Source organism: Eriocheir sinensis, chromosome 3 (assembly GCF_024679095.1).
Source record: "Eriocheir sinensis breed Jianghai 21 chromosome 3, ASM2467909v1, whole genome shotgun sequence".
Taxonomy (NCBI): Eukaryota; Metazoa; Arthropoda; class Malacostraca; order Decapoda; family Varunidae; genus Eriocheir; species Eriocheir sinensis.
Window position 1 is genome coordinate 7,059,555 of NC_066511.1, and position 59,577 is coordinate 7,119,131.

A 59,577-nucleotide genomic window follows, 5' to 3' on the forward strand; every position below is an offset into this window, starting at 1 on the left:
TCTTTATTTCTGTATTCTGTCCTATCACTCCTGTACATCCTCTGGACCCACCGCAGAGGCGATGCTTCTGGCATTTTGCTTCAGCTCAGTGGAACGACCTGAGGATGTACTTTTCCGATTTCCCGTGGAATGATTACTGCTTCCAGGATAGAGACCCCTCTGTGTGTGCTCAGCGCATCACAGAGGTGATTGTCTCTGGAATGGAGGCATAGATTCCTCTTTCTTTCTCTACTCCTCATGCTAAAAAGCCTTGGTTTAATCACGCTTGTTCTTGTGCTGTCAGTGATAGAGAGGCAGTTCACAAAAGGTAACAGAGCCTTCAAACTAATGCTAATTATGAACTTTACATTTCTGCCCGAAATCGTGCCAAATCTATTCTTCGACTAACCAAAAATTCTTTCATTAATAGAAAATGCCTAAACCTTGCTTTTTCTAACTCTTCCCGTGACTTCTGGCATCTAGCCAAAAACATCTCCTCCAACTTCACTTTTTCATCTTTCCCTCCACTCCTCAGTCCTGACGGCAACACTGCCGTCTCATCTATCTCTAAGGCTGAACTCTTCTCTCAAACTTTTTTCTAAAAACTCCACTCTTGACGATTCTGGGCATATTCCTCCTCCTCATCCCCCCCTCTGACTCCTTTATGCCTGTTATAAAGATTCTTCAAAATGATGTTTTCTATGCCCTCTCTGGCCTCAATCCTCAGAAGGCTTATGGACCTGATGGAGTGCCTCCTATTGTCCTTAGAAACTGTGCCTCCGTGCTGTCACCCTGCTTGGTCAATCTCTTTCGCTTCTGCCTGTCAACATCTACCTTTCCTTCCTGCTGGAAGTATGCCTTCATACAGCCTGTGCCTAAGAAGGGTGACCGCTCCAATCCCTCAAACTACCGTCCTATAGCTTCACTTTCTTGTCTATCTAAAGCTTTTGAATCAATCCTTAACCGGAAAATTCAAAAGCACCTTTCCACTTCTCACCTTCTATCTGATCGCCAGTATGGGTTCTGCAAGGGGCGTTATACTGATGATCTCTTTGCCTTCTTAACTGACTCTTGGTCATCCTCTCTTAGCCGTTTCGGTGAAACCTTTGCTATTGCGCTGGACGTTTAAAAACCTTTTGATAGGGTCTGGCACAAATCTTTGCTTTCCAAACTACCCTCCTACGGTTTCTATCCTTCTCTCTGTACCTTTATCTCCAGTTTCCTTTCTGACCGTTCTATTTCTGCTGTGGTAGACGGTCACTGTTCTTCCCCTAAACATATTAACAGTGGTGTCCCACAGGGTTCTGTCCTATCTCCCACTCTCTTTCTGTTGTTCATTGATGATCTTCTTTCCAAAACGAACTGTCCTATCCATTCTTACGCCGATGACTCCACTCTGCATTACTCAACTTCTTTTAATAGAAGACCCACCCTACAGGAACTTAACGATTCAAGGCTGGAGGCAACAGAACGCTTAGCCTCAGACATTACTATTATTTCCGTTTGGGGCAAGAGGAGCCTGGTGTCCTTCAACGCCTCAAAAACACAGTTTCTCCACTTATCTACTCGACACAATCTTCCAAACAACTATCCCCTATTCTTTGACAACACTCAGCTATCACCTTCCTCAACACTAAACATTGTCGGTCTATCCTTAAGGCAGTGAAGCCGCTGATATGATGAGTGTCGGCGATGACATCATAGGACTCCTAGCGAATCACAAGCATGTTTTCAGAACTGTCAGCCAATCGTAAGGAAGCCGCCTTCAACTGCAGCTTTAAAACGACCCGTTCTCTCTTCCCGTTTTCTCTCTCTCTCTCTCTCTCTCTCTCTCTCTCTCTCTCTCTCTCTCTCTCTCTCTCTCTCTCTCTCTCTCTCTCTCTCTCTCTCTCTCTCTCTCTCTCTCTCTCTCTCTCTCTCTCTCTCTCTCTCAGACCCCACTTGGAATATGCGGTACAGTTTTGGTCTCCTCACCAATGAAAGGACATTGCTAAATTAGAAGGTGTTCAGCGTCGGGCAACAAAAATGATCCCTTTCTTGCGCAACAAATCCTACGAAGAAAGGCTTTCCACCCTTAACATGTTCTCTCTTGAGAAACGTCGCCTCCGAGGAAAACTGATCGAATGTTTATAATACTTAATGGTTTCACGAATGTAGACAGAACAAAATTGTTCATGATCGATGACACTTTGCGAACGAGGAACAATGGCATAAAACTCGAATGTAGACAAGTAAATTCTGACTGCACCAAATTTTTCTTCATCAACGTTGTAGTGCGATAATGGAATAAGCTCCCACCGTCAGTGGTCCAGTGTAACACGATTGACTCCTTTAAAAACCAGCTCGACCGTCACTTGCTTGAACTTAATATTAACTAGAGTAGAAAAGCAACGTTTTGGAGCCATCTGATTAGTGTAGATTCACTTAGGTTTAAGGACAGACCACCTAGTCTGGACCATGGGGTCTGTGTGGTCTGATTTTCTATGTAATTCTATGTAATTATCTCTCTCTCTCTCTCTCTCTCTCTCTCTCTCTCTCTCTCTCTCTCTCTCTCTCTCTCTCTCTCTCTCTCTCTCTCTCTCTTGCCAAAGCCACAATGTTTGGAGGAAAACGTCCAGTGTGATACTACCTTTAAAGGTAGCGTGCGTGACGCCGATGGTATATGTGACCCGTACGTGTCAAAGCAGCGCGAAACTCGGGGTGATAATGCGCGAAAGTCGGGATGGTAAGAATTTAGGACTAACCGCGAAACTCGTGGATCGCGAAACTCGGATAGCGCGAAACTCGAGAGGGTACTGTAGTTCACACTAATTTTCTCTCCATAAGCTAAAGTTTACTGCAAGCAGGTAACGGAAAGGAAGCAAAGTGCCTTTGCATTGATGGAGCTTGGGTAGTGTGTCAGCCACGTGGCCCATGACAAGTATATATCAAGACTCATGACGTTCAGGAGGCAGCGTCCCTCCCTGCAGGCAAGGGTCAGGCGATGAAGGGATATGTAGGCAATATAAAGACTTCCCCAACTGATGCCGATAATGTTTTACAGCGATAAGTATTGTTAAATCCATCCATCACAGCAGCAACACTCAAAGAGAAGCACCCATATTTTTTTTTTTTTTTACGTCTTCGCCTATGGCGCCGGTAGGCCTTCGTAGTGGGGCCTGATGGTCGGCCCCAGCCCGTTGTAGCGCAGGCAAGTGTTTATAGTGGCGCCATATTGCATTGGCTCATGCTGCCCCCCGGAACTCCTTCTTGATTCACTTGGACAGTTTCCTCTAGAGTCCGGGTTGATGGGTGGTCTTCAGGACAGCATGTGGGTAGTCTTAGGCCACTCGGTGGTGACTGAAAAATCCCAGGTGGTAGCGTGGGGATTCGTACCCGCGTCGTCCATCACGCGGTGAAAGTGGAGCCCGCACGCTACCACTCAGCCACTCAGCCCTCTAAGCGCTGCCGCCTCTCAAGGTCGTCAGCAGCCCGCCGTGACGCGCCTATATCACAGGCTACGTGGGTTACTGAGTGCCTGTACTAAGTAAGGCTAATAATAATCTCTTGTCACTTTACGGCACATTCCAACGGCTGGTGACCAAATTATGGTAAAGTATAAGGGCGTAATGGTGGGTTAATTAGCGACACCTGTTGCTGTAGACAAACTGTCTCTTATTTATTTTCCCAGAGCTCGTTGGCTGCTGACTCCCAGCTGGCTGTTAGGGGAAGGTCTGACACAAGTGTGCTCAGTTTCAGTGGACGACCCGTATGGCTGTGAAACAGAAATACAAAAGAGAGCGTGTGCTAGCGTTTGAAAAGCGCGGCGAAAACAGGGCCAATAATGGCGTCCAAGTCTTAGGTTTTCGGGACTCTATCAAGGGACTCTATAACACACACACACACTCCACGGCCACTGTTTACAAACACTGAGCACCACCCGGCGGGGCGGCTACGCAGACGGTGCTGACGGCGAATTTGGTTAGAAAAAATCTCTATCGACGGTGCTGACGGCGAATTTGGTTAGAAAAAATCTCTATCGACGGTGCTGACGGCGAATTTGGTTAGAAAAAATCTCTATCGACGGTGCTGACGGCGAATTTGGTTAGAAAAAATCTCTAATACTTATTGTCTTCACGGTAAGTTAAGGTGTAAAACATATTTGGACATTTGAACAGCAAATAACTGCTCCCTACCTAGCAAATAAAACACGAACCAGGCGCAGCTCTGCCTATAGTCCTGTGCACGTCAGGCACAGTCCCTCGCGGCTGATCAACCTGACAAGTGATGTTAAATGTGTAGTCGAGCCGTGCCACCTCAAAAGTTCCTTATATGTCTTCTAGATTCAACAACATGGAATACAATGCACGCCTTGCTGCACTTGGCTTATTCTCAGTGAGAGGTAGGCTGCTCAGAGCTGACATGATTAAAGTGTGGAAAATATTTAATGGACTCTCACCTATCTGCCCATCCGATGTTTTCCAACTAGTGGGAGATGCCAGGACCCGAGGCCATGCTTTTAAAATATTTCATCAACGTATTCATATTGAGTTACGCAAAAGATTTTTCTCTAATAGGGTCATCAATCTTTGGAATGCCCTGCCTCCCTCAGTTGTGTCAGCACCTAGCCTGTCAGTGTTTAAGAGATTACTAGCAGCACACCTGGGCGATAAGCTGTATGAATACTAACATGTACACCATGGACAATGCCCCTAGTGCTCACAACACACTTTCCACAGTGTTTTAAATCACACATCTGATTATTGTTAAGTCATCTCATATACTGTGGTGTGTTGGCATGTTTGGAGCTCCATGCCTGTGGAGCTCATCCTGGTAAGAAATATTAAGGTTATAGGGTGACACTGCATGCCCTTGAGCCATAATATGAAGGGACGTACTGTTGATGGCTTTGACCATCAGTGGCCTCTGAGGCTCAGACAGACCAATGATGGGCCATCATGAGTTGGGTGACAGACAGGGTGATGGCAGAGATCGATAATGGGGTGCGCTGCCCAGCCAGTGCATGAAGCTGAACTGTCCTTGGATTGGGCCTACCTGCTATAGTCCGACACATCTTAAGTGGCGTCTCTGACGTAGACAGCCCTCTATACACTGGTGTCTCGTCTCCAACTGACCTCGGCGTACATACCGTGCCTCTCATACCCTCTCTCTCTCTCTTTCTCTCTCTCTCTCTGTGTGTGTGAAATAATTTCGAGAAACACAACAGTCGAAAGTCCAAAGGCGGCCGCAAGAGAATTTTGTCGGTCAGTACTCCGCTACCAGAGACTTTCCCGAACTCGAGGGAAAGATTTAAGCCACTTTTTGCCCCATACTTTAGCTAAATTTTCTATGCCATATGGCAGACAGTGTATGGCAGATGGCAGAACCCCACCAAAATATGGCAGAAATGCCATAATTACGGCAGGCAGCGCAACTACGGTGTGTTGGGCTGGGAGGAGCATGACCCTGACTGAACTGACAATGGTGCGGAGGCAACGGTGCCAAGTGTTGTACACATTTCTTTGTATTCACTCACAAATAGAGAATCATTCATAAAAAACATATCTTTTTTTTGTACGAGAGAGAGAGAAAAAGGGAAAGGTGTGGGGGGTGCGGTTTGGGAGGTGAATTGGGGACGTGACACACTGTATGGGGAGCTACCTACGTCAGAGGCGCCACTTTAGATGTGCCAGACTATAGTGACTGTTGGTGTACCATTTAGCTATTTAAAAGTATGTTAATCACTCTGCAGTGTTATAGGTCAATATATGTTACATCAATGGTAATTTATTCAGCTATGTTAGGAAATCAAACAAATTTATTTATCTTGAACTGTTTTTGTTGTACATTTTTAGCATGTTAGCTAACTTTACTAATTTTTTTACGTTTTATTTTACACATATTTTTTTTGTACAGAGTATGATAAAGTACAATTACTAAGGATTACTAATAACTACAACAAGTAATGAAATTAAAACATTTTTACACAACTGGTTGCACACCGCTTCAGCTGAAGTCATGGCAAACTCACGTTTTTTGCAAACACCTCTGACATGGAAGGGTCAGCATAACCAAACCTAACTGCTGTACCATGTACCTATGCATTAGCGATGTTGGCATGGTTATGTTACGTTTGCTTTTGTTTGGTTAATTTCCAACCATGTGTAGGGTACCTGCCTTCTTTTATGATCAAAGAGCATGTATTTTTACCCTTCAACCATATTATAAAAGTGTATATAGTATTTTGAGGTGGTGGAGCTAAACTACACATTTACCAAAGTGACCACCTTCAAGATCAGGTCCTGTGTGTATTTATTTACTTAACATAAAGATGCTGGAATATTAGTTGAATCCAGTCTTCACTTTCATCCAGGTCAGTAGTTGATAAAGCAGCTGTTTTATCACCCAATTCTGAAGATATACTCTATGTGGAATGAGGGAGTTCATATTGAACTTGCACTTAGCTCATATATATTAAATCTTTGATAGAATTTGGCTCTACTCTGCAGAACACCTGGGACCTTGGTATTCTTAGTCTTTCTGAATCAGTGCAGAGAAGCTGGACATGGCATACTAAGGGTCTGGCTGGTCTTCCTTATGGTGACTGGCTTTCTTTGCAAATACTATTGTAGTTAAGATCCATGAAGAGAGAAAAAAAAATGGTATAGACCCAGAGTCCACTCTTTGAGCAGATATAGATATAGAAAATATAAAAAGACAGTGACAGTAAAGTAAGGAGAATAAAAAAGGGGGTGAACAAAAATAATAACAGCTATTTCATATATAAGGATAAGTAGAGGTTTTTAGCTCAAATGGCCCTTGAAAGGGTAAACTGCCATGTGGTAGAGTTTGCTTTCGTAAAATTAAAACCCCTCCCCGCTGGAGACCATTTTTAAATGTTCCACGCTGTTGCGTCATAGCCAGACACACGCGTCAACGTATGCAGTATCATTCAATGCTTGTATATACGTAAAATTGCATTAGAATTTTTTTTTCTCAGTAAATTTTGCCACTTGTGATCCTCATACATAAGGGATTTGGGAGTGTTAGTGAACTCTGATCTAAAACTAAGGAAGCAATGTATTAGTGCGAGGAATAGGGCTAACAGGGTATTAGGGTTTATTAACAGGACGGTAACCAACAGGAGTGCAGAGGTCATCCTCAGACTCTATTTAGCGTTAGTTAGGCCACACTTAGATTATGCTGTCCAGTTTTGGTGCCCACACTGCAGAATAGACATCAGCTTGCTAGAATCAGTTCAGAGGAGGATGACCAAGATGATTCAGGGGCTGAGGAACCTCCCATATCAAAATAGGCTGAAAAATCTAAACTTACATTCACTAGAGAGACAAAGAGTGCGGGGAGATCTGATAGAAGTATTCAAATGGGTCAAGGGTTACAACAAAGGCGATATAAGTAAAGTACTGAGAATTAGCCAGCAGGATAGAACTCGCAGTAATGGATTTAAATTAGAAAAGTATAGATTTAGGAGAGATATAGGCAAGCATTGGTTTAGTAATAGGGTGGTGGGGGACTGGAATAGACTCAGCAATCACATAGTTAGTGCAGGGACGATAGCTTGTTTTAAGAGTAGACTGGATAGCTACATGGACGAGGACGACAGGTGGCAGTGAGGTGTGGGTGCAGTAAGGTGACAGGGTACTGGTGCGTGCCTAGTACCGCCGGTATAACGAGGATCAAGCCTCTACCTGTAACCCCTGAAACTACACCTCACCCATCGTGAGTAGTGGGGGGGATTCTGGAGCTGCCCTGTGTAGGCCACCCGGCCTCTAGCAGTTTCCCTATGTTCTTATGTTCTTCTTATGTTCTTATATTCTGCGCGGCCCACTGGGCTGGGAGAAGGGAGGAAGCGGCGAGCCGCTCGGCACTGCAGTGCCTCGCGCGACACAAACGAGCAAGGTGCGTTGCAATTTTCCCTCCACTCTAGCCAAAAAAACGTTCTTACAAATGATTTTGCAGGCGCAGGGCAACCAGAAAAAGCTACAAACACTGTTCGAGAGACAGAATTGCCCAGTACGGTCATGCAGGAACACCTTGACCTTCTGACACCCTCACCTTTGATTGATTAAAACTTTTTTTCATAAAGGGGGACCAGATTCCTTATCATTCTCCAGTAAGTCAACAAGGTACACACAATAATATGTGAAAATTTCATGCCAATCAGATAAATACAAATGGCAAGACAGGGAGAAATGGAAAAAAAATCTTTATGAGCCAATATCTCGAAAAGTATTTTTTTACACTTCAAAAAATTTCACAAAATCGGTAAAACGTCTGACTGACTTTTGTTAGGTATCATTTAAAACTACAACTAAAGGACAATTTTTGCCCGCTATAAAATTTCAAAAAATGTCAAAAGAAAATGGGACACAGAGTGGAGAAAATTATAAGTGACAAAAAATTGTAATTTTATTTTTTCGAAGACAAAACAAAAAATGTAAAATTTTCTAGCTGGGAAATGTAGATAGGTAAACAAAGTTTCTATGATATTTTTTTCAATGAGATTAACTGAAAAATAAGGTCTGTGAAACAAAAAGAAAAATATGCTTTGTTTGATTCTCTCCTAAACTTCACCCGAATTTAATGAAATTCACAGAATATCTTACATTTACACCAACAAACAACATACGAAGATTTCAAAGCTATTGAACATACCATGTGTGCAGGAGGACCCCCCGTAGCCAGCCCCCTTAAAACAAATTGATTCAAAACGGGTCTTGCCTCTCATTTGAGAGTGCTGTAGTACTTGAAAAGGCATAATGATGTGCTAGTGACAAATTAATTCTTTTTTCATGATTTTTTTCTCAAGCCTGCCCTGTTGAAAGCTTTTAATTTGCCTTCATGACATGATCAATAATGGAAGTATTGTCATTATTTTGTCATCTTCATGTCATTAAGTGGAGTCAACATTTAAGGAAGTTATTAATCTCATGAATCTTATACACTGGCAATAGTCTAAGAAGTTATACAATATTTTTTTGCACCTTTTTCCATTTCAAGATGATCTCCAGGATTGCTGCAGCGAGAAGGACCTTGCTGGTTGCTTTTCCCTCACACCATACCCGCCACAGATTAAGTTTCCAGATTTGGAGAAATGCATCTCGCAACATATTGAAACTTGAAGAAAGAGGATTATGGGCAGACTACTTTCCTGATTCCAAGTATGCTAACTACATTTGCAGTTTGGTTTTAGTCAGCTTAATTTACAATGTTTATGTTTTGTAGAATACCATACATACTTTGACAAAATATTACAAAGTCTTCTATCTTGTTGTGGATAACTTGTTTTTGCAGTTGGACTCAGGCATGTGTGTCAAAGATTTTTTAATAGTGCCTAAAGAGGTTAGATTTTCACTAGTTTTTTTTTATTTTTTTAACTGAGCTTTTTCTGTCAGACAGATACCTTGAGGTATACAGAGCCATTTCCTTTTTCCTCCCTCTTCTCTTGAGTGTTTGCACCAGGCCTGCTGATTCTGCTTTTTATATGAAAAGTAGAAAATTTTCAGTTTTTAAGACTATGTTCTTGAAAACTGAATATTGTGGGAATCCTATCTTGAATTATGCCACCAAGAATTAGGTACGTAGTGTTGAAATAACAGCACCAGCTGAACCTTAAGAATTGAGTTGCAGGGATGATAAGTAAGTGTTTAAAATATTTTACCATAGTTGATTAAGTTTTAATGTACTTATTAAGTCTTTTTTTATGTTTTATTTCAGCATCAACAAGTTGATTGAAGAACTAACAAGAAAGCCTCAGACCATATACAGTGGTTTTGATCCCACAGCTGATTCACTGCATGTTGGTAATCTTCTAATTGTTATGGCTCTTCTACACTGCCAGCGGGCTGGACACAATGTAATAGCTCTTGTAAGTGGTCATGTTATATTTCTATTCATGGAAAACTGAATTATTGCTTAGTTGTGTCTCTGTGGGTTGGTGGTAAGGCAAATAATGCTTATAAGGCAGAAGTGGTTCAATTGACCAGAAATATGATCTTGAAATTTTTAGAAACACTGCATCAAATGACATAAGTAAGTAAGGGGGAATGTGCTTGAGAACTGGAACAGTAATTCCAAATGAATGACAGAATAGTTGATTCAAATTTACAAACAGTGTCATCATTGATAATGAGGATAATGACATACACATGTGGGGTCCCACAAGGTTCGGTATTAGGTCCACTTTTGTTTATTATTTATATCAGTGACTTAGATACAGGAATTAGTGGTGATGTCAGTAAGTTTGCAGATGATACCAAGATCGGTAGAGTAATTGAGTTGGATCAGGACGCTAGTATTCTCCAGGGTGAACTAAACAGATTGTATGACTGGGCATATAAATGGCAGATGAAGTTCAATGTAGGGAAGTGCAGTATTCTGAGTGTTGGTAGGAACAACCCCTCTCATAACAATTGCTTAAATGACACTCACATAAGCAGGTCTGGGTGCGAGAGGGATTTAGGGGTCTTAGTGAGCTCTGATCTCCGTCCAAGGGCACAATGCATTCAAGCTACAAATCGAGCAAATAGGGTACTGGGATTTATTTCAAGGAGCGTAAGCAACAGAAGCGCCGAAGTCTTCCTCAAACTATATTTAGCATTAGTTAGACCTCATCTTGACTATGCGGTTCAGTTCTGGTCACCTTACTATAGAATGAATATCAAAATGTTAGAATCGGTGCAGAGGAGGATGACTAAGATGATTCAGGGGTTGAGAAACTTGCCATACGAGGAAAGACTCAAACAGTTAAACCTGCATTCTCTAGAAAGGTGAAGGGTGCGTGGAGACATGATCGAGGTTTATAAATGGATGAAGGGCTTTAATAAGGGAGATATACATCAGGTTTTATTGGTAAGAGAACCGGGTAGGACACGAAGTAATGGGTTTAAACTGGATAAATTCAGATTCAACAGGGACATGGCAAAAATTGGTTTACTAACAGGGTGGTGGATGAGTGGAATAGGCTTAGCAGTCATGTGGTGAGTGCCAATACAATTGTCACATTCAAAAATAGGTTAGATAAATTCATGGACAGCAATATTAGGTGGGGTTAGATACACAGGAGCTTAGGTTCAAAGGAGCTGCCTTGTACAGGCCTACCGGCCTCTTGCAGACTCCTACATTTTTATGTTCTTATTTATCTATCTATATCTTGGATGCCTTGTCCTCTCACTTGAAATTCTCTCAGGGGGTAGCCACAACAAAGGAATCTCCAATTATCCCTGTAGGCTACCCTTCATTCATCCAGTATGACTCCACTACCTCAGAATGCCCTTCTTTATTCACTCATCCCATGACTTTAAACACCATCTGTGTTTTTTTCTAAAGATTGCTAAATAATTTAGATATTTATATTTTTGAACACAATACATTGTTCATTTTAGTAGTTTTTAAGGTTGTTCCTTTTGTATTTCAGATAGGAGGCGCTACAGCTCAAATTGGGGACCCAAGCGGCCGCATGACTGAGCGACCTCAGCTCAGTGTATCAGAAGTTAAAGCCAACTCACAGAAAATCTTGGAGAATCTAAATAGAATATTCAGTAATCACAAGGAGTATTTTTGGGATGAGCCAAAAAAATCACCTTTGCCTCCTATCAGGTATGTCACTACTAAAAGAAATGTATACTGAAAGGGTACAGCAAATATGGCAGATGTGTGGTAAATGACTAGTAGAAAATAAATAGAAATCCAATATGGATAACCATTGGCTCTTACTATTTGTTCATAGTATGGATCAAAATTCAAATATAATGCATGGGAAGACTGGACCTCTATTTGATGAGCTGTCTCATGGTGATGCAGCAGTACATTCTATCCTCATAGTTAGTGAACTCATATTTTGCACTTATAATTTTAGAACTCCATTCCAAACTTTATTTTTGTGAAGATTATCATAACTAAGCAACAAATTCAATATTGTGAGGTAGAGAAGTGACTTATGAGTAGTAATAGGCCTAACTCACAGGCATTCAGGATTGGCCATAGCCACTAGTCACCATATTAGCAAAGGAAAGCTGAGTGTTGTGTTGATCATGATCACTGAGGTGGCACATGATAGCCAGATCTAATACAGAATGAAGCTTTTAGTAAGTCATACCTAGAATACATGCCCTGCCTCTGATGTTTGGCAAGGCATTTGGTTTGGCTTGCATGCTATAGGTGGCATCAAACTGGACCAATTTGATAACCTTTTCACCTGTTGTTCAAGCTCAAGCTGACTGCCCTCACTATCAAATGCATGGCAGCAAGCAGGCACGTAGCTACTGTAAGTAAACAGTCCCAGCCATGGTGCCTGCTGCCTGCACACCATGAACTGTGGGAAAGTGTGGAGCTGCATGGCACTGATCTCCATTTTAACCCCTTGGTTACTGAATGTGTGTTTTGTGACACGTGCATGTCACAGCTTGATGTGTCCCCGAGGTACTGGGTGCACCCGCAGTGACACGCCTGTGACACGGTGGGTGCGCCTGTGACACGGTGGGTGCAGAGCAGGCTATCCTACAACTATCCACATTTTCAGGCACACAAGACCATGAAATTTGTGCATGGTATCAGCATCCATAGCAAGATAAATAAATATTTCATTATTCTATAAATGATGTGGTTTTCAGGCTAATATATAATATATTAACTGAGTATGAATGTTTTAATGTTGCCAAACACGTAAATTCAAGTAAAAGGTACTCAACCATTTTTTTTACTAAAATAGATATCTTGTGGGGGGTTATCTCATAGAAAACAAAAATAAATAACAAAGGGTGAGTGTGGGAATGAGTTGAAACTCTTATCACTAATATATTATTAATCAGTGGTTGAAACACACCACGTATGATGCAGAAAAGTGCGTGGGCAGTTAGTGTGGCAGGAAACATTTTATTTACATTTTGTTGATGGCTCGGTAACCAAGGGGTCAAGACAACAGGAGAGGGAAAAAAATGTGTTTGGATTGGTCTTGGATACTGAGAAAGAAGACGTGAGACATACAAAAATCTTGTAAAAAAAAGTAAGTTTGGAGGACACTGCCTCTTTCTTCTGGCATCATTTCACGAAGGAAGATTTGCACCCATGTGACTTTGAGAGTGAGCTAGATGAAAACATGGATACTAAGTATACATATACACACACATACCTACATATAGTACATGAATAGTTAGAATATAAATAAAGAATTTGCATCTTTTATGTGAAACTGTGTGTATGATTACATAATCTCCAATTAAGGTTTAATGGAATGCTTTATATATCGATTTTTGCAACTACGTAATATCCCATACTGCTATGAGGCACACAAGGAAAGAAAGAAATCTAGACAAATTAACTTAAGTTTATTCTACATAGTTACAAGTGACTGGTAAAACTTTTGTTGTTTGCTCTCATTTCCTCTTACTTTGATATGAAGCATCATCCATCTACTGTTCTCATTATGGGACAGGAGGTGACTGATAAACCAATAAACTAATAACATCCACTTTTTTCTAGTCTTATAATAGATATAGGCGCGTCGTGAGTAATTAGCAGTCAAAGTTAATTACTGATTACTACTGAATAAAGTGGTGCAATGTATTACTATTATACATCAAATTAAATGTTAGGCTAGATCTTTCATACCATTGAGTTTTTAATAAATTAAAAAAAAAAATTTTGGTTACGGTCAAATTTTTTATTTACTCCCTCTCGCACTATTTTTTTTTCCCAGAAAGTAATGGTTTTAGGTTCATTTTCAAAGAGTGTATGGAATAAGAAGTGTTCTGTAAAGAAATTATGTTGCTGTGCCTAATTCCTGATTTTATACAAATTCTTTTATATCGAAAAAAAGTTTCGCTTCCGATATAAAGTTAGTCTGCACCACGTGTTGGACCAAAACAAGCCACTTTAGATCTTAGTACACCCCGCAGAATGTTTGCTTTTGCCTTTTCCGACACCACTATGAGATAATTGAACCTCAGGACAACAGGTTCCCGCCTATAACACCAACCCGCCATTTTTGAGGGTTAGACCACTTTCGCACGACACGCCTCATATGAATATTTTGGTAATCTGCAGCATTTTTTTTTCAACAGGACAGAAAACAATATCACATGGTACAAGACACTGAATGTAGTAGACTTCTTGCGTGACACTGGCCGCTACATAAGGATCGGAGATATGTTGTCCCGCACCAGCGTTGCATCCCGCATGGACTCTTCTGAGGGGCTGAGCTTCACTGAATTCTCTTATCAGGTATTCTTATTGTCAGAAATTCCAATATTGTATCAGGTGCTATGCCTTTTTCAATGTTCAGTAACTTCAGTATAAAAAGGAAAGGTATACGTACACAACTGATGAAATAGAGAATACATAATGACTGAGATTAGTTGCAGTGCATTAACTAAAATGAAAGAACAAAATGGTAAAATGGGAACGAGTGTGAAATGTTTAATTACCAGCTTATATGTTTTAGTAATTAGAGTGAGATCTATGTACTAAATTGATGGGTAGAAGTGCACTGGAATTGTTTTAATTGTGGGAACTGGATGACTTCCTTATACTTTGTTGCAATGTCCTTAAGATGTGGGTGTGCGCTTGCTTAAATCACAGAACCTCTTAAGAGATAGGTAACACATGTGTCACCCTAGTCAGAGTGAGGCCTTAATCACCTTGTGTTGGAATTGTTTCATAAAATTTCTTCAAATTATGTAAGATGGTGGGAAAATGTACTTTTATATTACATAAGCAGTTGTTATGACCACCTTCATGTTATCCTACACCACATTTAGTGTCCAAAGCTGTCTTCATTATTTCTCACAAGAAAAAGGTTCCACAATATTAAATGTGCTAATGCTGCCCTTATATTTACGAGCACTTATTGGCAACAACAGTACCTGAAAACCCCTATTTTCATAATTTCTTTTGGAAAGACTGAAGAGTTATTTTGCCTCCTGTACACACACACACACACACACACACACACGGCCAAGATGGCGGACGGACACAGTTGAACTCCTGACGCGTCTTCAATACTATCATCAGGCTGTGCGGGAACTAAACCCTAGACGTGGAAATTAAGGTAGGAGCCGTGCTAGGTGGTAATCGTGCTGTCCCGAAGTATTAAAGGCTGAAAACAGTGAATAACACAGAAAAATGAGCGAGGAGAAAGCGGGGGCGACGGCTTCACCACCGCCAGGTTTGTTTACACCGGTAAGCAGGGGAGCCAGGCCAAGAGACAATGACTTTGAAGGTTTCTCGGAAGATGTGGATAGGCACAGAGACGTTATGTTAAGGAGACTTATTGACTTGGAAAGGGAGATGAAGGAAATGAAGGACAGAATGGGGACGTTGGAGAGAGAGGTTGACGTTCTAAAGACGGAGAAAAATGTATATGGCAAAATGCATACAATGACCTGCACAAGCAGATAACGTTAAATGAGAAGAAGACAGAGGATACAGAGGTTAAAGTCAAGGAATTAAAGGAAACGCATAAAGTCTGGAAGGAGGAACAAGAAAAGGAGAATGTTAGCTTTAAGAAAATTGTGGAGTAGCAAGTCAAGGCTAAAGATGAAGCTATAACTGAAAAGGTGATCAAGGTGATAAAAGAAAAAACAGAAATAGTGAGGGACTCTGCTGATAAAAAGAAGTCTGTAGTAGTGGTGGGCATTAATGAAGAGCACATGCTGATCAGACATACAAGGGAAAAGAAAGAAAGGAAGGCAGTGGAGCAAGTAATTGAAGCAATTCAGGAAGAAGGTCACGAGCTGGTAGGGGAGATCGAAGAAGTATTCAGGCTTGGAAAGTATGAAGAAGGAGCCCAACGACCAGTAAAATTTAGATTTAGGTCTCAAGTGGCTGCAGAAGAAGTGGTGGGAAAGTCATGGAAGTTAGCAAGAACAGAGACCCACAAAAAAGTCTGGGTAAGAAAGGACAGAAGTGTGGAGGAAAGGAACACGATAAGAGAATTGAAGAATCAAGCCAACGAAAAGAATGAAGCAAAGTCAGAAGAGGAGAAAAAGAAGTTTTTCTGGAGAGTGATAGATATGGACCTAAGGAAGTGGTACAGAAGGGAAGAGGAGACAGTTTGAAGGTGGCATACACTAATGTGAACGGGCCAATATTGTCAGTGTTAGAGATAGGAGATTACCTGAGAAAGGAAAAACCAGATGTTATGGGGATTACGTAAACCAAATTGCCTGGTAGTATAGATGCATTTAACTTAGGGGATGGTAAATATAATGCATGGACGAGAAATAGAGAAAATAAACGAGGAGGAGGAGTGATGCTATTGATGAAAAAAGAATGGACAGTGGAGGGAGTCACCTATGGAGAAGGGGAAGCGGAGGTCTTAATGTGGGAGTAAGACTGCAAAGGGGAGGATGCAGAAATATTGTAGTGGTGTATGTCCCCCCAAAAACCAACTCATGCAGTGGCATACTGAGGGGGGGCCCCCCCTTTTGCAAAGAAAAAATAGTAATGAATAAATAAATAATACAGGAAAATAATAGGAATATGTATTTTAATATTACGATTACGAATGTGTGTGTGTGTGTGTGTGTGTGTGTAGAGTTGAGAGCTCAGTGGCACCGAGTGACCGAGTTATTTCCCCTTTGGTTTTGTTTTGAGTTAATAGTAGGATATAAGGTGTGGTCTGAGTAAAAAAAAGTAAGGTGTTAAATGATGGGTTCATAAAATTGTGTGTGTTGCGTGCGATGTCAAGCTGACAACTGATGGAGGCCGGAGGGGTGTTTGTAGCAGGAGACAGGAAGAAGAGGAATACGAAATTGGGGCTCTGGCAGAGAGAGAGAGCATGAAAGTCATAAGTGTGCCTTCTCTCCTTCTTGCCTCTCATATTTACTTGATTTTAGGTGTAAGGTGCTGTCAAAGTGATTGGAGGACTATATAATTATAGTGTAGAGGCAGAAAGTGAGCTTGTCTGGTGACAGTGGTGAGTATGTAATGTGCTTCTTTATTATGACGGGGAGAGTGGCAGGCGACACGTATGGGACCTGTAAGGTTGACCTTTGCCACTATATTACCACCTTTACTGACCGTTTTGTGCTTGACAGTGGACAGTGTAGAGTGGCCGAGTAACTATTGTATGTTCAGCACTTGAACAATGGAGCTGCTAAGTTGAATAAGAGCAGGTGATCTATTTTGAGAAACATTCATTGACGACGTAGGCTCACATGGTCGTAGCCTATTCATGTTATCCGTATTATATTTTCTGACCACAAATTCTAAATTTCTGAAAATTATGATTGATAGACTTCATTTTCTGTTTATGTAGTACTTTTTTCTATAGCGTGTGTCATTTCTTGAATTCACGCAGGCTTGGGATTTGTGCCTTTCCTTGGTCACAAAATGCCAGAAAACGCTTCACGTACGTACTCTGTCTGGTGTAAGAAAGTCACCACTGACTCGGCTGATGCCCCAGATAATCCAGTTAATTAGGTAGGTAAATAATGAAATAATAATTAAGAATAATTATTGCAAAATACGTTAGGTGAAGAATCAGCAGCCAAGCCTAATCTAAAGCAATAAGTGACCCAGGTTTTCTCATGAGTTTGGAAGTGCTCACCTCAGTTCTAAGTGTCACTAAACCCTTGCCAGAAAAGCTGCAGGGGTCACAACAAGAACTGATGGGTGCTCTTGGAAGTGTAGCTACACAGAGCTGCATAGATGCATTTCAGTCCAGTCGTGATGGAAATAAGTTCAACCAACTTTTTGCCCAAGCTGAGGAAAGGTACGGAGATATCATCCAGAAGCCTTGAACTATCAGTGGTCATCAGAAACATAATTAAGGCTAACCCTCCATCACAACTCCATAGGAGTACTATCAAAGAGCTATTTTTCTCCCATTTTCGGACACTGCTATAGCACAACTCAGGGAAAGGTTTGCTTCTAAACACATTAGGAGTTTTTTGTTGGGAAATCTTGTTCTCTCTCTTTCAGTTGATACTGATTTTAGTGAACTGAAGGAGGCAGTTGAATTTTATGGAAAATTTCTTGATGGAGATGCAGATCTCGTTGAAGATGAATATCTACGGGGGCAGAGTTATTGGAAGCGTCATGAATCTCATGAGAGGTCAAAGCAAGTTGTTGAGACATTGGCATGTGCCAAAAAATTGGGCACATATCCAAAATTTTCCACCTTTTTGCAATTTTTTCAACCCTACCTGTTAGCACTTCCACCAATGAGCGATACTTTAGTGCCCTTAAATTGCTTAAAACATACATTAATTAGGAACACAATGAGTGAAAGTCGTTTAAATGGACTGGCCTTACTTTGTCTAATGTGACACAAATCTTGATCATGATGAAGTCCTTGATGAATTTGCACATAAGAACAGACGCCTAAATTTGAGGTAAACCAGTTTCAATGTATTGTTGTTAACAGTAACTTATCTAATTCATCTAGTTAATTTTTATTTTATATTCATAAAATACCTGACCCAGTTTCCATGTATCTTGTAAAAATATGTATTACAGCACCAGCCTGTATAAACGAAGATTATACATGTTATATGAATATAACTTTTTTTTCCTTGCCAGTATATTACTTTTTTATCAGAACATGTAGTTCTAAAGTAAGTAGTGTTGTTTCGAGGGTAAATTTTTGCAGTCCAAATTACAGAAATGAACAAGATTTCAAAAGTAATGTGCACTCAAGTAACACAAAATTAGTACTTTTAAGATTATTTAAATCTCCCAGATTTATGTTGTACTTATATGCTACCAACAAATTCTTAAATATACAATGTGTGTATATATATGTATCAATGCATATATGTAAAAAAAATTAAATTTCTGCTTACTGAACCCAACCCTGTCAAGGGATTCCCGCGCCATAAACAATACAAACAATACTGTATGCAGAAAAAAAGAAAAAAAAAAAAATATATATATATATATATATATATATATATATATATATATATATATATATATATTATATATATATATATATATACAATGTATATATATATATATATATATATATATATATATATATATATATATATATATATATATATATATATATATATATATATATATATATATATATATATATATATATATATATATATATATATATATATATATATATATATATATATATATATATATATATATATATATATATATATATATATATATATATATATATATATTTATATATATTGGCCCCCCCCTTTTCAATTTTCTGGGTACGCCACTGAACTCATGGATGGAAGAATGTACAAGAAGAAGCTGGAATATACAATAGATTGCCTAAGGAGATTGCTGGAGGAGAAAGATAAAGATTCTGATAATGGGAAATTTTAATTGTAAGGAAGTGTCATGGGAAAGCTGGTCAATGGAAGGAAGTGAAGCTTCATGGGGGAACAAGGTTTTGGAATTGGTTATAGATAACTTCCTCACACGGGGTGGAGGAAAACACGAGATTCAGAGGAAATGACGAGCCATCTAGATTGGACTTGATAATCACCAGGGAGCCAGATATCATAAAGATGAACTATAAGTGCCCTATCGGGAAGAGTGATCATGTCCTTATTGAATACATATTACGAGAAGCAGGTAGAAAAATCAGAAATGAGGACTACAGGAAAGAATGGTTCAACTTTAATAAGGCAAATTTTGAACAACTTAGGAAACATTTTGAGGAAGCACAATGGGATACTTTTTTGGAGGTTGACAATGTGGAGGAAAAATGGGTAATCTTTTTACGGATTTACAATGAAGGAATGGAAAAGTGGGTACCAAGGATGAAAGTGAGCCAGAAATCAAGAGACAAGTGGTATAATAGAAAGTGTGTAAATGCCAAGCAGGATAAAGAGAAGTCATGGACCAGATGGAGAAAAAATAGGAGAAATGGAGGAGGTCAATGAGTTTAATAAGTACCTTGGATCAGTTATGTGTAAGCATGGTGGTACGGAGGGAGAGATAAGAGAAAGGGCATTGCAAGGAAGAAGGGTGGTAGGGTCTTTGGGATGAATCATGAATGGCAGAAGTGTGAGCATGGAGGTAAAGAGGTATTTGAGAAATAAAATAATAGTACCAACCCTCACATATGCAAGTGAAATGTGGGCCTGGAATGAAAGTCAGAGGTATAGAGTGCAGGCAGTGAAAATGAGTTATTTGAGGAGTGCTTGTGGTGTGAGTAGAATGGATGGAATGAGTAATGAAAGTGTGTATGAGCGTTTTGGAATGTGTCACAGGGGTGAAGGGAAAAAGTGTGGAGTGGTGGAAGAAGTGAAGCGACAGACTTTAACCCGTTCGTGGTCAACCACGTCACCTGACGTGTAAATGTTGTTACTCCCTCTGGTCAACCACGTCATATGACATTTTATTATTATTTCTTTTCCACGTGAATGTAATGCCTCTAGTGGTTTATAATTACGTTTATTGAAGTGTCAGGCATCTTTTCTCAAGAGATGACTTTATGTGCGGCAGTTTTATTGGTTCAGAGCATGCTTATGCAGTATGGCACGTAGATGTCGACTTGGCGCTCTCACTGATGAGCAAATTCAGCTTCATTTCAATGAAGAGGAGGGTGATACTGACAATGAATCTACAATAGATGATAGTGATAAAGATGAAGATTATGTTTTTCAAGAAAGTGAAGAAAGCCAATCAGCAAGTGGATCTGAATATTATCCAGCAGACACAGCAGCAGCTGACTACTCCTCAAACATATGCTCTGGATCATCACCTACTCAACTATCTTCTCCACCTCCTTCCACCTCTAGGTGTTTATATCCACCACGTGGTGGCAGAACGAAGATGGCAAGACGTTGGAGTTCATCAAGTGAAGATGAAAGCAATGCGTCTCATCCAAGAGTGACTCCCCCATCCGCCCGTGGTCTCACTCCAGCCAGACAGACGCCTTCCCGTTGATCCTGTAGGTCACGTGTTATGCCACATTTCCTTTTTATGTTTCCTGTTCAGAATTACTAGCCTATTTTGAGACAGTGTGTTCTGATAGCCTAGTCATACACTATCATAAGAATGTAGTGTTGTACAAAAGGAAACAATTGTTATGCCACATTTCCTTTTTATGTTTCCTGTTCATAATTACTATTTTGAGACTAGTTGTGTTCTTATAGTGATACAATATCATAAGAATGTAGTGTTGTGCAAAAGAAAAACAATTGTTAGAGGAAGAGTTGAAAATAATATCTCAGTGGTGAGATTACATCTGGCAGCGCCGCGCCACAGGTGGGGCATTTTAAAAAAGGTAAGGAGGAAATTTCCATGTTATTTTCTTTATGTGGAGATATTTTTTGATTCATTTGGCCAAAAATTTTGTTTTCCATTTTTCGTGACCAGGGGGAGTACACACATTGTAACATAGGTAACCATGAATGGGCTAAAGTGGTTTGGCCACATGGAGCGAATGGAGGAGAGTAAGATGACCAGGAGGGTGTATGTGAGTGAGATAGAGGGAGGGAATGCTTGAGGATGACCTCCAGTGAAATGGAGGGATAGAGTGCAGGAGCACGTTAGGGAGAGGGGGGAAAGATCTTTGAGAAACTTTGAGCAGGCAAGGAGGGAGTGTCTGGATAGAGAAAGTTGAAAGCTCTTCTGCTGTGGCCATCCCCTGGTGGGAGCTCCTAGGAGCAGGCGTCGATGAAATGATGATGATGGTATATATAAATGACATGACAGAAGGGGTGACAAGCTATATGAATATGTTTGCTGATGATGCTAAAATAATGAGGAGGGTGGCTAATGAGGAAGACTGTGTAGTCCTAAGCCAGGATCTCGACAGAATAAGCGAATGGTCACGCAAATGGGAAATGACATTCAATACAAAGAAGTGTAGTGTGATGGAGTTTGGTAAGAGCAGTAGACGAATATCGGGGAACTACTCTCTGAGTAATGAAAGAATCATGAAAAAAACAGAGGAAAAAGATCTGGGAGTGACAATAACAGACAAATTATCCTTTGGAAAGCATATAAATCGGATAACTGGGGAAACATACAATCTTCTTAGAAACATAAAAGCAACATATACATATCTAGACAAAGAAATGGTGAAGAAACTAATAACATCGATAATATGTCCAAGACTGGAATATGCAGCATTAATGTGGTCACCTAGATTGAAGAAAGAAATTAGAAAGCTGGAAAGAATACAGAGAGCAGTGACCAAACTACCAGAAACTCTGAGAGAACATACTTATGAAGAAAGACTGGAGAAATTGGGACTAACAACACTGGAAAGAAGAGAGAGAGGGAACCTAATAGCATTATATAGGATACAAGAGGGATTGGAGAAATTGGACAGGGAATATTTAGTGGTTCGTGACAAGAGTGAGACAAGAGGGAATAGTAAGAAATTGAAGAAGAGCGACTGTAGGAGAGACGTCAAGAAATACAGTTTTCCTACAGAAGCACAACAACATGGAACGGACTTGATGAGGAGACTGTGTGTGCAAAAACGATTCATGAATTTAAAGCCAAACTGGATAATAAGTGTTATGGAGACGGGACAGCATGAGCCTAGTACGGCTCTTTTCCTGTATTTCAAAACTAGGTAAATACACACACCATTGTTCCCAGGGTGTAGTGGACTGAGGCTCAGCCCTGCCAAGGTGCTGCTTGGCAGACTGTGCTTCGAGCTTTGCTCACGCTGAAAGATTTCTCTGTTGACAAGGAGTGGTTATTGTTGCCCTTTAAGCCTTTAACCTGTTAACCGCGTTTTGGGCCACCGGTATACCGAGCTGATATCTTTGTCTATTGGTACATCCGTGATATGAATAGCCCTTTCTAAAAACTTTTGCAAACATGAGTTGACAACCAATTTGTATGTACATTTGCTTTTGTTAAGGCTGCAGATGTGTTGCAATGGTATCAGGTAATAAAATAATACAGAAGCCCCCCGCCGTTTGCGAGTATTTGGTTACACGAGATTCCTGTGATCCGCGAATCCGTGATCGACAGGACTATAATCAAATAGGGAAAATAGGGTTTTGTTCTACCATCTTGATCGAATAAAAAAAATGTATTTCTAAGGCATTTCTAAGCATTGTTATATAGTTTTATACACGTAAATCACTAATTATATATGGACTGTAATAATTTAACACTCACTCTGTGGTTGGTTGTGGTGAGTGTGAGTGCGTAGGCGGTGGTGGTTGGCGGGTGAGCGGTGTATTTGCGGTAGTTATCGATTGGAAACTAAGAAAAAATGCAGTGCAATGAGTACGATAGTTTGGCAACACTGCGCATCAGTGTTTACCGTCTTCCACCCAGCCATCAAGTATTAGTGAATTCTCGTCTCTCCCCTTCGTGTTAATATTCACATGTAAATCCATATACATCCATTATATTATTAATTTGAGTGTTTACTGGGCCCTCGGAAGGTCCATTTGTCGCTGTTCCCGTCGGTACGCACGTACAAACTTTATACCCGTTACCCCTCTGCCAGTCTCCGCCATGTTTGTTTACTCCTCAAAGCAGTAGCCTCGAGTCTAAGAAGGACCAGTTCTGGTAGGTCCCAGTAAGTATCAAGGATTTTAAATGTATAATATTGGAATTTAGGGCCATTTTCACAGTCACTTTTCTTTGTTTTGATCGTTACCAATGAGCGGCGATCGCCGCTATATTATTTCCATGTGAAACTGGCCGATGGGGTAGTAGTGGCTGTGGGGTTAGCCCCGCCCCGCACCTTGCCACACACACTCAACACCTCTCGTTTCCTCTGCAGCCGCCACTACCCCATAGGCCACTTTCATGTGGAAATACTGTAGCGGCAATTGCCGCTCATAGTTAATGATAAAAACAAACAAAAGTGACTGTAAAAGTGGCACTTAGTAAGGATCAGACTGCTTATACGCGAGTTTTCATCCGTGTTCGGCGGGGAGTGTCACAATTACTCTACCCGCGTATAAGCGAATCTGTGAAAGGTGAGCCCGTGAATGGTGGGGGGCGTCTGTACTAATAATTATGTAAATTATTTATTTGTAATCAGCCAAAAAATAATTTTTCCTTTGTCATCAATTTTCAAATATTAATTCAGTTTTCATACAATACAGTAATTATATGCATTATAATCAATATCAATATAAAGTAGTTATGAAATGTAACTCATTCAAATACATTCTTTGTATGTAAAGCAAAAAAAGAACATTGCAACCCCAGTACCTCGTGGCAGCCCACCAGTCCAGTGAGAATGTGGAGAGAATGTTTCATTTTCTCGTGTTCTTTTTGCAGTTTTTCTTCCTCCTCCACCATATCTCTATTAGTCTCTGCTTTCTTCCTCTCTGTCATTCTTCTTCTTCCTCCTCTTCCTCCTTCTCCTTATTCTCCTCATTTTCCTACTCATTGTCAGACTGGGTCATCTGAGTTCACAACAAAATCTGAATAATTTGAATCATCTGATGAGCAATGTAAAGAAACTGATTGTGTTCCATAAAAGGCTACCGGCTTTATTTCCTGAGAAGAAAAAAAACATTATTGTAATGTGTATATGTACAGCTTATTCAAATATAACCCATAGTGTATTGATACTAACACACATATGCATCATAAAATGCAGAAATATTGAGGTAATTGCATGATACACCGATGCACCAAACCGCAGAGAAAGAGAATATCATCATTGGGCTGTGGAACGGTACATGGATGCACCGAGGCATTCTCGGTACACTGATCCACTGATACACGGTTGGAGTAAAAAAATATCAGTGGTTCATGATTTAGTATATATTTATACCATGGATTTTACCCTTCTATATGATGAGCAAACCTCTAAAGAGTGAAACATACCTCCTCTCTCTGCAAAAGTCCTGTGTCTGTCAGAGTGGTGAAGAGAAGGTACTGGGGGGGTGGGGGGTGAACACACTGAGTTGCCAAATGCGGTTAATGTGTTAAGAAAGGGGGAAGGGAGGATGTGGTGTGTGAGGTCTCAGCAGTATCCAAAGCTTTTTTCAGGAGGGTACTGGATGGCAATCACGAGTCCAGCACATGGTCAGGTAATGGTGAAATTAAAAGATGAAAAAAAAATCACATCAAAGCATTCATAATATGAATTTTCATATTCTAAACAATGTCTTTCTACCTTCACAGATTTTGCAAGCTCATGATTGGTTACATCTGTATGACAAGCACAATTGCACAATACAGGTATGTTTGGTTCATGAATCAAGTTTATACTTGAAATCATTGGTGTAGTCAGGCCTGGGCATTAAGGGCTATAACTCTTGGTGTTTTATGATTGACCCCATTTCTCAAATAGTTTTTCTTTTTTACAAATATAATAATAATGCTGGGAGGGGCCAGCACAAAATTGTAATTTTTGTTTGTAATAGAATTGATGGATCTTGTATGGAAATCATTCAGCTTAATCTTGTCCAGTTCACATTCCTGTCACATTTTCACAACCATTCACCACTCTAGTGGAAAGCTTAAGATTATTGGGCTGGGCTAAATCCCCAATATTTCAAGATCCTAAATTCACCCTTGCTTGACAATGTTCTGTACTAATTTGTTTTTTGTTGAATTCTACAGTAATATTAAAAATTTACTAAGAATTGTATATGTAAATTATTACCAGAAATTCCTATTAAGGATATCAGTTCTCTCCTCTTTCACTCTTCCTTAAATCTTTTCATATTAATACATGCAACCCTAAGATACTCGTCCCTCCTCCTCTTCCTCTTCCTAAGGAAAAACTTGGTCTAAGATGGATATTGGCATACATAATGTGTCAGTGATTCCAAACTGCTTAGCACTGTTCAGAGTATGCTGTACCCTTGGTGCAAGGAGTTTTTTCTTTGGGAATACTGCTATTTATTTCTGTGTTATGGTTGCCCAGTTGCAGGGAATCTCTATCTAGATGGTGGATTATTGTAGCTACAGATAAATGTTGATATTATTTTCAGATTGGAGGGAGTGATCAGATGGGTAATTTGCATACGGGTTACCAGTTGATCAATAAAGTGCGTGATGTAACAGTTACAGGTAAAGTTTTTTGTAGCCTGTGAGTACTATATTTTCTCTGCTGCTTTAACATTATGATTTCTAGAAGACCATAGTGTTCTCAGGCAGTTCATCTCTACTGCACATATTGTAGCCCCTTGTGATTCCATACCCATGTTTCTGAGCCATGAGTCGAGGTTGGCAGAACTATTCTATTCCTCAGTCTCCTCTTTACTTTCATGCTCACATAATCCATAATCCATAAAAAAAATCCATACAACAGCAGTAGAAAAATAAGTTCAGAGTATATGAAATATCATTTGTGCGTCTGCAAAAAACACTGAAAAGTTTCACCCCTCACTCACTCACAAACAAGTAGCATACTGGTCGTGCGTGTATCTGCAGTGTGGTGAGATGGTGTAGAAACCATTACCAAGGTGACACATCTTTCAGCACCACTAGTGGTGGCCACAAGCTCCTAACATCACTCACACCTCTAACATTGCCGATTGGCACATTTTGCAGCTTCTTGACACAACAATTGGCACATAACGTAGCTTCACGACACAGTCTTTAACATGAGTTTAAAAAATGTTTCACTTTGATATACCACGTTTTACTTTTTTTCCCATTATTTTCACATTATATATGATATTTTAAGCGAATAAAATAAAAACTAAAAACGACCGGCACTATGGACAGGTTAACCCTGTAGCAGCAGGGATCATGTTTCTTAACCCTCTCGCACACTGTAAGTTTCCAATAAGTTTCTGTTCCACTCACCATGCATTTCTCAGGCCCGACCACCCTTTTTTTGCCGCCGTGATACTCTACATTCCCGGACGTATTTTACCCTCACAGATATATCGTACCCCAATAAATTTAGTATCAATGGCTTCATAAAGAGTTGTACTAGAATATGCACAAATAAAAATAGAGGAAAATGAACAATACAAACTTGTTTCAAGTCTCCATATAGAGTACTGTAGACAATAAATCCTAAGTACCAACTCTTCCCCACTCGGTAGCTCAAAATTTTGTGGGGCAGCTTTTTTAGCCGAATATATGTTTCAAAGCGGAATTTAGTGAGGATTCTTATGGTATCCTCAAAATCCTGATATGCCTATTGGTTCCTGAGTTACACCAAGAAAACTGTATTTTTAAAAAAATAATCTACAGAGTTGACGCTCCATTTCATTTTCTTTTACTATTATGCGATGTTTTTTTATCATTTGTAAATAAATTTTATAGCATTATATAGCTAATTTCATATGGAAGAAGATGCCAGCTTCAAAACTACACCAACCCTTGTAGGTATCGTGTGGTAACGTCGCCAATGAAGTTCCCCGCGCAATATACGCAACTTTCGCTGGCCGTAACTAAGTACCGTATCTTCCCCCCTCACTTTACGTATAACACACCACTACACTCGTATAACTCACAAAACACTCGAATATCTCTGGTGCGGGTTGCCTAGAGCCCACGCGCTCTTGGTTTAAAGGGACGGTGGGCAGCGAACACACCTCTCCCGTCAGAGTAGGGTAACAATTAAAAATTGCTCTGCGCTCCTCATCTACGCTCCTTAGAAAGGTTGCCATATGTTACCATTAAGAAACTTATCCCAACAAATGATGCTTCCAAATTTGACTCACTTTCACTGGAAACTTAATTTTTAATCAATTTTTTAAACTTTTATGACACGTTTGGTGTCATTGTGCGCCAAGACCTTTTAACCTTGATGACGCGAAACACGTCATCGTGCGCGAGAGGGTTAATGGTCCCTCTAAGCAAGAAAAATGAGAAAAAAACATCACTCACACAAACCATTTCATAATATATATCAAAGCATTTGTGATCAGTTTATGTATCATCTATTTTGGGGGGTCTATATCATGGCACAAATTTGGCCCGTCGATGCTATACGATAAAGCCACAAATTTGGCCCGTCGCTGCTACCAGGTTAAGGTTCAAAATGTCCGGCACTCCGCAGGTTGAACTGTTCATAGGCACTTAAATTTCTATGCCTCCTCAAACATATCCCCTTTCAAAACTACCACATGCCATATTTTTACTTTGTCTAAATACTCAGAAGGGCATTAAAAATAAGTTGCTTCAATGTTTACTCTCTTCATTACATCCAACTTTAACTTTTATCTGTAACTTCTACTAAGCCCATCTACTAAATTTCAATACTCAGTTTCACATTTAGCCAACAAGAAAATTCCATCACTTAAAGAAATTGCTTTAAAGAGCTGCTTTGCACTATCACAAAATTTTGCATAACTATACCACCAATCTTGCTTTCATTTCTCTCATATACTATGCCTAAGTCCTACAGTAATTCTAAAATTCTTGCTCATTTCACTGCTTACTAATACTCAGACAATAGCCTCATTGTAAAGGATTTTACTTCTAATAAGAACCTGCCTATTCCATAACTTTTTTAAGATCACACAGTTATTTTTCTGTTTATTCTATTTGTAGCATATGCCATATTCTTAAATTTAGCATAGAACTTTCTACCCTTGTCTTGATGCATCTCTATCATGCTTGTGATAGGATACCACTTTTTGAATAGATGACTAAATACCAGGAAGTGGGAAGCACAGTCCTTAGTCTTGTCAAGTGGCCTCAATATAGGTCATGAGAGTAATGCTTCAAACAAAACTGGACTTCAGAAATGAAAGTCTGAAGAACACTATTCAGGACTGTCTTTTCAGTGGCAAAATTTTGATGTCTGCATCCTCTTCAGATTCTAGTTCTCCACTCATCATTTTCTCATTGTTACCCGACACCATCTCTGTTAGAACTCCATACTCCTATGACAAAGTCAGTACACTTTTACTCCTCAGAGCTGCGGCATTTATCCTTTGCTTCCTTTCCTTTTGTGTAGGTAAACAATTATAACTTTGTTCAAGTCCTCTCACACCACTTTTTACCTTGTAAGGTGCATAGCAAGAGCACCCAACTCACTATTTTATCATTTATTATTATTTCTTTTGTAAGTTCTTTTTAATTGTTGATTGTTCTCTCAGCAGAGGATTTCAGTGAAAGATTTGTTAGGTTTGTTTATTTGATTATTGTTGTTTCCTGTGCAAGTTATAGACATTAGTCTAAATAAATATTTACAGTAGATTAATTATATTAATACAGAAATATACCAATTTTATTACCTTACTAATAATTAATCCATTAACATGACAAGTTCCTTACAGTTCACTTAAATCTGCCTACTTCTCCTCTAACCAAAAGTTCAATAATTTTCAGTATTCATATCTCATAACTTAATATGAGTGGAGAATCACATGCTATTTTGCTGACATGCTATCATATACTAAATTATATTGTTTACATTGTTTCTCCATGCTCATTCAATAGGTTTGACTACCCCAATCATAACTGATGAAAGTGGTGACAAATTTGGCAAATCCAGAGGAAAACCCATTTGGCTAGACAGGAGCAAGACATCACCATTTGACTTCTATCAGTTCTTTGTCAGAATGAAAGACTCTGAGGTAGGTGAAATCATTTGTTGATTGCATGAGATTGTTTTCACTGTTGTAACCCAAATATTTCTCCTGAGTGGGAATCGACCACACATTTCAAGGGTTTTCTGTTTTTTCCCTTGATAAATTCCTTGTTTCATTTTCATTGTGTGAAAAATTGAAAACTCTGTCATTTAATGAGAGGATGAATGATAAGTGTATTACTGCAACTTGGTTACCTAAGTGAAAAATTGCCAATTCAAATAAGAAGCATACCAAAGGATTTTCATTTTGACTTTTATAGAATGAAAAAATGAAAACATGAACATGAAAACAAATGTTTGGTCTTTTTTTTTTTACAGCAGAGAAAACCGCTCAAGGGCAAAAAAGAGGAAACAATAAAAAAAGGCCGCAACGCACTGCTCCTATAAAAGGGTTCAGAGGAGTGGCCGAAAGACAGGTCAATTTTGGGAGGAGAGATGTCCTGATACCCTCCTCTTGAAAGAGTTCAAGTCGTAGGCGGGAGAAAATGCAGATGAAGGAAGATTGTTCCAGAGTTTACCAGCGTCAGGGATGAAAGAGTGAAGATGCTGGTTAACTCTTGCATAAGGGATTTGGATAGTAAAGGGATGAGCTTGAGTAGAAAGTCGTGTGCGACGAGGCTGTGGGAGGGGGCGAGGCATGCAGGTAGCAAGTTCAGAAGAGCAGTCAGCATGAAAATACAATAGAAGATAGAAAGAGAGGCAACATGGCGGCGGAATTTAAGAGGTAGAAGACTATCAGTAAGAGGAGGAGAGCTGATGAGATGAAGAGCCTTAGAATCAACTCTGTCCAAGAGAGCTGTGTGAGTGGAGCACCTCCACACGTGAGATGTATATTCCATACGAGGGTGGACAAGGCCTCTGTATATGAATAGCAACTGTGCGGGGGAGAACTGGCGGAGACAATACAGAACGCCCAACTTCGAGGAAGCTGATTTAGTGAGAGAGATGTGAAGTTTTCAGTTAAGATTTTGAGTTAAGGATAGACCGAGGATGTTTAGTGTTGAAGGTGATAGCTGAGTGTTGTTGAAGAATAGGGGATAGGTGTTTGGAAGTTTGTGTCGAGTTGATAGGTGGAGAAATTGGGTTTTTAAGGCACTGAAGGTTCCTTTTACCCCAATCGGAAATGATAGCAAGGTCTGATGTTAAGCGTTCTGCAGCCTCCAGTCTTGAGTCTTGTAATTCTTGTTGAGAGGGTCTTCTGTTGAAAGAAGTTCAATAATGCAGAGTGGAGTCATCAGCATATGAGTGTATAGGACAGTTTGTTATGAAAAGATGATCATTGATGAATAACAGGAAGAGAGTGGGTGATAGGACAGAGCCCTGTGGAACACAACTGTTAATAGGTTTAGAGGAAGAACAGTGACCGTCTACCACCGCAGAGATAGAACGGCCGGAAAGGAAACTGGAGATAAAGGAACAGAGAGAAGGATAGAATCCGAAAGAGGGCAGTTTAGAAAGCAAAGAGTTGTGCCAGACTATATCGAAAGCTTTCGATATGTCTAGCGCAACTGAGAAAGTTTCACTGAAACGGCTAAGAGAGGATGACCAAGAGTCAGTTAAGAGAGTAAGAAGTATGCCTTTGTACAGCCTGTGCCTAAGAAGGGTGACCGCTCCAATCCCTCAAACTACCGCCCTATAGCTTTACTTTCCTGTTTATTTAAAGCTTTTGAATCAATCCTTAACTGGAAGATTCAAAAGCACCTTTCCACTTCTAACCTTCTATCTGATCGCTAGTATGGGTTCCGCAAGGGGCGTTCTACTGGCAATCTTCTTGCTCTCTTAACTGATTCTTGGTCATCCTCTCTTAGCTGTTTCGGTGAAACTTTCTCTGTTGCACTAGACATATCGAAAGCCTTCGATAGAGTCTGGCACAAGTCTTTGCTTTCTAAACTGCCCTCATTCGGATTCTATCCCTCTCTCTGCTCCTTTATCTCTAGTTTCCTTTCCGGCCATTCTATCTCTGCGGTGGTAGACGGTCACTGTTCTTCCCCTAAACCTATCAACAGTGGTGTTCCACAGGGCTCTGTCCTATCACCCACTCTCTTCCTGTTATTCATCAATGATCTTCTTTCCATAACAAACTGTCCTGTCCACTCATACGCCGACGACTCCACTCTGCATTATTCAACTTCTTTCAATAGAAGACCATCACAACAGGAAGAACACGACTCCAGACTGGAGGCTGCAGAACGCTTAATCTCAGACCTTGCTATCATTTCTGATTGGGGCAGAAGGATCCTTGTGTTCTTCAATGCCTCAAAAACTCAATTTCTCCACCTATCAACTCGACACAATCTTCCAAACACCTATCCCCTATTCTTCGACAACACTCAGCTGTCACCATCTTCAACACTAAACATCCTCGGTCTATCCTTAACTCAAAATCTCAACTGGAAACTTCATATCTCCTCTCTCGCTAAATCAGCTTCCTCGAGGTTGGGCGTCTGTATCGTCTCCGCCAGTTCTTCTCCCTGTGCAGTTGCTATCCATATACAGGGGCCTTGTCCGCCCTCATATGGAGTATGTATATCACGTGTGGGGGGGCTCCACTCACACAGCTCTTCTGGACAGAGTGGAGTCTAAGGCTCTTCGTCTCATCAGCTCTCCTCCTCCTACTGATAGTCTTCTACCTCTTAAATTCCGTCACGATGTTGCCTCTCTTTCTATCTTCTATCGATATTTCCACGCTGACTGCTCTTCTGAACTTGCTAACTGCATGCCTTTCCCCCTCTCACGGCCCCGCTGCACACGACTTTCTACTCATGCTCATCCCTATACTGTCCAAACCCCTTATGCAAGAGTTAACCAGCATCTTCACTCTTTCATCCCTCACGCTGGTAAACTCTGGAACAATCTTCCTTCATCTGTATTTCCTCCTCCCTACAACTTGAACTCTGTCAAGAGAAGAGTATCAGGACACCTCTCCTCCCGAAATTGACCTCTCTTTCGGCCACCTCTTTTGATTCTTTTTTTAGGAGCAGTAAGCAGCAGGCTTTTTTTTTATTATTGTTTCCTTTTTTGTGTGCCCTTGAGCTGTCTCCTTTGTTGTAAAAAAAAAACGTTATTTTGGCCAGACTTTAGTGGACAGTTAAATTAAAATTACTCTGTATTGCAGTAGTTTTTCTTTTGTACAGCTTGCGCATATGATTATTGTGCCAGAGTCCCCGCATGGAGATTTGCCATGCAACTTTATATTTGCCTCCCATACCATTATAAAAATGCAAGAGGCACTAATTGCATGTCTGGCAGTGACGTACATCTTCCTCCCCACCCACTGGTATGAGTGAAGGAGGGTCTCCATCCCTCCCCTCCCTCCAGCAGGGGTTGAAAGTTTGTATGGCATTGAACAATTTAGCCTGAAATTTTCCCTACATCCTTGTGTTTACTTCCATTTTAACTGGATTACATAATGACTGGAAAACATACAGATGGCAGAGCAATTCCAGCAATCACTGATCTTTACAATGGGTAAAATGAAGCCTCCTCTTCCTTTGGAGGCCATTTATCAGTTGCTTCTTTCCCACGCAATAACACCTGCAGCCAAGGTCACGTTGCAGTTTCTTGTACTCTATGGAGTGACACATAACCAACAAGAGTATGGGTTTGTTCTTTCAGTTTTCTATTCCTAAGGTGAGGATTGACATTGAGCTATTGTCTTAACACATTCCTGCTTCTATAAAAAAAAAAATTGGTTTCCCTGGTTGTTTCTTAGGGAGCATGACCATCTCCTCTTGGCTAGCCTTAAATCAGTAGATCAAGTTTTGAACTATTTGAAGCCTCAGTCCTTTTAGCTTGCAAATTTCCTTATTCCTATGCCCAGCAAGGTAAAGTCAGTGATTGCTGGAATTGTTTTGCCATTTACATAATCCAGCCAATATGGGCATAAACACAAGGATGTAGGGGAAATTTCAGGTTATATTGTTCAATGCCATACAAACTGTCAACCCCTACTGGAGGGAGGGGAGGGAGGGACACCCTCCTTCACTCATGCCAGTGGGTGGGGAAGAAGATGTACGTCACTGCCAGACACATGATTAGTACCTCTTGCATTTTTATAATGGTATGGGAGGCAAATATAAAGTTGCACGGAAAATCTCCATGCGCGGACTCTGACGCAATAATCATTTGTGCAAACTGTAGAGAAATTGTCTTTCAATATTTGCATTTATTTTACTTTGGTTTCATCCTCCAAACAGTTATAGTTTACTGTAGTAAACATCATTGATGATGGTGATGAATATTTTTTTACATTTTGCAGGTAGAAAAGTATCTGAAACTGCTCACTTTCCTTCCTCTTGAGCAAATAGAAACAATCATGGAGAAGCACAAGGTGAGTTCAGTAGAAATTCTGAAGAATTTATATAATTCCTTTAATCCCTCCTCCTATTGTTTGTGAGGGGGGCTGCTAAAATTGATTATTGAATGAATTTCCCATTCTTTCAATTTTTCTTGGTATTACATGAACAAGTCTGATTGGAAGGGGAGATAAAAAACTTGTGCTTTCCTCTGGTAGATTAGGTTTAATGAGTATGTTGCCAAACTGGGGAAATCATTGCAAGTAAAAAATTCCATGAATTCAGTATTCAGGAAGGCATCTTGACACTAACTTTTATAGTGAATGACTTGTATGGAATGAACAATGAAAGGTAAAGGTTTACAGTAATGAAAGTGAATATATGAAAAAATATCTGTGGGTATGCAAACTTGACGGGGTGAAGGATATGTAGGTGCAATAGAAATGTGGAGTGTATAAGTTATTGACTCATTAGAGGAAAGCATGCCGAGGTGAAATTCGTGTATAAAGATGGGTGGGAACAAAGTAGGAAAGAAATTCATGTTAATGATGTGGGGAGGAACAAAATGGCAGGAAGAAAATGGCTAGCTATGGTACACAAGGATTTACAAGGCTATATAATAAGGAAACTTTAAAAAGCCAGCCAGTACAAAGCAGCTCCTGAAAACCAGTTATTTATCATCTGTTATTCAAATTAACAAATATATCTAATATAACCTCCATTTGGAAATTTAAATACTTGCCCCAACCATGTTGCTACTATGGTCCGACACATCTAAACTGGCATCTCTGACGTAGACAGTCCCCTATACACTGTTGTCACATCAACTGACCATGTGCACCGTGCCCCTCACACTTTCTCTCTCTCTGAGATTTAATTTGGCGCCTGTCACTAGTGGCGTCCCTCAGGGCTCGATTCTTGGCCCAGTGCTCTTCATTATTTACATCAACGACGTGGATGTTGGACTCAATAACCGCATTAGTAAATTTGCAGACAACACAAAGATTGGTAACTCGGTTCTCACTGGCGAAGACAGGCAAAGCCTCAAGAGGATTTGCACAAAATTTCAACTTGGTCGGATAGATGGGAGATGCCCTTTAACGTGAACAAGTGCCAGGTCCTTCAAGTTGGAACGAGGAATAAAAAGTTTGATTACGCGTTAAACTCAAAAGCGTTCAATGCGTCAAGGACTTGGGGGTCAAAATCGCGTCAAACCTCAAATTCTCACAGCAATGCATCGATGCAGCAAATAAAGCGAACAGAATGTTGGGCTTCATTAAAGAAACTTTTATTTAAGAATAAAGATGTAATACTCCGCTACAACAGTTTAGTCAGACCCCACTTGGAATATGCGTACAGTGCGGTACATTTGGTCTCCCCACCATGCAAAGGATATTGCTAAATTAGAAGGTGTTCAGCGTCAATTATCCCTTCCTGCGCAAACAAATCCTACAGAAAAGGCTTTCTACCCTTAACATGTTCTCTCTTGAAACGCCCGAGGAAAACTGATCGAATGTTTTAAAATACTTAATGGTTTCACGAATGTAGACAGATCAACATTGTTTATGATCGATGACACTTTGAACAATGGCGAAACTCAGATGTAGACAAGTAAATTCAGACTGCACCAAATTTTTCTTCACCAACGCTAGAAAAGTAGAAGGGAATAAGCTCCCATCATCAGTGGTCCAGGGTAACACGATTGACTCCTTCAAAAATAAGCTCGACCGTCACTTCCTTCAACTTAATATCAACTAGAGTAGAAATGCAACGTTTTGGAGTCTTCTGATTAATGTAAAATCACTTAGGTTTAAGGACAGACTACCAAGTCTGGACCATGGGGTCTGTGTGGTCTGATTTTCTATGTAAATCTATGTAAATCTCTCTCTCTCTCTCTCTCTCTCTCTCTCTCTCTCTCTCTCTCTCTCTCTCTCTCTCTCTCTCTCTCTCTCTCTCTCTCTCTCTCTCTTTTTCTGTGTGTGTGTGTGGGGGTGGGAGGGGGGGAATTTGCTTGAGGGTCCTGGCATTCCATAGGTAAGGTGATGTGGGGGTATATTGTACTATTAGTGGAAAAATATTATTGAGAAATCGAGTTTAAATCTTGAAGGTAAGACTGTGGGGCAGAAATATCCCTCAGGGACTGGGCTATCTATGACACAGCTCAATTTTGCACCAGGCAACTAAGTACCTTTTTTGGGCCATTCAACAAAAAATTTAATTTTGTACGAATCACCCCCATAGCAGGGATGATTCATGTATGCTATAGGGGTGATTCGTACATGCTATTTTCACCCCCCAAAATTCATTTCAAATTATAGCAAATGAGATATTAACGTCTGAAATTAAAGAAACACATTATATAAAGTGTTCTATTAATGAAAAAAACAAACAAAAAAAAACCCAGTAAAATAATATGTTTTGAGGCATGACTGCCTCATCTTGGCCACCCTTATTACATGTCTTTTTCACCCCTGCAATACCAATCAAACGTACTGTAAATGAGATTTTGCTGTGTGGAATAAAACAAACATGCATTATGTATGGGTTTCATCTTGTTTGTACATTAAAATAATATATGTAAGAAATTTGAGTACGCTAAACCCCCTCGCTACATTGTACGGTAAGGTCCCTCGTACACGTGTTACCCTCCAACCAGTATAACAGCAACCACGTTGGATAAAAGTTAAATATATCATCAAATATCACATAAATTTGCCTAATATTCATATTTAATACCTTACCAACAGGATCACGGCCCACTTAATATGACAGAACACTATGATATGAATGCCTAGAGTTACACCGAATGTTGCAAAAAATTAAAATCTTACCTCCTATTCACAAGCAGCATGCCACAGTAAACAAAAGCAGCCATCTTGTTCATCATTATCATGTCCACTCGCAGTGTTGCTAATACAACTCTGCTATAAGTCTATAAGTTCTCTCTTTTTAACGATGATTATGCCATATGGCAGACAGTGTATGGCAGATGGCAGACACACACCAAAATAAGGCAGAAATGCCATAATTAAGGCAGACAGCACAACTACGTGGTGTATTGGGTTGGGAGGAGCATGACCCTGACCTGAGCTGACAACGCCACAGAGGAAACAGTGCCAAGTGTTGTACAGATTTCTTTGTATTCACTTGCAAATAGAGAATCATTCATAAAAAAAACATGTATTTTTTTGTACGAGAGAGAGAGAGAGAGAGAGAGAGAGAGAGAGAGAGAGAGAGAGAGAGAGAGAGAGAGAGAGAGAGAGAGAGAAGGGGGGGAGTGGGGTTCGGGAGGTGAGTTGGAGACGTGACACCAGTGTATGGGGAGCTACCTATGTCAGAGGCGCCATTTAAGATTTGCCGGACTATAGTCAGCTCCACTCATCCACTATCATATTTGTAAAGTGATTTTTTTTGCCTATTTTTCCTGAACTTTAATAATATTGATCAAACTTGTACTCTTCTGCAGGTCTTGACCATCAGGTCACCATTCATTATATGGCTTATTAATATTTTGTGTGAAAAATATCATTGTCATTGATTTTCTTTTTCATTTCAGAGGAAACCTGAGGATCGACATGCACAAGTGAAACTGGCAGAGAAAGTGACTTTATTAGTCCATGGAAGTAAGTACAAGTAAATTTCTGGTTCATTAGTCATGACTTTTAGATTTCACTAAAAATAAATTTGGTGCAATAGTATAAAAGTATAAATGTGATTGAAATTGATACTTGGAATGGTAAATATATACAAGGCAGGATGAGTTTGTTTCACATAAAACCTGCTTCTTATATGAGCATTTACAATGCTCATATAAGAAGCAGGTAAGTGAAAAAATACATTTTATGTTTGAAAATGTCATTTTCTTGAGCTTCATCTCTATAGTATTTGATTTTTGGGAACAACATGTTGCAGGTTTTGTTGTTCAATCTAGGTGTTTCCATTGCCTGTATGTAAAAGTTCATGAGGTAAATTCATTTTGAATTTTGATGATGTTAATTTCTATTCATCATCTTTAATTTAATTTTGTTCATGGATTGCAGGAAATAAAAAAAATAATTAAAAAATAACCGAGTTTACTATACTTAGGAAAAGGCTTGTAATTCTGAGTGATATTCTCAGAAATTTCAAAACTCATGTCCATTGCCTATATCAGTTGTATTCAGACTGGCCAAAGGTGAGAAGTCTTCCGGTAAGTTGTTAACCTGTCCGTTGCGATTGGCATGGATTTGGCTTTCATTGGTAGCCTGGTAACATATACTCCCAGGTCTTCTCTGCCTCTGGGGTGGATAGTGGAGTGTTTCCCATGTGGTATTGGTATGCTGAATATCCCCCTCCCAAGGTGCATGACTTTACATTTTTCTCCATTGAATTGTAGCAGCCACTTTTTATTCCATTCCTGTTAGCTACAGGAATGGAATAAAAAGTAGGAAATCCACAGTCAAGGGGTTAAAGGCATCATACGCAATTGTTGAAAGTTAAATGCACATGTTAATTTTGTAGTCGTTAGTATGGTGCCATCTATGACATTTAAAATATTGGCAGTAGCAACCTTTTGTTAGGAGCTGAAAACAAAGAGGGCTTATTATATCTCACAAAGTTTCATCTGGCTTCTCAACATTTAAATGAAAATTAAAGGTTTTGGTAATGTCAGTTTCTATTTTTGATGTTGTTTTACTTGCTTCCATCTTATAAATACCTTGCAATCTGCCCTTATTTTAATTTACTTATTCATTTACTTATATATATATATATATATATATATATATATATATATATATATATATATATATATATATATATATATATATATATATATATATATATATATATATATAATATATATATATATATATATATATACACACACACACACACACACACACAGTAGACCCTCAGTTATCCGGGTGCACCGTATCCGACCTCGCCCGTATCCTGGAGTTTTCAAAACTGATTTTTTTCCAAAAAATTAAAAAAAAATTATCTTTTTCCCAAAAAAATAATTAGAATTGTCGCGCGCTGCCAAAAATCATTCAAATTGTCCGCACGATGCCTCTTAAGGAGGAGAGAAGTGTAGAGGGAAGGGAAGAATGGGCTGGAGGAAGGGGCGAGATAGGAACGAGCCAGGGGGAAGGGACGGAAGAAAGGAGGAGAGGAGGGGTTAAGCTTTGCAAGGGCGGCGTACCGCACCACCAAGGTAAAGAAATTCTCTTTACTTGCGCACCACAACACAACAAGCGGCGCCCCACATGCCATTGTTTATGTTCACCATGGTCCAGTTAATTGCTTTTGTGTGTGTCCCCTACCTTCTCCAGGCATTGCTTTGCGTGTGTGTGGTGTTTGCGGTGCTTACCATGGCGCCAACGTATATACGTATATATAGGTCAGGTGTACAAGTGTTAGTTACCCCGTTAGGAGCGAATCTTAACACCCGCGTCCTTGGGGCCATGGCGGATGCTGACATATTCTCAGGGCGAGTGGGACAGGGTGGCGGTGGCGCGACTGAAATGTAGGCTAACCCGTAACATATTTTTCTATTTTACGGCTATAACATATTGTCCCTGCACTCGTTTTATATATATATATATATATATATATATATATATATATATATATATATATATATATATATATATATATATATATATATATATATATATACCTACAAATACATACATACATACATACATAAATACATACATACATATCTAGATATATATATATATATATATATATATATATATTTATATATATATATATATATATATAGATCTATATATATATATATATATATATATATATATATATATATATATACATATACACATGTAGGCCCATCACGAGAATTAGGTGGATGAATGCGGTCACGCTAACTGAATTCGCGCTAATTGAATAAAGTAACCAATATGAAAAAAATTATTTGGTGCACACGTGGGTCTGACTTTTGGGTTTGATACTTACTCAAAATAATCACCTACGATTGGCTGAGATCTGAAAACACGCTTGTGATTCGCTGGGAGTCTGATGACGTCATCGTCAGCGCTCACCCGGTCAGCGGCCTCGCTGCCTTTAGGTAGTATCACACTTGGACAACCGGCAAATCCAAATTTTCCGGGTGTGCGTCACACACGGCCAAGGTCAGTTGTTCGTATCCACATCCACAACGTAAACAAAGCACTTGCCCTATATTAATGCTGCTGCGCATCATGGCAGCTTGTGCAGCGCATCATGGCGGCTTGTGCTGCGCATCATGGCGGCTTGTGCCGCGCATCATGGCGGCTTGCCGCAATTTTCAAAATTCAGTCGTGGTGGCTGCTCGCGCTAATTGAGGCTTTCATGCTAATTAATTTTTTTCTTGGTAGATGGTGGCTCGTGCTAATTGCGGTTCGCACTTATTGATCTCGCGCTAAGTGGGGCTCTACTGTGTGTATATATATATATATATATATATATATATATATATATATATATATATATATATATATATATATATATATATATATATATATATATATATATACATACATGCATGCATGCATGCCACACACACACACACACACACACACACATACATACATACATATATATATATATATATATATATATATATATATATATATATATATATATATATATATATATATATATATATATATATATATATGCGCGAGCGTGTAAGGCTGTCGTGGGCTTACAGGCGTGATCTTAAGTAGCTTCGTTTGTGCAGATATATTAAATTCGGTTAGCGAAAGTTGGGTTTTCGGGTCTTTGGACTTAACCTACACCATATCTGGGTTTTTCCCATATCCGGGACTCTTCTTCTACTAAACACTATTTTGCAGGAGCATTGCCAGACTTTATTTATTTATCTTTTTTGCACCCTAGAGCTGTCTCTTTTCCCATATAAAAACTATTACTAAAAACTATTACTGGATATTTTGCCATCATTTTTGCAGAAACTGGTTTAGAATCTGCGAAGCGCACAACTAGTGTACTGTATGGTAACCAGCCGGAGGTTCTGGCTGAAATGACCAAAGATGACATAGAAGAAGTCTTCAGATCAGCATCATCTTCTAAACTGCTTTTGGAACCTGGAACTTCAATCCTTGATATGGCATTGAAGGCTGGCTGCTTCTTGGATGAAAGTAGGTAGCATCATAATTTTCTTGTAATGCAAGCTTTATTGCAATTCAATTTTTTTTTATAATGATCCATCATTACATATGCTTGTTCCCACCGGAAATACCGTAAAAGATTGAGTTATTTAGAGGTACGAAAATTTGAGTCATTGGAAGTGTAATACAGTACTAGTGATGAAGTTGGTGATAACAATAGTAAGGCTCACATTTACCATGAACATTAACCTGTACAGCATAATCAGAAAGTAATAGCTTGACCCACCTTGGCATTGGCCTTTTTTTTTTTTTTTTCCAGAGATGGGGCTATAACAACATAAAATGATGGTAGAATATAATAGTAGTATTTACTAGTCTATATATTTTGTAGTTTTGATCCTCCAAGGGTTATGGCAGATGATGTTGAAAATTGGTATTTATTGAACCTGACTGTTTGGTGGGTGGGGATTAATTTTTAGCTGTGTACCATTGCCTATGGGTATTTCTCTTAATGTTTTATTTTTCCCAGTGCAACACACATTTGTCTATCATATTTGCATGCTTTGACACTTTTCATTGTGTATTCTATACAAAATTCATGGAATTTTGTTTTTTTAGTTTTATTTGTATTGCTCATTTTTGGATTGAATATTTCATTAAATTATAGTTATTTTTGTGATCTATCTCTTATACATTATTTGTTGCTTGTTGCTGTGTTTGTGAGTATTTGTGTGTGCACTCACTAACATAAGATGAGCAAATAATATTGTTTATGCACTTGTGACTGTGCACTTATGATATTTATAGCATCCATTATTTTGCAGTATCTAATTGTTCTCACTTTAACTTGTTTACAATCATTAATTTACATTTGTCTCATTACTCAGAAGTGTTTCTTTTTTTCTTACCCACACTGTCTCTCACACTTTACACAAATAGTTTTGTGGGGTGTTGTAGTCAATGAAGAACTTCAACAAGGGATTGGCAATGTTTCAAGATCTAGGAAAAATGTATGGGACGCACACAGTCAAGCCAATTACCCTTGTGACAAAACAGAAAATAAAGTGATAGTCAATGATGTGGCAGAGTCTGCATGAAACATGGTTACCAATGCTGCCTAAAGCACTAGGCAGTGTTGCCTTGACTTGTCAACATGTGTGGGAAGCTAGCAGTGCACCAAGCACCAGTTGTTGCTACAGTATTCTGGGCACCATAATTGTTATGCTGATATGCTATATGGGGTAATGATCCCTGAAAATAAATTACATACAGCAGTTGTACAATGTGTGCATAATGTGACTGCTGCCCAATTTATAGGACATTTTATTTAGCATATAGTCTGTAGTAGCAAATCCCTGCATGGTAGCACATCAGCTGAAGGAAAATAAGCCTATTCCTCTTGGCAGTGTGGCCACCAGTCAGCAGAGGCTGTATGATGATTTTTGATTTATGCTGTTATCAGCCAAGAAACAAACTGTTGCTCACCAAACCACAAGGCATCATGGGGCACTTTATCAAAGGGTTTTGCCAGGTCAAGGTACCAACAATCCATCTAGCCACCTTTCTCCTGTAGCACACCATCTTTCCTTGAGTTGTTATCCAACAAAGTAAAGACATGCAATATTTCACTTTTGAATCCAAAATTGCTTTCTGATAAAACATCATCCCCTCCAGATATTTTGTCCAGCTGTTTTTTTAAACTGTCTCACACATTTCTGTGACCACTTAATCAAGGATACATTTCTGTAGTTGTTGATTTTTTCTCCTTATTCTCTCCTTTGTAAATTGTTACCACACCGGCTCTCATCCATTCATGTGGCATTTTCCCATCTTGTGAATACAAAACTAGACTATGAATCTTTTCTGTCTGTTGTTTGCTACATTCCTTGACTATCCAATTAGAGATTCCATCAGCATCAGGAACTAGGGCCTTTCTTTCATCTAGAGCTTCGAGTAGTTTATGCCTTTTTGCACGTGCACTTCTGCCTCAGCATCATCCCCTGTTTTTCAGAGTATTTTCTTTTTGACTATGTGTTTTATTTTAGCAAATAAAATTCTTCAATACTTTAATCATTTCATTTATGAAACAGGAGATGGTCGCCGCATCATAGAGGCTGGAGGGTTCTATGTAAACCTTTCACGAGTGACAAAACCTGATCTGATAATCATCCCTGAAGCACATATATTACCTAATGGGTTATCTCTTGTCAGAGTTGGTAAGTTTATCATCATGATCATCATCATCATCAGTTTGCTCTTCCCATATAATGGGGGTGGCAAAGTCAAGTTCTGACAAACAAATAAGAATACATTCAAAGATGAGGAAGTTGCCTTTTCAAAAGGGTCAGCCTTTCACAGTATTTTTTTTTTTTTTTTAATGGCATCAACATAGCTATGACTACAACATAGTCACTGGTATATCTTACAATGCATTGAAGCCCTTGAATGATGGAAGGCAGCTTTTAAATTATATCATTGCAACCTTTGTCCATTCACTGTATATCATCTATTCTGCTTTATCAACTCTTGATCCATCCTATAATTTGCTGTCTGTCTGCCATCCTCTACTTCTATTCCATGCAGGCACACAATCTGTCTTCATATCCACACCTTTTAAGTCATACATATTTAGTTTTCTTGAAAACATTATTATTTTTCAAATCAAATTTTCTTTTGGAAATGTTGCATAGTGCACTGTAATGTATTTTACTTCATTCAGTCTGTTATCTACCTTTGTCATTGTTGCAAATTCTTTTATTGTCATAACCATCATAATGCATGTTTACCTGACTGGCATAATAAATAGACAGATAATTAATCAGTTTGAGATGATAAAATTGATGGTCAGTCATTGTATTCAACTAAGACTTTTCCTGAAAATGGTGTCAGATGATTATATTGCAGATAAGAAGTTTATAACTATCACCAGCAACCCATGTCATAGATAAGCAGGGTACATATGCAAAAACATGATTTTTTTATCTAATTGTGCCAATATGCATACATAAATTTATTATTTTTTATTTAATGCATGTTCTTTCTCATACATATTTCCTCCTTTTTTTTCAGGCAAGAAGAACTACCATGTTATCCAGTGGATGAAGTAGGTTATGTAGGTTTGTTTTGATTGTTACATATTTTGAATTTAAAAATAAATGATAGAAGTATCTTAATTTCAAGCCCAATTTTTTGCCCTTCGAATGCTGGTTATAGTCTATACTCTATACTCTGTAGGGTGAGACATTTTATTAAGTTCGTCTTAACTTCTGCCTATATCCATCAATCCATTCTCTCTCTCTCTCTCTCTCTCTCTCTCTCTCTCTCTCTCTGACACACACACACACACACACACTCGTGGCGCAACTGGTTAGAGCGCTGCGCTGCCAGGCTTCATGGTCTGACAGGGCGACGGTTCGAGCCCGCTCAGGCCGGATTCTTTCCGTTCACTATAAAAAAAATAGGAGTGGTTACTGTCCCCCCTTGAGCAAGGGGGATGGGGTGTGTGGTGTGTGAGGTCCTGCTGGCAGTACCCAGGGATCGATGATAAAGAGAGCTTGCTCATGTCGGGAGGGTACCTGCTGGCGATTAAGCTGGGGTCACACATTCCCGTATATGCTCCCGACTGCTCCCGTACGAAGGTTGATTGGTAGTTGGCAACCAAATATTTGTAGCTGGCAACTGAATACGTCAAACGTAAGGGCATATTATGTAAAACGTTAGTGAAATTGTGTACAGTCGGGGGGGTTGGTACGTATGACCGGGAGGTGCGTGGCATGGAATAGTCCGTGCGGAAATTTTTGAAATTCAAATCATGGTCGTGGCTCGCACTCCCGTATGTAAAAAGTCAGGCCATCACGGCCGTCTGTTGGGAGCAGCTCCGTCAGACATAAAACGCTTGCCCATCAGACGTAAGCGGCTTCCGTCAATCGTAAAAATTTCCCGACAAACGGGAAATTTTACGTTCGTCCGGGTGCATCTGGCAACAACGCCGCACTGCGGGTTGGCAGGAAGACTCGGGAAGACGCGGCATCGTTGTACGGGGGGTATTTAAGGAACGGCAGGACGCATTGCCGTCAGTCCTTTCACAACACCGGAACAAGAAGGAACAACAAACCAGAAACCAGAATGTGCAAAATGCATGAGGCCAACACAACAGCCTCTGCACATTCAGGTCTCAGACAAATTGATGTGTGGAAAACTCTGAAGCAGTTGGCGAGAATGCCAAAGGCGTTTTCTACTGTCCGCCAGCCCCTGCTGAGTCTGTAGTTGTAGATTCGTTCAGCTTTCATGAGGGTTCGTTGGGGGTAGGGGTCCATCAGGTAGGCGTGCAGAGGGAATGTATCATCACCTACTAAGAAGTACTCTGTGGGTGGTCCAGTGGGATCGGTAGAGATGACCTCGGCGGGGGGCAGTTTTACATTCTGTCTTTCCAGCAATTTAGACAGATGGGTGTGTGCAAAGACACCACCATCAGATTTTGACCCTGTGGCACCAACGTCGACGTAGATGAACTTGTAGTTGGAGTCAACAATTGCCAACAGGACAATGGAAAAGTAGTTGAAGTAGTATGTGGCACCAAGGGCAGGGTTGCAGAGTTGTATGTGATTGCCATCAATGGCTCCCACACAATGCGGCAGGTTATTCGTTCCTCATAGCCACTGGCAACCTCCTTCCACTCTGCAGGCAATTGTGGCATTTTGATTTCCTCATCTCCGTAGACAGAAATGATGGCCTGGCAGGTGTCTGGAACAATTTGGCTGATGGTGTTGTGGGCAACCCGAAAGGAGTACTGCAGGGTCTTATAGGATTCACCCGTAGCGAGGTAATGTAGGGTGATGGCCACCCGCAGGCCAGTAGGAATAGGTTTTCGCCAAAACGTAGGTTTCTTCTGAATGTGGGGGGTGACACGTTCCACTATCTCATCAAAAAGTGTTTTGTCTACCCAGGTGAAGTTTCTGTATAGTTGTGGACATTCTCTGGCCAACTCTTGCATCAAGTTCTCATAATGGCCATGTTCAAGCCTTCGTAGCAGATGTGGCCACACCCACCCTCTCCTCTTCCTCCTTTCTTTCTTCTCTTGTTCTTCTTGATAGGAAGTTTGCTACTGCAAGTAATTCCAAGACTTCGATGTAGGAAAGGATACCTTTCATTAGCTGCGTGTTATGCCTGTTCTCCGGTTTTATTAGGGAGTTCACAAAATTGAACTCCTCCAGGATGAATTCCGCGATGGTGTTCATGGTGCCGATGGAGAACTGCGAATGGGAATGGTGTGGCCATTCCTGCCCTTTTGTAGTTCCCAGATTCCAACCCAGACCTACGTGGTTGACAAAACTGACTGTCTTTGTCTGTGATTGGACAGACGGGGTGTGCCAACCCTTGTCCGGAAACGGTCGAGGTAAGTCCTAAAAAGTCCCGAGACATACAGCCTCAGCTACGCAGGTCTTGTGGGGGCGTGGCATGGGCTTGGCCTGTGTTCATGCAAATCGGGCCGCCAATGCGGGGACATGCTTACGCAAGTCGTAAACACGTACGTAGCGCCCCGTAAGCGGTACGTCGGTCGGGAAGTGCAATACTCGGGGTAATTACGGACGTACACGGCCGGACTATGCCCGACAGAACAAAAAAATGCCGATTACACCTGACGGGAGCTGTCGGGAGCAATATACGGGAATGTGTGACCCAGCTTTACGAGTCCAACACGTGATCAGGCCGTGGTGAATTACACACACACACACACACACTACAAGGAAGAAAGGAAGAAAATTTTGAAACCACAAAAGAGGCAATTTTGAGGAATTATTTCCTTGTCTTTGAAACCAAATTAAGGAAGCGGCAGAATAATAATGATAAAAAAATACATCCAAAAAGGTGACGGTGAAAAATAGAAATAAAATTGTATAGTTGCAAAAGCTGTCCCTCGATACATCGGATCAAATGTAATAGTAAACAAACAAAAGGACTTACAAGGAAAGTGTTAAAAGATAAAGAAGACCAAAGTAAGCTTAAGTGAAGAAAACAAAGGAAAAGAAAATAGAAAGGCAATTAATTAAGTGTGTAAGCAAATTTAGTGTAGAAAAAAAAGCTCAGTACAGAGTAAGGTAGTGTGCGTAGCGAAGTATCTAAGGGCCAGCAGTTTCACAGTCCAATACAGCAATTAAGTTTATAAGTTCCCAAACTAAACACAAAATACTACGAAAATTTCTTGTACTAGGCTACAGTACGTGTTTGGTGTCGATATAAAAAGGATGAAATTTTAGGAAACCACACAGGAAATCTCTTAAGTGTCTGGTATTAAGTGGAAAAAGCAGATCATTGTGGAGCATATAGTTTGGTTTGGGCGCTTAAAATTACAATGACACGGTGTTGGACTGTTGAACTTGCCCTAAGTGTGAAGAAGAATCAAGGAGGACGTGAAAAGGAAGAAGATAGCACCAAGACCAGGACCAAGAGGCGAGCATATGTGTTTACGTTGCGTCATGTGGCCGCGGCGAGGGGCAGCTGCTGGAAGGGAGGTGAGTCACGGGGCACGTGGGCTGGTACACCTGCACCGCCTTCTGGGGAATACATGAAACGGGACGCGCGCGATGAAGTGGGGTGGTGTTTAGGGTTGGCCTCGATAAGGTATTTTGGTACGATTCGTTTTATCAACAACGCGCCGATATCCCGACCCTTAATCAACCAACTGATCTACTGTAGTCATATATATATTCGGTAAAATTCTAGAGTTTGCCCATACTCCCCCCTCCCCCCCATACAACCCTGGGGACCTGGTGGGAATGCGGGGTTTCGGGTGGGGAACACGAAATCCGTCGCATTCGCGTATTTTTTTTAGTGTGTGTGTGTGGGGGGGGGGGGGATAAAAACTCCCTAGATCTAGGGAAATTTCCTAAATTTAGGGAATTTTCCTCCCACCACCATTAAAACAAGCGTTTGTGACGAATTTAGTGTTTCCCATAAGAAAACCATGCACTCAGTGGATCCCCAAGCTTGTTTTGGGAGAGAAGTGTAGTGAACCCACCAAACGATGCTCACCTCACCATCTGGCGTGGCACCGGCAGCCTCCACCACACTCATGCCCTCTCACTAGTAGGTTGTCACCTCATTGCAAGGTTTCTGTCCTCCATGTAGAGTCTGTGGCACCAAACACAGTGTATCATCATTGTTTATCACTGACACAAGTAAAACTACTGGCTAGCCGGGATCCATCCAACACCGCACCTTTAACAATACTGCAGCTTGTGCAGGAAGTGCAGGCTCTCGAACCTCTTGCCTGAGCTGTTTGAACACGTGAATACTTACTGACCGGATTTTGAATCTGCTTCACGGGCTCGTATTCCTAGTATACAAGGTGATTGTGGATATTGACTCCGTGCCTCCAGAATATGATAATACGCCTCCATATATCATAGTAAAAAATAAAAAAAAAGTACTTAAAAGTAAAGAAGCCGAATTAATTCCCTTCCCCCAACGATCTTGGGGGACCTGCATGAACTCGGGGTATTTGGGTGGGGGAGCATATTTAAACTACTGCAACTCGACCCCCCTGCTAACCAAGGGGGGGCTGTGCCTCCCCCTGGACCCCCCCCTCTTAAAGGTGCGTGTTCTAAAAAAAAAATAACCACGCGTGGTGGACCTGGTCTCACATGCGTGGGCCAATGGCTAACTAAGCGTACCATCACTAACCAAGCATACCATTGGTAATAGTATTAGGTAAAGGTGCGTGGTCTAAAAAAAAATAACCACGCGTGGTGGACCTGGTCTCACATGCGTGGGCTAATGGCTAACTAAGCGTACCATCACTAACCTAGCGTACCATCGGAAATAGTATTAGGTAAAGGTGCGTGTTCCAAAAATAATAATAAATAACCACGCGTGGTGGACCTGGTCTCACCTAGCGTATTATTGCTAACTGGATCGTTTGCAACGCTGCTCGTATTGCAATGGCGTCGCCATGTAAACACATCGTCCATATGTATAATATGTCCTTAAGTACAATATGGAGGCGTAATATTGTATTTTCGAGGTGCGGAGTGATTTTCAGTAATTACCTTGCGTGGTTTCCGTACATTGTAAAAAACCCCAGAATGTATGAAATTTCCCTACATCTAGGGTATTTTTCAACCCCTCATAACTCAAAAACTATGCATTTGCGACGCATTTCATGTTTACCACTGCATTCCCCGAAGTCTCAGTGGCCCCCTAGCCAATTTTGGTTGCGAGGGGTGAGTATGGGCAAACACTAGAATAACACCATATATTCTGTTAACCTTTAAAAGTTGTAGGGGTAAATCTTAGGAATAGCGGCTCCACCCCCTCCACCACCCCTGACCCCCCTACACCCCAACACAAGCCTGGGGACCTGTAGGGAACTGCGGTATTGGGGGGAAGGCAAAATCACTGAAAAATGGGCTTCCAAAGTATCCCTAGAAAAATCCCTAAATTAAGGAAAATTCCCTCGTCTCGAAAGTAGGGAAAGTCCCTAACTTTATAACCTAACAGCTAACAGGGGGCTTTGCCCACCCCTCAACCACCCTTCTAACCAAGGGGGGCTGCACCCCCCCTGGACTCCCCCACATGTATGATGCACCATAATTATTTTTTTTTTTTATTTATTTATTTTTTGGTGGGGGAGCGTATTTAAACTACTGTAACCAAATTTTACATAACCTAGCCTCGACCCCCCTGCTAACCAGGGTGGGCTGTGCCCCCCTGGACCCCCCCCCCATATGTATGATGCGTCGTAATTTTTAATTTTTTTTTGGGTATGGGAGCATATCTAATTTATTATAACCGAACTTTACGTAACCAAACCTGTAACGGGGGGGCTTCACCCCCTTCGACCCCTACTGCTAACCAGGGGGGCGGGCAACATCCCCATACGTATGATGCGCTAGTAAAACTAGAGAAGTGCAACAGTATATGAGACCTTAGAAAGGTTATTATTCTCGTGGGGGCAATATTGGAGGCACGTGCTTGTCACAGCTTGATGCACCCACGAAGCACCAAATAAGTGCACACCATGTGACACACCCATGTAACAGCAGTAATTTTGAGTGGAGGTAGAGGAGGAGTATATGAAGAAGAAAGTATAACATATGAAGAAGTAAATCAAGCAATGAAAAGATAAAAAAATGGAAAGGCAGCAGGAATTGATGGAATTACAGCAGAAATGTTGAAGTGTAGAGGAGATTAGGTACTAAATGGATGGTCATGTGAAGTGGCATGGGAGGGGGGGGGGGGTGCCAGCAGACTGGACAAAAGCCATCATTGTCCCACTTTACAAGGGGAAGGGCAGGAGAGGGGAGTGTGGGAGCTATAGAGATATGTCTGCTGAGTATACCCGGAAAGGTATATGAAAAGGTCATAATAGAGAGGATGCAAAGACTTACAGAAGAGAAAATCAGTGAAAAACAAGAAGGCTTCAGGAAGGGAAGGGGATGTGTGGATCAGATATTTGCCTTCAGGATGGTAGTAGAAAAAAAATAGAAAAAGGAAAAAAATTATACGCTGCCTTCATGGATTTAGAAAAAGCTTATGACAGATTCAATTGGCTGGCATTGTGGGACGTTTTAAAGATATATGGTGTGGGAGGAAAACTGCTTAATGCAATAAAGTCTTTCTATGAGGATGCATCCGCATTTGTCAAAATTAGTGGAGAAACAAGTGAACATTTTGAGATAAAAGTGGGCTTGAGGTAGGGGTGTGTCATGTCACCATGGTTGTTCAATATTTATATGGATGGTATTATGAGAGAAATGAAGGGCAAAGTTGGGGAAGGTGGAGTAAATATGTATGCTGAGGGAAGGAAGTGGGTGCTGAATTCAGTCTTATTTGCTGATGACACGGTGCTCATTGCAGAAAATGAAAGTGACTTACAAAATTTGGTCAGTGTTTTTTATAGTGTATGTAAGAGGAGAAAGCTAAAAGTAAATGTTAACAAAAGTAAAGTGATGGTTTGTGAGCGAAGTAGAAGTGAGGTTGTGGATTTTGTATGCCCATATTGAGTGGGAATTGAATGTGAAAAAGAATGCAAAATAATTTTGAATGGTGAAGAAATGGAGGAGGTTAATGAGTTTAAGTACCATGGATCAGTTATGTGTAAGCATGGTGGTACAGAAGGAGAGACAAGAGAAAGGGCATTGCAAGGAAGAAAGGTGGTGGGGTCTTTGGGACGTATCATGAATGGCAGAAGTGTGAGCAAGGAGGTTAAGAGGGATTTGAGAAATACAGTAATAGTACCAACCCTCACATATGCAAGTGAAACATGGGCCTGGAATGAAAGTCAGAGGTTTAGAGTGCAGGCAGTGGAAATGAGTTATTTGAGGAGTGCATGTGGTGTGAGTAGAATGGATGGAATGAGTAATGAAAGTGTGTATGAGCGTTTTGGAATGTGTCACGTGGGTGAAGGGAAGCAGTGTGGAGTGGTGTAAGAAGTGAAGCAACAGACTTCAAAGTGATTTGGCCACATGGAGTGAATGGAGGAGAGTAACGGCACGATTCCACCGAGGCAACATGTAGCATGCGACATGACTGGCTTTCAACAAGAATGTTGAATGTGGCTTTCAACAAGGAGACATGTTGCCTGCGACAAGGCAACATCGTTGTTGCTTGTTGCATGCTACATGCTGTGTTGAATGTTGAATGCAACAAAACCTTTTCCACCAATTCAACAAAAACTAAGCCAGTTGTCAACACGATGTCTCAGCAGACAGTAGCTGCTGCTTCATATCTAATGCTGTGTAATGCTCGCAGAAAAAAAAAAAAAAAAAAAGCCACCGATGGTGGAAGAGAGAACTTTTTATGGGCAGTAATGTTTCTCAAAATGATTTTATTGAAAAATTACTGTCCGATGACCAATCACTTTTCAAAAACTTTTCACGGATGAGTGTGGAAGATTTCAATTACCTTCTCGACAAAGTGAGTCCCAGGATTAGGAAGAGTGACAAATTACCGGAAAGCCGTACCACCTAAAATCAGACATGTATTGGTTGTTCAGCCTGATGTTCAACTAAAGATGAGTAGCCAGGCCTTGGGTTGTCCACATCCAGAAGGAATATAAGCAGGTCATAGGAAAACCATTTACTCTTCTTATTGGGCGAGGATCCAGACTTCTTTTGGGTTAGGCTTTTGTGTTCATGGCGAAAAGCATCTTGATCTTCTTTTTTATCATTTCCACGTCACAGTAGATTTTTTCTGCTATTCCCGCAGTGCATCTAATTTTGCATGGTTATTCTTGTAGTCTTTTAAGCGTATATCCCATAGGACAATATGTTTCCTGTAGTTTTCTATAAATTCCACGTTTTGTTCCTAGGGGCCAATTCATTTTGTTGCTTTCAACAAGGTTTGTTTCCCGTGACTGGTGGGAAGGCGTTCAACACTAGGCAACAAGCTAAAACTTGTCGCATGCGGCAGGCAAAACGGTATCATGTTGCCTTCTTTCACATGCCACACTGCTGCATGCTACATGTTGCCTTCTGTTGAACTGGTGGAAACGCATTTGGTTTATTCAACAATGTAGCATGCCACATGTTGCCAAAATGTTGCCTTGGTGGAATCGCACCTTAAGATGACCAGGAGGGTGTGTGTGAGTGAGATAGAGAGAGGGAATGTTAGAGGATGACCTCTAGTGAAATGGAGAGATAGGGTGCAGGAGTATGTCAGGGAGAGGGGTGAAAGATCCTTGAGAAATTTTGATCAGGCAAGGAAGGAGTGTCTGGATAGAGAGAGATGGAAACTCTTCTGGCGTGGCCATCCCCTGGTGGGAGCTCCAAGGAGCAGGCGTCAAAGATGTATGAATGAATAAAATGAAAACTGAAATAGGGGATTATTCATGAGAGGGTAGCCTACTAATTTTGAGATGCTGACTGCTTATTTCTGGACAAAATCTGATGCTGTTTATTATGGAGACAGCATTTTTCTCCAGAAATCACTAAATGATTAACTTTTCAATTGACTGTTGTGCACCCGCCACTGCCGCAGCCGCAAAATAGCGTTCAACTTGCGTACTGTTTCTGTATTTCACTCACTGCTCACAAATATCTCAAGTGGACAAACTAGAACAAAACCAGACAAATTAATGTTTTTCCTGCTGTGTATGCCCCCAGTGTGCATGCGTATTAAACAGCAGAGCGACTTATTTCTGCGAGGAGGTATTTCTTGCAACACTGGCTGGACCGCCGCCGCCGCCATGTCCCGTCCTGCGCTGCGTTATGTATCTCCGCTGCACTATAAATCTAAACAACCCAAACCTAACTTTACGTGCGCCATATGTTCCATATTTGTCTGTTTGAATGGTTAAGCAGATAAAATTCAGTATTTCAAAACTGTAGAGAGCACATTTTTCGATGAACCACATAATCAGTCCATAAAATTATGTTTGTTAGGGGTCGTTCTGAAATACGTGTGAAATACGCTTTGTAACATCCCTCCCCCCTTCCTCCTGCCTTCACCAGCAGCAACTGTCAGTCGTGGCAGGCTAGAGAAATTTTAGGGTTACCACCTGTTCCTTAGAATATGGATTTATTCTGAATTGGAGAATGGGATGTTGCATTCCTTATTTTTCTTAGCTCAAGGTGGCAACCCTAACTGAGACTATTTACATTGTTTTCCACTTTGAGCACTCTTGTCTTGCGGTGAACAAAGGGAACCCACGCTCATGTCTTTGACTTGTACAAAGAGGCTCGCCAGTCCTTGTCAAAAGACCGATTTGGTCGCCTAGGCTGACATTAACCGATAGTCATAAAAACATAAGAACATCAATCTGTGTCCTCCCCTCCCCTTCATGATCTGTCACCCAGCAAGGGTCTGTGGTTCCTCCTCGGAGGGACGTATGCGCTTGACCCTGACAGCCTCCATATAGCCTCTGTCCCTACCTGTGAGGTGGCGGAAAAAAAAAGCGTCATGTCAGCATTAAAAAAACTTTTGGATTTTGGAATTTCGGATAAAGGATTCTCAACCTGTATTAGTTTTTCATGATAAGTTCGTATCCATTAGGTTAATGTAAATTTTCTTAATTTAATAATAATTTTTTACCCATTGAGTGATGATAGGTTACATTTTTTTTCTAATTTTTCTAATTTGCTCTGTGAGAAACTTTTTTTTTTTCACAGCATAGGAAACAACTCAAGGGCAACAAAAAGAAATTGTAGAAAAAAGTCCGATAATTGTTGCTCCAAAAAGCAAAAAGTAAAGAGTGGCCAAAAGAGAGGTCAATTTTGGATGGAGAGGTGTCTTGATACACTCCTCTTGAAAGAGGTCAAGTCATAAGCAGGAGGAAATGCAGACAAAGGAAGGCTGTTCCAGAGTTTACCAGTGAAAGGGATGAAAGAATGGAGATGCTTGTTAACTCTTGCATAAGGGGTTTGGACAGTATAGGGATGAGCTTGAGTAGAATGTCGAGTGCAGCAGGGCTGCAGGAGGGGGGGAGGCATGCAGTCAGCAATGAAAATATCGATAGAAGACAAAGAATTGCAACATGGTGGAGGAATTTAAGAGGTAGAAGGCTGTCGGCAAGAAGAGGGGAGTTGATTAGACGAAGAGCCTTAGATTCCACTCGGTCCAAGAGAACTGTGTGAGTGGAGCCCCCCCACACGTGAGATGCATACTCCATATGAGGGCGGACGAGGCCTTTATAAGTGGAAAGCTCCTGTGCGGGGGAGAAGAACTGGCGGAGACGATACAGAACGCCCAACCTTGAGGAAGCTGATTTAGTAAGAGAGGAGATGTGAAGCTTCCAGCTGAGATTTTGAGCTAATGATAGGCTGAGGATGTTTTGTGTAGAAAGTGACAGCTGAGTGTTGTCGAAGAATGGGGGATAGGTGTTTGGAAGATTGTGTAGAGTGGATAGGTGGAGAAATTGGGTTTTTGAGGCGTTGAAGGACACACTGTTCTTCTTACCCCAATCGGAAATGATAGCAAGGTCTGAGGTCAAGCGTTTTGCAGCCTTCAGTCTGGAGTCTTGTAATTCTTGTTGTTAGGGTCTTTTGTTGAAAGAAGTTGAATAATGCGGAGTAGAGTCGTCAGCGTATGAGTTGATGGGACAGTTTGTTATGGAAAGATCATTGATGAATAACAGGAAGAGAGTGGGTGATAAGACAGAGCCGTGTGGGACACCACTGTTGATAGGTATAGGGGAAGAACAGTGACCGTCTACCACCGCAGAGATAGAATGGCCGGAAAGGAAACTGGAGAAAAAGGAACAGAAAGAAGGATAGAATCCGTAGGAGGGTAGTTTAGAAAGTAAAGCCTTGTGCCAGACTCTATCGAAAGCTTTCAATATATCTAGTGCAACTGAGAAAGTTTCACTGAAACGGCTAAGAGAGGATGACCAGGAGTCAGTTAAGAAAGCAAGAAGATCACCAGTAGAACATCCCTTGCGGAACCCATACTGGCGATCAGATAGAAGATCAGAAGAGGATAGGTGGTTTTGAATCTTCCGGTTAAGGATTGATTCAAAAGCTTTAGATAGACAGGAAAGTAAAGCTATAGGGCAGTAGTTTGAGGGATTCGAACGGTCACCCTTCTTAGGCACAGGCTGTATGTAGGCGTACTTCCAGCAGGAAGGAAAGGCAGAGACGAAAGAGTTTGACCAGGCAGGGTGTCAGCACAGAAGCACAGTTTTTAAGGACAATAGGAGGCACTCCATCAGGCCCATAAGCCTTCTGAGGATTGAGGCCAGAGAGGGCATAGAAAAGATCATTCTTAAGAATCTTAATAACAGGCATAAAGGAGTCAGAGGGGAGATGAGTAGGAGGAATATGCCCAGAATTGTCCAGAGTGGAGTTTTTACAGAAAGTTTGAGAGAAGAGTTCAGCCTTAGAGATAGATGAGATGGCGGTGCTGCCGTCAGGGTTAAGAAGAGGGAAAGAAGAAGAAGTGAAATTGGAGGAGATATTTTTGGCTAGGTACCAGAAGTCTTGGGAAGAATTAGAAAAAGCAAGGTTGTGGTATTTTCTATTAATGAAAGAGTTTTTGGTAAGTCGGAGAATAGATTTGGCACAACTCCAGGCGGAAATGTAAAGGTCATGATTAGCAGGAGTGTGAAGGCTTTGGTACCTTTTGTGAGCTGCCTCTCTATTTGTAATAGCATGAGAGCAAGCGTGATTGAACCAAGGTTTTTTAGCATTTTTAGCAATAACTTACTTGCTGAGCAGCTTGGCAAATAACTATACAACATCAGCCTTATTTAGCACTGCTCAGTAAATAGCTTCATCCTTTAAGAAATTAGAGTGGGACAGCATGTGAATCAAGGTAGGTGGCAAATAGCCCCATTTAGCGTGAGAATTAGGGGGATGAACGTGGTCACTCTAACTGAATTCGCGCTAATTGAATAAAGTAACCAATATGAAAAAAATTATTTGGTGCACACGTGGGTCTGACTTTTGGGTTTGATAATTACTCAAAATAATCACTCACATTAAAAAAACAACCCTACGATTGGCTGAGCTCTGAAAACATGCTTGTGATTCGCTGGGAGTCTGATGACGTCATCGCCGGCGCTCACCCGGTCAGGGGCCTCGCTGCCTTAAGGCAGTATCACACTTGGGCAACCGGCAAATCCAAATTTTCCAGGTGTGGGTTACACCCGGCCAAGGTCAGTTGCCCGTGTCTACATTCACAACGTGAACAAAGCACTTGCCCTGTATCAACATGGCGTTGTCTGCTAAAGTAAGGGCTCTCGCGGCTTGTGCCGTGCATCATGGTGGCTTGTGCTGCACATCATGGCGGCTTGTGCCGCGCATCATGGCGGCTTGGCACAATTTTCAAAATTCAGTCGTGGTGGCTGCTTGCGCTAACTGAGGCTTTCGCGCTAATTAATTATTTTCTTGGTAGATGGTGGCTCGCGCTAATTGCGGTTCGCGCTAATTGATCTCGCGCTAAGTGGGGCTCTACTGTAATGTTGTATGAATCTGTTGCTGCCTGACCCATTTTGAGGCAGGCCATCAAGATGGCTTTTCTGTGCATATATATATATATATATATATATATATATATATATATATATATATATATATATATATATATATATATATATATATATATATATATATATATATATATATATATATATATATATATATATATATATATATATATATATATATATATATATATATATATATATATATAAGCTACTGTATATGATTTGTTATTACAATTGTTCAACTGATTGCCTTACAATACAGTAAATTAACCAATTCTACTTGTATTTTTTTACTGGTAATGGAACCTATCAATTTGTCTACCGCGAAGAAGGCGAAGTGTCATTCCAGAATATGGCTCTGGTGATGAAGATTCTTGTGGTGAATTCTACTGTCTATCTTCAAATTATGACTCCTCATTGAACGAGGGATGGAAAATTGCAGCAAAAAGAGCAAAGAAAGTGTCATCCTTTTGTGCTGACTGTGAGGGTAGTCCATTCATGTGCCTGGATTGCTTCAATGTGAAACATCATGGCTAATATCATGCGAAGGGAGAACAATGAACTCAAAATATGGGAATGCACATCTTTTGTGTATTTATTATGTGTTCCAAGCCAAGGGTATTTATTTGTCCTGAACAGGAAGAATAATTTTTTTTTCTTTTTAAATGATTTTTTTTTTTTTTTGTCGATATTTATACTCTGATGGAAAACTATTGGGGATATTTGAGTTTTTTTTTTCAACCACTCAAGTTAAAAAAAGACCAATTAAATGTAATCTACCATATTTCATATTAATTTCAATTCAAGGTAAAATTGAAATGGTTTAATGGTCAACAAACAATATTATTTTCATTGATTATCTTTCTTTAATGCCTTTCCATAGAAAGAGAATCTTTAATACAAAAAAAATATTAATAGGTGGATCTTATAGTGGATAATTAGGAGGATAGTAATTAGCATCAAAATGACCACCGGTGGGTCAGGCCACAACAAGGGAATAAACCACCTGACCCACCGGTGGGTTAGGTCGCAAGGAATGTGTTAACAACCCCAGATTAGGGAGCCATGAGAATCAGGCATTAGGGCAGATAGGTAGCAATATTGATTGACTTTATTAAGCTCAAGAAAATATCACTAATTATTATATATTATGATTTCCAGATGTAACAAAAAATGTTTTACTTCTGTCCCACCTGTGCCAATCTCCTGATTGTGGAGGAGAGTTCTGAGGTCAGTATTGTTATTTTAAAGTATTGCTTTTGGGTTAGATAATTATTTATCATAATTTGAAGACTCCAATGATTTTCATGTATATACATATTATACATTGTATAATGATCAGGGCCAGATGTAGACTTGGCTAGGTCCCAGGTTATTGATGTCTGGAGGCCCCTTTTTAAGAATGTAAGCCAGAGGGTGTCACAAGTGTGCATGGCAAATGTTATGTTGTAAGGGTCTTAAAAACCTGAAAATATTTACATAGATTAACTTTTTAATAAATGTTATTGAGAATTTTGGCTCTGTGGAAACAGTTTTGCAAGACATCTGTCACCCTTTGTTCCCCCTTTGGTGGTGCCACTGAAGGGGCAAAATTGAATGAGAAATGAGGGGGGTATGACCCCAGGTGCTCTCTTGTGATGATGCCTCTAGTTACCAAATTTCTGTACCCTATCAGTAACATCATGGGGTCCAAATGAGCATATGTGACACCACCTCATGAGTTACATAAATCTGATAATAGTTTGTGCTGATACATGTTGGTCTGGCACGTAGTACAGTACTGTCTCCAGGGTTGCAAGTTTCAAATTTGCGATTCAGCGAGTTTGCAATAGGGACCCCAAAAATTAGATTTTTATTGAAAACTGAAATTGCGATATGACCCGAAAGGAAAAGGAAAAGGCTACTAAAACCAGGTTTTTTCAGACCTTGTTGTGGTCCTTGATTCCCATTCTCGCTCTTACCCACCCCCTGCACCTTTCCATTGGCCGCGGGAAGCATGGTGAGTGGGATCCGGGCAGCCAAGCGCATGTGTGCAAGCAGCCCTGACCGCGCGCCGGGCCCGAGCAGCTGACGGGCGGCTGATGATGGTGAAGGTGATGATGAGCCCCCTGCATTGGCACCACCCAAACGGCACCTTTATCGGGGCCTGTGCGTGTGTGGCTGTGCCCATCGTGGGCCCAGGCTCGTCAGTCTGCCAATTCCTGCCTTCCACATGTTGTGCAGGACCTCTTTCTTTTCTTCCATCTCTTCCTTTTCAAAAAGAAGAGATGGAAGAAAAGAAAGGGGTCCCGCACAACATGTAGAAAACAAGAACTGGCAAATTGAGAAGCCCAAACCCACAACAAACACAGCCACACACACACGGGCCCCGACAAAAACACCGTTCAGGCGTCACAGATGCAAAGGCCACGCCGCCGACACTCATCATCACCATCACCATCATCAGCCGCCCGCCAGTTGCTCGGGCCCAGCACGCGGCCTGGGCCGTCCGCACACATGTGCTTGGCCACCCGGATGTGTGGCCCAGCGCAAGAAGTTGATGGTTTTCAATTTTCCCCATAAGAATAATGGTTCAAAGTTTGCGATTTCAACGTTTGCGACCCGCAACATCGACCTATTAATCGCAAACTTGGAGACAGTACTGTACCTGTAAATTTATTCTTAGAGCTTAGAACTATTAGCTTTTTTGAAAGGACCTGAATTCAGCTTCTTTGCTCAGAGAAATGGGTGTGTATACTGAGATTGAACTTTTGTGAGGTCCTTACTGATTGTGAGGCTTAAGCTGTAGCTTGTTTAGCTTAAGCCTACATCTGGCACTGACAATGATTATGTCTGTCAATTAAT

At 40.5% G+C, this 59,577-nt stretch overlaps 1 protein-coding gene and 1 long non-coding RNA gene across 7 annotated transcripts; both read left to right on the top strand.

Annotated features, from left to right (window-relative positions):
- Positions 1-3,831: 3,831 nt before the first annotated feature.
- On the top strand, positions 3,832-43,992 carry LOC127004208 (tyrosine--tRNA ligase, mitochondrial-like). Of its 6 annotated transcripts, none has more exons than XM_050871751.1 (14): positions 3,840-4,097; positions 7,822-7,878; positions 8,980-9,140; positions 9,697-9,847; positions 11,396-11,577; positions 14,040-14,199; positions 25,024-25,080; positions 25,839-25,917; positions 29,254-29,390; positions 33,663-33,734; positions 37,256-37,322; positions 40,653-40,841; positions 42,902-43,027; positions 43,881-43,992. In XM_050871751.1, exons 3-14 carry the CDS (start codon positions 8,980-8,982, stop codon positions 43,916-43,918), a joined length of 1,419 nt encoding a protein of 472 aa, XP_050727708.1. In that variant the 5' UTR covers positions 3,840-4,097; positions 7,822-7,878; the 3' UTR covers positions 43,919-43,992. The 6 variants fall into 6 exon arrangements, with proteins under 6 accessions (XP_050727724.1, XP_050727708.1, XP_050727730.1 ...); XM_050871741.1 differs by lacking the exon at positions 7,822-7,878 and having other exon boundaries at positions 3,856-3,917; positions 4,000-4,097; XM_050871773.1 differs by lacking the exon at positions 7,822-7,878 and having other exon boundaries at positions 8,991-9,140.
- A 3,317-nt stretch (positions 43,993-47,309) lies between these two features.
- Positions 47,310-59,037, top strand: LOC127004235 (uncharacterized). Its single transcript, XR_007757704.1, has 3 exons — positions 47,310-47,432; positions 57,895-57,963; positions 58,657-59,037. It is a non-coding gene; the product is annotated as an uncharacterized LOC127004235 (long non-coding RNA).
- Positions 59,038-59,577: the final 540 nt, after the last annotated feature.

Coding starts and splice junctions, on each gene's coding strand:
- LOC127004208 (XM_050871751.1), top strand. CDS start 8,980: ATGATCTCCAGGATTGCTGCAGCGAGAAGGACCTTGCTGGTTGCTTTT. Junction 11,578..14,039: donor TCACCTTTGCCTCCTATCAG/GTATGTCACTAC, acceptor TTTTTTCAACAG/GACAGAAAACAATATCACAT. Junction 29,391..33,662: donor TCAGAATGAAAGACTCTGAG/GTAGGTGAAATC, acceptor TACATTTTGCAG/GTAGAAAAGTATCTGAAACT.